The sequence below is a fragment of the Salvelinus alpinus genome, chromosome 30 (genome assembly GCF_045679555.1).
Source record: "Salvelinus alpinus chromosome 30, SLU_Salpinus.1, whole genome shotgun sequence".
NCBI classification, from domain to species: domain Eukaryota; kingdom Metazoa; phylum Chordata; class Actinopteri; order Salmoniformes; family Salmonidae; genus Salvelinus; species Salvelinus alpinus.
Genome location: NC_092115.1, coordinates 38,129,417 through 38,201,505, shown reverse-complemented (window position 1 = coordinate 38,201,505; position 72,089 = coordinate 38,129,417). Strand labels below are relative to the sequence as shown.

The 72,089-nt window shown below is 41.6% G+C and overlaps 1 protein-coding gene across 1 annotated transcript; it reads right to left on the bottom strand.

Moving 5' to 3' along the window:
• Positions 1 to 29,932: 29,932 nt before the first annotated feature.
• Positions 29,933 to 56,950, bottom strand: LOC139560103 (uncharacterized). The gene is made up of 12 exons (XM_071376609.1): positions 56,643 to 56,950; positions 55,651 to 55,847; positions 55,335 to 55,439; positions 54,989 to 55,084; positions 42,956 to 43,066; positions 42,390 to 42,513; positions 41,276 to 42,236; positions 40,445 to 40,515; positions 37,369 to 40,043; positions 36,289 to 36,431; positions 35,476 to 35,546; positions 29,933 to 32,009 (listed from the first exon to the last, which is right to left on the bottom strand). The coding sequence occupies exons 1-12, from the start codon at positions 56,665 to 56,667 to the stop codon at positions 30,079 to 30,081; spliced, it is 6,510 nt and encodes a 2,169-aa protein (XP_071232710.1). The 5' UTR covers positions 56,668 to 56,950; the 3' UTR covers positions 29,933 to 30,078.
• Between the last annotated feature and the right edge of the window lie 15,139 nt (positions 56,951 to 72,089).

Below are 72,089 nucleotides of genomic sequence, written 5' to 3'. Positions count from 1 at the left end.
TGCTGCTGATGGTCATTAGTAGCCTACTAAACTTTCTAACTGCCTGGTAGTCCCTCTAATCACTCTGACATCAATGCAAATATTATCAAAAATATAATCAAACACTTCATGACCCCATGTTGCGCAACATTTCAATAGGCTATGCAATTGCGTGATGGCCTCTATTAAAAAGAGGAGGATCCCATCAGCTTTCTATAGGCTTACTATATATATATTTCTCAACTTTCGTAATATTAAGCACATTGCTTCTCTTTACCACAGGAGTATACCCTACCTGAATGGCATGAAAATGAACCACGAAAAAGCATCCTCCATTCGCTATTTAAGTGCATAGAATACTTTTCTTTTTTACCCTGCACCTGTTTCAAGACAGGTGCATGATAATGATCCATTCTAAATCAAAACAAATTTCACACAAATATTATTTAGTATATGTAAAGACAGGATTAAATCAAGAATAGTCTGATGGGTGACTATATTAGCCTATCACTTGTGAATGATGCCCAGCTTGTTTGCAGTAAGGCAAGAAACAGTGCAAGTCTTTTTTTTGGTGACTTTTTCAAATTATAGTCGCACACCTAATGTAGCATATCCCATAGGCCTATATGTTTTGGCAAGGTTTGTATCACTAAAGTGGCCAACTAACTTCTTAAAATTAAGCACATTAATCCACATCCCAATCACAGGGCAAACAATTCACACAATGACGTTATGAAACAATGAATGCGAACAAAATTGCGGTAAAGAGCGCATTCTGGAGAGAGAAGTGCCTTGTGCATCTTAGCCACACCCTCCTTCTTGCAACATGGCATCCCGAGGCCTCCTCAATGGATTAGTCCACTGAGAGAGGTGCAAATCAGACAGGTGTCTCATGTGCCATGAAAAAGAAATATCTACTTGCGACTGCTCAAAAAAAAAAAAAAAATACTGGTCGATCAACAGCTTATCGACCAAACAAAAAACCAGTCGACTAAATGGGGTCTGCCCTAATTTGTCTTCATTCAACCATAGACGACTCGTTTTCATGGAAACTGTGTGTTTGATGTATTTGATACCATTCCACTAATTTCGCTCCAGCCATTACCATGAGCCCATTCTCCCCAATTAAGGTGCCACCAATCTCCTGTGGTATATTCTATACTAGCTACTGCGTCTCAAGATGGACAAACAGTACTATTTTCAAATTTTTCAAGCAAAGGTCTTTTAAGGGAGTATGCAAGCACACCTGTACATTGGATTGGTCTCCCATCGCTGAATTCGACATCCCGTATCTCCGAAAACCTATTTACCAGTCCGCCTACTTACCAGTAGCCACAGCAGCCATTATGGAATAGCATGTCGCATTGAACAACAAAGTAGCTCATTGGCTGACATTGCCATTGCAAAATGGCTGCGGTGGCAACCGCTAGCTAGCATGAGGATGAAAAGGGCAGTTTTCCAAAAAACAAGCAGTATTTAAATCTTCTTGATGGAGAAGTGTGGCTAGTTTGGAATACAGTGGCACATTTTATCCTTGCACTGAGGTACGTTTTCTGACCCATATCTCACGCTGGCTCCACGGTGTCTTAAAGATATACTATACAGAAATTGCTTCACCATTTCCTGGCTGCTAAAATTCTAATAGTTCGCCTAATTTTTGTTTATGTGACAAAACACGCAAGTATAGTGTAAAGAATCATTGTACCATCTAAACCGCTGTGAAATATATTTTCCATAACCAAAAATATTGTATTTTCAGCTGTTTGAAGCTAATGTACAAAACCGAAAGAAAAATATGCAAAAACGAAAAGTAAGAACAGGAAGCATAGAAATAGCGCACATAAAACAGATAATACGCTTAGTAGACTTGCTTTCAATGAGAATGACAGATCTAGGACACATGTTTCTATGTGAATTTGGTCGGGTTGCCCAAAAAGTTGCAGCTTTAATGTAACCATGATTGCTTTTCAACTGCAGTGCAGCTCAGTGTAAACAAGCGTAATGGTAGGGTCGGTGTCATCAGGCAACAAGCCAGCCAGTCAGTTCTGCAATAACGTTAGTTTACTGGCCAGCTAGCTAACGTCAACATTTACTTAGCTAACTAGCGAGCTACCCGTTAGCTAGCTAGCTAAATCACAGCATTTAGACCGATGTCGGTTCAATTTAGTTCGTTTTTTTGTGGTCTCAACGCGCCGTTTCTCTAGAGAGAAATCAAATCATTCACCAGAGAAATACATTTTTTGAACTGTTTGGGACGCTGAGCTGAAGGGAGTTGTAGTTTTCATTAAACAAATATTAAACTTAGTTCAGCGCATAAACGTGGTAACTAACTACAATGGGCGCCATTTTTTCTCGGCTCAGACAGGGTCAGAGAGGAAGAGGCAAGCCTGCCTTCCAGCCTTTGGGTTAGGGTTAACCCTAACCCTCCCATTGTTAGAGTGGCGACATGAGCATCTCGTCATTATATACAGATCTCTGGATGGATACACTTTTACGCCTGCTAAATTAGGTTAGATCAGCGGGTTCCTAAACTAGGGGCTAGTGAGTTCCTCTGTCCAGTGTCTGAGTTCTTTTGCCCATCTTCATCTTTTCTTTTTATTGGCCAGTCTGAGATATGGCTTTTTCTTTGCAACTCTGCTTAGAAGGCCAGCATCCCGGAGTCGCCTCTTCACTGTTGACATTGAGACTTGTGTTTTGCGTGTACTATTTAATGAAGCTGCCAGTTGAGGACTCGTGAGGCGTCTGTTTCTCAAACTAGACACTCTAATGTACTTGTCTTCTTGCTCAGTTGTGCACCGGGGCCTCCCACTCCTCTTTCTATTCTGGTTAGATCCAGTTTGCGCTGTTCTGTGAAGGGATTAGTACACAGTGTTGTACAAGATCTTCAGTTTCTTGGCAGCTTGGGGCGGCAGCATAGCCTAGTGGTTAGAGCGTTGGACTCGTAACCCAAAGGTTGCAAGATCGAATCCCCGAGCTGACAAGGTACAAAATCTGTTGTTCTGAACAAGACAGTCATTGAAACTAAGAATTTGTTCTTAACTGACTTGCCTAGTTAAATAAAGGTAAAATAAATAAATAAATAAATTCTCACATGGAATAGCCTTCATTTCTCAGAACAAGAATAGACTGACGAGTTTCAGAAGAAAGTGCTTTGTTTCTGCCCATTTTGCGCCTGTAATCGAACCCACAAAATCTAATGATACTCAACTAGTCTAAAGAAGGCTAATTATATTTCTTCTTTAATTAGCACAACAGTTTTCAGCTGTGTTAACATAACTGCAAAAGGGTTTTCTAATGATCAATTAGCCTTTTAAAATGCTAAACTTGGATTAGCTAACACAACGTGCCATTGGAACACATGATGGTTGCTGATAATGGGTCTCTGTACGCCTATGTAGATATTCCATAAAAAATCAGCCGTTTCCAGCTACAATAGTCATTTACAACATTAACAACGTTGTATTCCTGATCAATTTGATGTTATTTTAATGGACAAAAAATGAGCTTTTCTTTCAAAAACAAGGACATTTCTAAGTGACACCAAACTTTTGAACGGTAGTGTATATATATTTTAATATTGTCTTTGTATCTCAAAATCATTGTAATATGGTTAACCTTAAAAAGAGAGCACCCTTAGATCATTGGAAAAGGCTGCACTTGACCATTGCACAATTCCCAAGGTGAATGACTAGGCCCGCTACGCTATGAAACCACACACTATTGCAGAGACTTTGATATTACTGGCCGCAATTGATATGGTGAAAACAAGGTGTGGGGAGGCAGAACTCACATCAATACCTCTGTCAGATAACACTGTTAAACAAATAATGTATGCTATTGCTAGCAATCAAGAGCAAACACTCACTGAAAGACTCAAAAACTCCCCATCTTATGCTCTCTAAATAGACGTTAGTTGTGAGAGCCGAGATGCCCATGCATTGACTTTTGTTCACTATACATGTTGATGGATGCTATTCACAAGGACATATTGTTCTGTCTCACGATTCCTGAGCATGAAATGGCACAGGGGATGTTCAGTGTGTGCATGGATATATTGACGAAAAACAGAATCCATGGGATTGAATGGTGGGCTTTTGCACAGATGGGGCTCCATCTATCACGGGACAGAGGTCAGGCCTCTGCACTCTAGTTATGAATGTGTCTCCCTCTGCCATATGGACGCATTGTATGATACAACGAGAGCAACTGGCGGCAAAAGAGCTGAGCACAGAACTCAGAGATATACCGCACCATTGATGTGGGTTTGAGTGATGTTTTACGACACTCTTTTCCTATACCTGTTGTGTACGTGTGGCAACTGTCGGAACAACATAGAAAACGTGTTAACTATGATTGACGGTCGTCTTTGCTCGCTGTAACCAACAAAGTAATACACGGTACCAGGAGTGAAAATCGTGTTGTTTCTGTGAATCTTGGAGTTTATGGAAACGCAATGGATGTAATCAAGCCACCAGAGACATTGATCCTGGATGGGAATGTGGACGCGAATTGGAAAACATTTTGGCACCGGTTTTTGCTCTATGTGTCTGCCATTGGAGTTACAAAAGGAGCCAGATTAACATAAAGTTGCTCTCTTGCTCACCAAAGCGAGACCGCAGGCATTCGATATATTCGATACCTTCACGCTTGCAAATGAGGAGGATAAAGACAGTTCGCATTGGTACTGAATTATTTTGACGCATATCGTTCACCTAAGAAGAACGAGACACGTGAACGTTTTGGGTTTCGTTGTCGTGTTCAACGGCAAGGTGAGAAGTTCGATGTCTTTCTTACGGACTTGAAATTAAAAGCACAGACATGCAATTTTGTAGACCTAACCTCATCAATGCTTAGAGATCAGATGGTGTTTGGTGTAAATGACTCCAAAATTAGAGAAAGATTGCTGCGGGAAAGTTAGTTTTTGGACACTGCAGTAAAAATGTGTCAGGCAAATGAGCTGGCACAGTTGCATATTAAAATATTTAGCTCCATACCAACAAACACTGCTATGGAGGTGGAAAGTGCAGCAGTGGATTTTGTTGACAAGGACACAAGGGGGCACTATGAACAAAGGCACCACAAGCATTCTTATCGGCAGACTAAACAGCCTTGGTTTCTAAAATGACTGCCTCGCCTGGTTCACCAACTACTTCTCTGATAGAGTTCAGTGTGTCAACTCGGAGGGCCTGTTGTCTGGACCTCTGGCAGTCTCTATGGGGGTGCCACAGGGTTCAATTCTCGGGCCGACTCTATTCTCTGTATACATCAATCATGTCGCTCTTGCTGCTGGTGTTTCTCAGATCCACCTATACGCAGACGACACCATTCTGTATACTTCTGGCCCTTCTTTGGACACTGTGTTAACTAACCTCCAGACGAGCTTCAAAGCCATACAACTCTCCTTCCGTTGCCTCCAACTGCTCTTAAATGCAAGTAAAACTAAATGCATGCTCTTCAACCGATCGCTGCCAGCACCTGCCCGCCCGTCCAGCATCACTACTCTGGACGGTTCTGACTTAAAATATGTGGACAACTACAAATACCTAGGTGTCTGGTTAGACTGTAAACTCTCCTTCCAGACTCACATTAAGCATCTCCAATCCAAAATTAAATCTAAAATTGGCTTCCTATTTCGCAACAAAGCATCCTTCACTCATACTGCCTAACATACCCTCGTAAAACTGACCATCCTACCGATCCTCGACTTCAGCGAAGTCATTTACAAAATAGCCTCCAACACTCTACTCAACAAATTGGATGCAGTCTATCACAGTGCCATCCGTTTTGTCACCAAAGCCCCATATACTATCCACCATTGCGACCTGTACGCTCTCGTTGGCTGGCCCTCGCTTCATACTCGTCGCCAAACCCACTGGCTCCAAGTCATCTACAAGTTTCTGCTAGGTAAAGCCCCGCCTTATCTCAGCTCACTGGTCACCATAGCAGCACCCACCCGTAGCACGCACACCAGCAGGTATATCTCAATAGTCACCCCCAAAGCCAATTCCTCCTTTGGCCGCCTTTCCTTACAGTTCTCTGCTGCCAATGACTGGAACGAACTGCAAAAATCACTGAAGCTGGAGACTCATATCTCCCTCACTAGCTTTAAGCACCAGTTGTCAGAGCAGCTCAGACACTGCACCTATACATAGCCCATCTGTAAATAGCCCATCCAACTACCTCATCCCCATACTGTATATATTTATTTATCTTGCTCCTTTGCACCCCAGTATCTCTACTTGCACATTCATCTTCTGCACATCAATCACTTCAGTGTTTAATTGGTATATTGTAATTACTTCGCCATCATGGCCTATTTATTGCCTTACCTCCCTTATCTTACCTCATTTTGCACACACATACAGCATGTGAGTCGTCGGGTCTAGTTAAGCGAGTGTACACCATTAATGACTTTGACTGGCTACACAGTGTTCAGCAGGTGACAAGTTATCAAAACGGTGAGGATATTGCTCAAAGATATGCTGATGTGTTCACAGAATTTGGAGAATTGCCTCCCATTCACTATATTACTCTCACAGAAAATGCCAAGCCAGTGATTCATGCACCGCGAAGAGTTCCTTTGCCACTATGAAAGGATCTAAAGAAAATGAGTTGGGTAGAATGGTAAAACTTGACGTGCTCGTGAAAACAGAGAATCCAACAGACTGAGTCAATTCCATGGTGTACAGTTGAAGTGGGAAGTTTACATACACCTTAGCCAAATACATTTAAACTCAGTTTTTCACAATTCCTAACATTTAATCCAGAATAATAGTAGAGATAATGATTTATTTCAGCTTTTATTTCTTTCATCACATTCCCAGTGGGTCAGAAGTTTACATATACTCAATGAGTATTTGGTAGCATTTCCTTTCAATTGTTTAACTTGGGCCAAACGTTTCGGGTAGCCTTCCACAAGCTTCCCACAATAAGTTGGGTGAATTTTGCACATTCCTCCTGACAGAGCTGGTGTAACTGAGTCAGGTTTGTAAGCCTCCTTGCTCACACACACTTTTTCAGTTCTGCCCACACATTTTCTATGGGATTGAGGTCAGTGCTTTGTGATGGCCAGTCTAATACCGTGACTTTGTTGTCCTTAAGCCATTTTGCAACGACTTTGGAAGTATGCTTGTGATCATTGTCCATTTGGAAGACCCATTTGCGACCAGGCTTTAACTTCCTGACTGATGTCTTGAGATGTTGCTTCAATGTATCCACATCATTTTTCTTTCTCATGATGCCATCTATTTGGTGAAGTGCACCAGTCCCTCCTGCAGCAAAGCACCCCCATAACATGATGCTGCCACCCCTGTGCTTCACGGTTGGGAAGGTGTTTTTCGGCTTGAAAGCCTCCCCCTTTTTCCTCCAGACATAATGATGGTCATTATGGCCAAAAGGTTCTATTTTAGTTTCATCAGACCAGAGGACATTTCTCCAAAACGTATGATCTTTGTCCCCATGTCCAGTTGCAAACCGTAGTCTGGCTTTTTTATGGCGGTTTTGGAGCAGTGGCTTCTTCCTTGCTGAGCGGCCTTTCAGGTTATGTCAATATTGGACTCGTTTTACTGTGGATACAGATACTTTTGTACCTGTTTCCTCCAGCATCTTCACGAGGTCCTTTGCTGTTGTTCTGGGATTGATTTGCTCTTTTCGCACCAAAGTACGTTCATCTCTAGGAGACCGAACGCGTCTCCTTCCTGAGCGGTATGACAGCTGTGTGGTCCCATGGTGTTTATACTTGCGTACTATTGTTTGTACAGATGAATGTGGTACCTTCAGGCGTTTGGAAATTGCTCTCAAGGGTGAACCAGACTTGTGGAGGTCTACAATTTTTTTTCTGAGGTCTTGGCTGATTTCTTTTGATTTTCCCATGATATCAAGCAAAGATCAAGCACTGAGTTTGAAGGTAGGCCTTGAAATACATCCACAGGTACACCTCCAATTCACTCAAATTATGTCAATTAGCCTATCAGAAGCTTCTAAAGCCATGACATCATTTTCTGTAATTTTCCAAGCTGTTTAAAGGCACAGGCACAGGCACCTTAGTGTATGTAAACTTCTGACCCACTGGAATTGTGATACAGTGAATTATAAGTTAAATCATCTGTCTGTAAACAATTGTTGGAAAAATTACTTGTGTCATGCACAAAGTAGATGTCCTAACCGACTTGCCAAAACTATAAGAAATGTGTGGAGTGGTTGAAAAACAAGTTTTAATGACTCCAACCTAAGTGTATGTAAACTTCTGCCTTCAACTGTATGTTCGTAAAAGGAATGGAGATCTGAGAGTCTGTATGGAATTCAAGGACCTTAACAAATGTATCAAAAGGGAGCATTTTCAGATTCCTAAGAGGGAGGAATCTATATGGTATGTGAAATGGCTGGTGCATACTAATTCTCCAAGTTGGATGCTTCAAATGGATTCTGGAAGGTGAGGATGTAGCCAGCACCAAACATTGTACAGTCAATACCCCCTTTGGAAGATATTCCTTTAAGTGGTTACCTTTTGGCATAAACTCTGCCCCTGAGCTCTTTCACAAGGCCAAGGAAAGTGTCATTGGGGGATTAGAGGGAGTCCGAGTGTATGTGGATGATTTTGTGGTCTGGGGTCCTCCATTCAGGAACACATTGAGCGGCTGGAAAATACTCTGCTCAGGGTTCAGGAGCATGGTTTGAAGCTAAACCAGGCTAAATGCCAGTTCTGTGTGAAGGAGATTACATTTCACGGGGATAAGCTGTCCTCTGAGGGTGTGCAGCCTGATAATGCCAATGTCAAAGCTGTGAGGGAGATGGCAAACCCCACTGATAGGAAAGGCAGTCAGTGTGTTTTGGGCATGGTCAATTATTTGGAGAAGTTTGTACCTAACCTGTCAGCTAAAACAGTGAACTTAAGGACACTCCTTCAGGACAAGAAAGAGTTCTCATGGAACAGAGAACATGAAAGATAGTAAAGAACATTTTAGCTGAAGAGACAGTGCTAACTTTTGTAGAACCTGACAGGCCTACGAAAGTGTTCACGGATGCCTCCAAAGATGGCATTGGAGCAGTGCTGATTCAGGAGCATCAAGATATGTGGAAGCCCGTTCCCGATGCTGAACAGCATTAAGCTCAAATACAAAAGGAGTGCCTAGGATTGGTTGTTGGCTGTGAGAAGTTTTACTGTTACATTCATGGCTTACCAAAGCTGATTCTACAAACAGACCATAAACCACTTATTCCAATCCCTTTAAAGAATCTGAATGACCCGCCTCCTCATATTCAAAGGATGATGATGAGGTTGCAACGCTATGATTTTGTTCTAACCTATGTGCCTGGGGTCAATTTTAGTGGTAGCAGATGCCCTCTCAAGGGCTCCACCAGTGGTGACCCAAATCAGCATCAGTCAGGAGTCTATGGAGGAGGTTGCCTTGCAGGTGGATATGGTCATGGTGGATATGGTCATGGTCATTTCCTGTTTCTGAGCAGCAACTAAGGAAAATAGCTGAAGAGACCACAAAAGATCCCAATCTTTGCAAGGTGATCCAGAATCTGGAAAATGGCTGGCAGTACTTCCCACTAAGTGCAGAGCTGTCAGTGGTCGACGGTGTGCTGTTGAAGACAAACAGAATGGTGATACCCACTTCAATGCATCAGGAGATGCTACAGAGAGTGCATGAAGGACATTTGGGAGCTAAGAAATGTAAGATAAGGGCCAGATTTCCTTTATTGGCCAAATATAAATTTGGACATTGAGCAAATGGTGGGAAATTGTGACACGTCTCAAATGTAATTATAGACAGCCCAAGGAGCCCATGGTTATGGGAAAGGTACCCACTACAGCCTGGGAGAAGGATGGAGTTGACCTGTTTCACTGCAATGATAAGGACTATTTGTTAACTATCGACTCCTTCTCAAATTACCCGGAAATTGCACTCCTGTCCAGCACTACAGCAACGACTGTCATTTTGCATTTGAAATAATGTTTTGCTGGGCATGGGCTCTCCCTAGTGGTGGTTTCTGATAATGCACCCCAATTTGCTTGCAGTGAGTTTAAGATTTTTGCAGAGCATTATGAGATCAGACATATAACCTCTAGTCCACTATATCCTAAAAGTAATGATAAGGCTGAAAAAGGTGTGCAAATCGTGAAAAGACTCTTTAAAAAGGCAGCACACAGTGGGACTGATCTAAGTATGGCTGGTCACCTACAGAAATCCTAATGGGATGCAAGTTGCGTTCCAGGTTGCCTGTTCTCTGCAGGAATGACTGCCCATCAGCTGTGCAGGACAGGGCCCTGCAGTTGAAGGAAAGACAAAAACTCTACTTTGACAAAATTGGTAGAGTGTTGCCACCATTGGCAGCTCAGGATGTGGTTCGAATTCGGGGTCCGGATTCATGGGATAGAAAGGCTACTGTCTTGGAGGAGGTTGTGCCTCGGTCATATACAATCAGGACAGAAGATGGGGATGTGTATCGGCGCAATAGACAAAACCTTTTGAGGACACAGGAGACATTTGAAGACGCTCCGGACACAGGCATACTGCCACTGGACACACAGGAACAAGAAACAAGTGGGGATGTTTCTGTGACACCAGGTACTGGGGGTGTGACAGTAGTGGGGATGTTTCTGTGACACCAGGTACTGGGAGTGTGACAGTAGTGGGGATGTTTCTGTGACACCAGGTACTGGGAGTGTGACAGTAGTGGGGATGTTTCTGTGACACCAGGTACTGGGGGTGTGACAGTAGTGGGGATGTTTCTGTGACACCAGGTACTGGGGGTGTGACAGTAGTGGGGATGTTTCTGTGACACCAGGTACTGGGAGTGTGACAGTAGTGGGGATGTTTCTGTGACACCAGGTACTGGGGGTGTGACAGTAGTGGGGATGTTTATTTGACACCAGGTACTGGGGGTGTGACAGTGGGGATGTTTCTGTGACACCAGGTACTGGGGGTGTGACAGTGGGGATGTTTCTGTGACACCAGGTACTGGGGGTGTGACAGTAGTGGGGATGTTTCTGTGACACCAGGTACTGGGGGTGTGACAGTGGGGATGTTTCTGTGACACCAGGTACTGGGGGTGTGACAGTAGTGGGGATGTTTCTGTGACACCAGGTACTGGGGGTGTGACAGTGGGGATGTTTCTGTGACACCAGGTACTGGGGGTGTGACAGTGGGGATGTTTCTGTGACACCAGGTACTGGGGGTGTGACAGTAGTGGGGATGTTTATTTGACACCAGGTACTGGGAGTGTGACAGTAGTGGGGATGTTTCTGTGACACCAGGTACTGGGGGTGTGACAGTGGGGATGTTTCTGTGACACCAGGTACTGGGGGTGTGACAGTAGTGGGGATGTTTATTTGACACCAGGTACTGGGAGTGTGACAGTAGTGGGGATGTTTCTGTGACACCAGGTACTGGGGGTGTGACAGTAGTGGCGATGTTTCTGTGACACCAGGTACTGGGGGTGTGACAGTAGTGGGGATGTTTATTTGATACCAGGTACTGGGAGTGTGACAGTAGTGGGGATGTTTCTGTGACACCAGGTACTGGGGGTGTGACAGTAGTGGGGATGTTTCTGTGATACCAGGTACTGGGGGTGTGACAGTGGGGATGTTTATTTGACACCAGGTACTGGGAGTGTGACAGTACTGGGGATGTTTCTGTGACACCAAGTACTGGGAGTGTGACAGTAGTGGGGATGTTTATTTGACACCAGGTACTGGGAGTGTGACAGTAATGGGGATGTTTCTGTGACACCAGGTACTGGGAGTGTGACAGTAGTGGGGATGTTTATTTGATACCAGGTACTGGGAGTGTGACAGTAGTGGGGATGTTTATGTGACACCAGGTACTGGGAGTGTGACAGTAGTGGGGATGTTTATTTGATACCAGGTACTGGGAGTGTGACAGTAGTGGGGATGTTTATTTGATACCAGGTACTGGGAGTGTGACAGTAGTGGGGATGTTTATGTGACACCAAGTACTGGGAGTGTGACAGTAGTGGGGATGTTTATTTGATACCAGGTACTGGGAGTGTGACAGTAGCTAATGACACAGTGCAGGCCTCCAGAAAGACGGACTATTCAGAGGTGATGTTCAATGGACCAAAGACAGAGGCGGACTCACTGAGTTCTTGGTGTTGTTTTGATATTTCACTAATGACCATATTGGAACAGGGATGAATTTGTGAATTGGCATTGCTTGTTGATCAAATGTGTATATGTTTGTGGGAAAAAGGAAGATGCACTGATGTGGGTTTGAGTAATGTTTTACGACACTCTTTTGTGATATACAGTTGAAGTTACACTTAGGTTGGAGTCAGTAAAACTTGTTTTTCAACCACTCCACAAATTTCTTGTTAACAAACTATAGTTTTGGCAAGTCGTTTAGTACATCTACTTTGTGCATGAAACAAGTAATTTTTCCAACAAATGTTTACAGACAGATTATTTAACTTATAATTCACAGTATCACAATTCCAGTGCGTCAGAAGTGTACATACACTAAGTTGACTGTGCCTTTAAACAGCTTGGAAAATTCCAGAAAATGTTGTCATGGCTTTAGTATAATTCTGATAGGCTAATTGACATCATTTGATTCAATTGGAGGTGTACCTGTGGATGTATTTCAAGGCCTACCTTCAAACTCAGTGCCTCTTTGTTTGACATGGGAAAATCAAAATAAATCAGCCTCAGAAAAAAAAAAAGACCCCAGAAAACAAATTGTAGACCTCCACAAGTCTGGTTCATCCTTGGGAGCAATTTCCAAATTCCTGACGGTACCATGTTCATCTGTACAAACAATAGTACGCAAGTATAAACACCATGGGACCACGCAGCCGTCATACCGCTCAGGAAGGAGACGCGTTCTGTCTCCTAGAGATGAACGTACTTTGGTGCGAAAAGTGCAAATCAATCCCAGAACAACAGCAAAGGACCTTGTGAAGATGCTGGAGGAAACAGGTACAAAAGTATCTATATCCACGGTAAAATGAGTCCTATATCGACATAACCTGAAAGGCCGCTCAGCAAGGAAGAAGACACTGCTCCAAAACCACCATAAAAAAAGCCAGACTACGGTTTGCAACTGCACATGGGACAAAGATTGTACTTTTTGGAGAAATGTCCTCTGGTCTGATGAAACAAAAATAGAACTTTTTGGCCATAATGACCATCGTTATGTTTGGAGGAAAAAGGGGGACGCTTGCAAGCCGAAGAACACCTTCCCAACCGTGAAGCACAGGGGTGGCAGCATCATGTTATGGGGGTGCTTTGCTGCAGGAGGGACTGGTGCACTTCACAAAATAGATGGCATCATGAGGAAGGACAATTATGTGGATATATTGAAGCGACATCTCAAGACATCGGTCAGGAAGTTAAAGCTTGGTCGCAAATGGGTCTTCCAAATGGACAATGATCACAAGCATACTTCCAAAGTTATGGCAAAATGGCTTAAGGACAACAAATATTTCAATGCTTTGGCAATTGAATGTTCACTATTTTTAGCTTTGGAATTCCCATTAAAAAACAAAAATCTTTGTAATGTCACTATTTCATAATGCAGTTAATGTTTAAAAAAAATTTAAAAACCAAAATCGAAAGCGTGATATTTTTTTACATAATCGAACCTAAACCAAACCGAACTCAAAAAGCACTAATCGCTCAGCACAACAATACTGAGACTTGAAACTTTATGAAACAGAGGTCATAATTTCAGAAATGACCATTAGCTAGCTAGCTAGTTTGTTTGCGGACAGCTGACAAGTTGAGGCTAAGTTAGCTGGCTGGCTAACAGCTAGCTAGCTAATTTCCCTGAACTGCCTGGCAAATGTTCCGGACAGAGTTGACCGTTGTACCTATCAACAACGTGGTGTAAAAATAGCAGTCCAGGATTTGACCTAGCTACCTTTGGTTAATTGAATTTACCAAAACACACACATTACATGTCTCAGCACACAAAAATCGTTACCATTGCTCTATTAAGTCCTATTGATGTTACGTTTGATACCGGAGTTCCAAGGCATAAAAATCTTGAAGCAGCTAACTATGAAGGAGTGTGCCGAGCGTGTATTACTTTATTAGAATATGTCATCAATGATGACCGAAGCTTTGTTTGCTCATCTGCTTTTTCAAACTGTGTGTTGCAAAAATGCGAGATCACACTGATTTCTAAGGGATGATAATGATGACAGAACTACTGTATGAGAGTTTGGATTTTGAATTTCGTGCTCGCACATTGAGATTTGTGGTTGCAAGTATGATTCGCAAATGTGTAAATTACACTGAACATACAGTACCAGTCAAAAGTTTTGACACACCTACACATTCAAGTTTTTTTTTTTCTCCCTACATTGTAGAATAATAGTGAAGACATCAACACTATGAAATAACACATGGAATCATGTAGTAACCAAAAAAGTGTTGAACAAATCAAAATATATTTTATATTTCAGATTCTTCAATTTGGTAAAAGAAGAAGAGACATGCTTGGGCCAAGAAACACGAGCAATGGACATTAGACCGGTTGAAATTTGTCCTTTGGTCTGGAGTCCAAATTGGAGATTTGTCTCTGAGACGCGGTGTGGGTGAACGGATGATCTAAAGCATGGAGGAGGAGGTGTTAAGGTGTGCTTTGCTGGTGACACTGTCTGTGATTTATTTAGAATTCAAGGCACACTTAACCAGCATGGCTACCACAGCATTCTGCAGCGATACGCCATCCCATCTGGTTTGGGCTTAGTGGGACTATCATTTGTTTTTCAACAGGACAATGACGCAACACGCCTCCAGGCTGTGTAAGGGCTATATTACCAAGAAGGAGAGTGATGGAATACTGCATCAGATGACCTGGCCTCCACAATCCCCTGAGAAATTGATGATAAAATGATTGTGGGGGCTGTCTTGTTAGACTTCAGTGCAGCTTTTGACATTATTGATCATAGTCTACTGCTGGAAAAACGTATGTGTTCTGGCTTTACACCCTCTGCTATAATGTGGATAAAGAGTTTCTTGTCTAACAGAACACAGAGGGTGTTCTTTAATGGAAACCTATCAAATATAATGCAGTTAGAATCAGGAATTCCCCAGGGTAGCTGTTTAGGCCCCTTGCTATTTAAAATGTTTACTAACGACATGCCACTGAGTTTCTTTGTATGCGGATGACTCAACGCTATACACGTCAGCTACTACAGCAACTGAAATGACTGCAACACTTAACAAAGAGCTGCAGTTAGTTTCAGAGTGGGTGGCAAGGAATAAGTTAGCCCTAAATATTTCTAAAACTAAAAGCATTGTATTTGGAAGAAAACACTCACTAAACCCTAAACCTCAACTAAATCTTCTAATAAATAATGTGGAAATTGAGCAAGTTGAGATGACTAAACTGCTTGGAGTAACAATGGACTGTAAATTGTCATGGCCAAAACATATTGATGCAGTAGTAGCTAAGATGGGGAGAAGTCTGTCTATAATAAAGCAATGCTCTGCCTTCTTAACAACATTATCAACAAGGCAGGTCCTATAGGCCCTAGTTTTGTCGCACCTTGACTACTGTTCAGTCTTGTGGTCAGGTGCCACAAAAAAGGACTTAGGCAAATTGCAATTGGCTCAGAACAGGGCAGCACGGCTGGCCATTGGATGTATGCAGAGAGCTAATATGAATAATATGCATGTCAATCTCACCTGGCTGAAAGTGGAGGAGAGATTGACTTCATCACTACTTTTATTTATTAGAGGTATTCACATGTTGAATGCACCGAGCTGTCTGTCTAAACTACTGGCACACAGCTCGGACACCCATGCATACCCCACAAGACATGCCACAAGAGGTCTCTTCACAGTCCCCAAGTCCAGAAGAGACTATGGGAGGCACACAATACTACATAGAGCCATGACTACATGGAACTCTATTCCACATCAAGTAACTGACGCAAGCAGTAAAATTTGATTTAAAAACAGATTAAAAAAACACCTTATGGAACAGCCGGGACTATGAAGCAACACAAACATTGGCACAGACACATGCATATACACACACACACACACATACGATAACATACGCACTATACATACACATGGATTTAGTAATGTAGATATGTGATAGTGGTGGAGTAGGGGCCTGAGGGCACACAGTGTGTTGTGAAATCTGTGAATGTATTGTAATTTTTTAAAATTGTATGAACTGCCTTAATTTTGCTGGACCCCAGCAAATAAATACAAAATACAAATACCTCAACCAATTTGAGATGGTTTGGGATAAGTTCTCAGCATACGTGGGAACTCCTTCAAGACTGTCGGAAAAGCACAACAATACTGAGACTTGAAACTTTATGAAACAGAGGTCATAATTTCAGAAATGACCATTAGCTAGCTAGCTAGTTTGTTTGCGGACATCTGACAAGTTGAAACTAAGTTAGCTGGCTGGCTAACAGCTAGCTAGCTAATTTCCCTGAACTGCCTGGCAAGTGTTCCACATCGGACAGAGTTGACCGTTGTACCTATCAACAACGTGGTGTAAAAATAGCAGTCCAGGATTTGACCTAGCTACCTTTGGTTAATTGAATTTACCAAAACACACACATTACATGTCTCAGCACACCAAAAATCGTTACCATTGCTCTATTAAGTCCTATTGATGTTACGTTTGAAACCGGAGCTCCAAGGCATGCATCAACATCTTGAAGCAGCTAACTTTGAAGGAGTGTGCCGAGCGTGTATTACTTTATTAGAATATGTCATCAATGATGACCGAAAAAGGGTGGCTATTTGAAGAATCTCAAATATAAAAAACCCTGTCTTACAAAGATAATTCGTAAAAATCCAAATAACTTCATAGATCTTCATTGTAAATGGTTTAAACATTGTTTCCCATGCTTGTTCAATGAACCATAAACAATTAAATAACATGCACCTGTGGAGCGGTCATTAAGACACTAACAGCTTACAGACGGTAGGCAATTAAGGTCACAGTTATGAAAGCCTTTCTACTGACTCTGAAAAACACCAAAAGAAAGATGCCCAGGGTCCCTGCTCATCTGCGTGAATGTGCCTTAGGCATGCTGCAAGGAGGCATGAGGACTGCAGATGTGTCCAGGGCAATAAATTGCAATGTCCGTACTGTGAGACGCCTAAGACAGAGCTACAGGGAGACAGGACGGACAGCCGATCGTCATCGCAGTGGCAGACCACGTGTAACAACACCTGCACAGGATCGGTACATCCGAACATCACACCTGCGGGACAGGTACAGGATGGCAACAACAACTGCCCAAGTTACACCAGGAATGCACAATCCCTCCATCAGTGCTCAGACTGTCCGCAATAGGCTGAGAGAGGCTGGACTGAGGGCTTGTAGGCCTGTTGTAAGGCAGGTCCTCACCAGACATCACCGGCAACAACATCGCCTATGGGCACAAACCCACCATCGCTGGACCAGACAGGACTGGCAAAAAGTGCTCTTCACTGACGAGTCGCGGTTTTGTCTCACCAGGGGTGATGGTTGGATTCACATTTATCGTCGAAGGAATGAGCGTTACATCGAGGCCTGTACTCTGGAGTGGGATCGATTTGGAGGTGGAGGGTCCGTCATGGTCTGGGGGGGTGTGTCACAGCATCATCGGACTGAGCTTGTTGTCATTGCAGGCAATCTCAACGCTGTGTGTTACAGGGAAGAAATTCTCCTCCCTCATGTAGTACCCCTCCTGCAGGCTCATCCTGACATGACCCTTCAGCATGACAATGCCACCAGCCATACTGCTCGTTCTGTGCATGTTTTCCTGCAAGACAGGAATGTCAGTGTTCTGCCATGGCCAGCAAAGAGCCCGGATCTCAATCCCATTGAGCACGTCTGGGACCTGTTGGATCGGCGGGTGAGGGCTAGGGCCATTCCCCCCAGAAATGTCCGGGAACTTGCAGGTTTCTTCGTGGAAGAGTGGGGTAACATCTCACAGCAAGAACTAGCTAATCTGGTGCAGTCCATGAGGAGATGGACTGCAATACTTAATGCAGCTGGTGGCCACACCAGATACTGACTGTTACTTTTGATTTTGACCCCCTTCCCTTTGTTCAGGGACACATTATTCCATTTCTGTTAGTCACATGTCTGTGGAACGTGTTCAGTTTCTGTCTCAGTTGTTGAATCTTGTTATGTTCATACAAATATTTACACATGTTAAGTTTGCTGAAAATAAACGCAGTTGACAGTGAGAGAACGTTTCTTTTTTTGCTGAGTTTATGTTTTGATTTGTTTAACACTGTTTTGGTTACTACATTATGTGTTATCTCATAGTTTTGATGTCTTCACTATTATTCTACAATGTAGAAAATAGTACAAATAAAGAAAAACCCTTGAATGAGTAGTTGTTCTAAAACTTTTGACTGGTAGTGTGTATATATATATATATATAATACTAATACAATTACAATTGGAGACTAAGATGGCCATTGCAAAATGTTGATTTTGTGGTCAATTAACTATTTATTTGTGGATTTGATGTATGCTTGGATTTATTTAGTATTTGATTAGGATCCCCTAGTCTTCCTGGGTTCCAAAGCCGGAAACAAAACAGAACAAATTCATAAAATATATAACCCTATTGTCACGTATACTCCCTCTCCGGCGCTCGAGGTCACCAGGCTGCTCATTATTACGCACACCTGTCACCATCGTTATGCGCACCAGCGCCTCATCAGACTCACCTGGAGTCCATCACCTCCCTGATTACCTTCCCTATATACGTCACTCCCTTTGGTTTTTTCCCTAGGCGTTATTGTTTCTGTTCCAGTGTTTCATGTCTGTACGCTACCCGTGTTTCTTGATTTGGTCCATGTTTGTTTATTTATTAAATACACTCCCTGTACTTGCTTCCCGACTCTCAGCGTACACGTTGCACCTATATAATACAATACATAATACAGTGCCAAATATAACACAAAATGTCTGTCTCTACACAGTCCAGGTATGCCGAAAGGTGTTCTTTAATCCGTTTTTTTAATCTGGTATTGCTGTCTTGAGTTACCTGGGGTGGTAGAGAGTTCCATGTAGTCATGGCTCTATTTAATACCGTTTCCCAGTCTCTGTTCTAGACCTGGGGACTGTAAAGAAACCTCTGGCTGCATGTCTTGTGTGGTACCGATGAGTGTCCGAACTGTGTACCAACTGCTTGAACAGACAGTTCAGTACCTTTAACACATCAATACCTCACACAACCACCAATAGTGATGCAGTCAATCTCTCCTAAACTTTGAGCAAGGAGAGATTGACATTCATACCACTGACATTCGCCCTCTGTGTACATCTAAGTGCAATAAGTGCTGCTCTGTTCTGGACCAACTGCAACTTGCCTATGTACTTCTTTGCATCACATGACCACACAGCTGGGCATACTTTTTATATTTATTTAACCATTATTTAACTAGACAAGTCAATTAACAACAAATTCCTATTTGCAATGACGGCCTAGGAACAGTGGGTTAACAGTGGATGAATTAGTCCAGGTGCGACAAAACTAGGGCCTATAGGACCTGCCTGGTTGATTTAGAAAGTAGTGCAACGACTTATCATGGACAGACCTCTTCCCATTTTATTAACGATTGAGTCTATATGTTTGACCATGACAGCTTGCTATCTAGGGTAACACCCAGCAGTTTAGTCTCCTCAACTTGCTCAATTTGCAACATGATTCTGTAATAGATCCAGATGAGGTTTAGGGTTGAGTGAGTGATTTGTCCCAAAAACAATGCTTTTAGTTTTTAAGATATTTAGCACCAGCCTATTGCTAGTTACCATTCTAAAACTGACTGGAGCTCTATGTTACGTGTGTCAGTTATTTATTTTACTGACGTAGCTGATATGTACATGGTTGAGTCATCAGTGTACATAGACACACAGGCTTTATTCAAGGTCAGTGGAAGGTCATTGGTAAAAACAGAAAAAAATAACGGCCCAAGCTGGCTGCCCTGCGATACACCACAGTCAAACAAATTTGCATTAGAGAGGCTTCCATTAAAGAAAACCCTCTGTGTTCTATTAGATAGGTGACTTTCCACCCATTAAAAAAATGTATTTAGTTCTGTCTTTGAGCTGTTCTTGTCTATTAATGTTCTGTATTATGTAATGTTTTGTGTGGACCCCAGGAAGAGTAGCTGCCGCTTTTGCAACAGCTAATGTGGATGCTAATAAAATACCTATTTTCAGCAATAGGTTATAATCAATGATATCAAAAACTGAAATCTAACGAAACATCTCCCAAAATCTTCTTATTAATTTCTTTCAGCCAATCATCAGTCATTTATGTCAGTGCCGAGCATGTTGAGTGCCCTTCCCTATAAGCATGCTGAAAGTTTGTTAATTTTGTTTTTCATAAAATAATTGGTCAAAATAATTGGTCAAACCGAAAGTATTTGGTCAAACACCATTTTTTTCCAAAAGTTTGCTAAGCATCGGTAAGGAGCTGATTGTTTGGCTGTTTGAACCATTAAAGGGTGCTATTCTGGGGCAGCGGAATGACCGTTGCACCCTCCAGTCCTGAGGGCACACATCATCTTCTAGGCTTAAATTGAAGATGTGGCAAACAAGAGTCGCAACTTCAGCAATTTACCTACCACCCAGGTTGTCGGTACCAGGTGGCTTGTCCTTATTGATAGATGGCAACAATATTTTCACCTCTTTCACACCAACTTTGCAGAACTCAAAACTACAGTGCTTGTAATAATGATTTGGTCTGTTATGCATGAATATGAATGCTCAGCGTTTGTTCTTTGCATGTCATGCCTAAGTATGCTAATCGTGTCAACAAAAAAGTTATTCAAGTGGTTGGCATGCCATCTGCCTCAATGAAGGATGGAGCAGAGTTAACTTTTTTGCCTAGAATTTCATTTAAGGTACTCCAGAGCATTTTACTGTCATTCTTTATATAATTTATATTTGTTCCATAGTATAGTTTTTCTTTTTGTTAAGCTTAGTTAAGTGATTTCTCAATTTACTGTATTACATTTACATTTAAGTCATTTAGCAGACGCTCTTATCCAGAGCGACTTACAAATTGGAAAGTTCATACATATTCATCCTGGTCCCCCCGTGGGTCCCCAACCCTGGCGTTGCAAGCGCCATGCTCTACCAACTGAGCCACACGGGACTGTATGTTTGAGAATCTGCTGTTTTATCAGACTTATTTGCTATTCCCTTTCCCCTCTCAGCCATACAGTTTCAATTCATCATCTATCCATGGGGATTTGGCGGTTCTAACGGTCCGTTTCTTGATGGGCGCATGCCTATCAGTAACAGGAAGGAGCAATTTCATAAATGCTTCAAGTTTGTTGAAGTTTCAAGTCATAGACTGTTCTCTCTGTTACCGCACGGCAAGCAGTACCGGAGCTCCAAGTCTAGGTCCAAAATGCTCCTTTAGAGCTTCTACCCCCAAGCCATAAGACTGCTGAACAATCAATGAAATGGCCACCCAGACTATTTGCCTATACTTTGCTGTTTATTTTCTATGCATAGTCACTTTACCCCTATCTACATGTACAAATTACCTCAATTAACCTGTACCACCGCACATTGACTCACTACCAGTACGCCCTGTATATAGCCTCGTTATTTTATTGTATTACTTTTTTAACTTTATTTATTTAGTAAATATTTTCTGAACTCTATTTTCTTAAAACGGCATTGCTGGCATTTCACTGTTGTATTCGGAGCATGTGACAAATAACATTTTATTTGGATACTGCTTTAGAAAAGATTTACACATGCATGATTTATTTCCTGTTCTGTTTGTAAAAACCCTGGTTGGTTGACTGATAACCTGAACCAGATTGCAGGCATCAGTTACTGTAATGAATACTCAGGGAGAAAAAGGTGTAGATTCACACGCAATGCGCGGCAGATGTTTATTAAGCCTTCACAGAAGGCAGGAATTGTGGTCACAGGCAGGCAATGGTCAAACACAGGTAGGCAGTCAAAAACAAACAATACCTCACAAGCATACAAACAGAAAGAACTGAACTAAATAGGAAGCTGATGAGACCAGGTGAGAAACGAATGCAGGTGAAATCAATGAACAAAAATGAAAGACGGGGCTACATTCCAGAACACAAAGAAACAGGGCTACGTTCAAGAACACAAAGAAAAAGAACACAAGGTTGACTAAGAAAATAAAAAATGAACCTTACAGTTACAGCTTAAAGCTTTTTTTGAGTGGACAGCTTGATGACAACCAGTCCATTTTTATGTCACCCAGAATATATACCTCTGTTGATATCACATACATTTCACACATATAGTCCAAATACTGACTTTTAGCAACTTCCTACAAGAATAGGCTTCACGTAAGGCAGATGAACCTGTAGCCATCATGTGATGAGATTGTCTCTCAGCCTAACAGGAATATGACTCTGGACATACACTGAAAAAAAAGAGCATGTAAAGTGTTGGTCCCATGTATCGTGAACTGAAATAAAAGATCCCAAAAATGTTCCATACGCACAAAAAGCTTATTTCTCTCAAATTTTCTGCACAAATTTGTTTACATCCTTGTTAGTGAGCATTTCACCTTTGCCAAGATAATCCATCTTGCCACAGGCGTGGCATATCAAGAAGCTGATTAAACAGCATGATCATTACACACTTGCACCTTGTGCCAGGGACAATAAAAGGCCACTCTAAAATGTGCAGTTCTGTCAAACAACACAATGCCACAGATGTCTCAAGTTTTGAGGGAGCGTGTAATTGCAATGCTGACTGCAGGAATGTCCACCAGAGCTGTTGCCAGAGAATTGAATGTTAATTTCTCTACCATAAGCCACCTCCATCGTCATTTTAGAGAATTTGGCAGTACGTCGAACCTGCCTCACAACCGCAGACCATGTGTAACCATGCCAGCCCAGGACCTCCACATCTGGTTTCTTAACCTGCAGGATCGTCTGAGACCAGCCAGTCAGACAGCTAATGAAACTGTAGGTTTGCACAACTGAAGAATTTCTGCACAAACTGTCAGAAACTGTCTCAGGGAAGCTCATCTGCATGCTTGTCATCCTCACCAGGGTCTTGACCTGACCGCAGTTCGGCGTCGTAACCGACTTCAGTGTGCAAATGCTCACCTTCGATGGCCACTGGCACAGTGGAGAAGTATGCTCTTCACAGATGAATCCTGGTTTCAACTGTACCGGGCAGATGGCAGACGTGTGGGCAAGGGGTTTGCTGTCAACGTTGTGAACAGAGTGCCCTATGGTGTCGGTGGGTTTATGGTATTGGCAGGCATAAGCTATAGACAACAAACACAATTGCATTTTATCGACGGCAATTTGAATGCACAGAGATACCGAGATGAGATCCTGAGGCCCATTGTCGTGCCATTTATCCGCCGCCATCACCTCGTTTCAGCATGATAATGCACAGTCCCATGTCACAAGGATCTGTACACAATTCCTGGAAGCTGAAATAGTCTGCACACCCAGTTCTTCCATTTCCTGCATACTCACCAGACATTGAGCATGTTAGGGATCCTCTGGGTCGACATGTACGACAGCATGTTCCAGTTCCCTCCAATATCCAGCAACTTCGCACAGCCATTGAATAGGAGTGGGACAACATTCCACAGGCCATAATCAACAGCCTGATCAACTCTATGCGAAGGAGATGTGTCGTGCTGCATGAGGGAAATGGTCACACCAGATACTGACTGGTTTTCTGATCTAGACCACTACTTTTTTAAATTTTTAAAGCTCTCTATTCCCAGTCATATGAAATCCATAGATTAGGGCCTAATGTATGTATTTCAGTTGACTGATTTCCTTATATGAACTGTAACTCAGTAAAATCTTTCTAATTGTTGCATGTTGCGTTTATATTTTTGTTCAGTGTATATAGCAACACCTCCATTTGCATTTCTATATTTCCTGTATAACCATGTACAGTATAGCTACTACTGCATCAAAGGAATTATGTGTGTTTCAGAGATGGCTAGAATATATGTTAGTAAATTGTCAATTTCATTAACCTTGTTTTGCAGGCTACATATGTTAATATGGGTTATTTTTTTCAATTTATTTGGTTTTTAGTACTATTCTGAAAGGCTGATCTGAGGTAGACATGGGTTGTCTTGCTGGAAGATCCACTTGCGGCCAACTTTCAGCCTCCTGGCAGAGGCATCTAGGTTTTTGGCTAAATGTCCTGGTACTTGATAAAGTTCATGATGCTGTTGACCTTAGCAAGGGCCCCAGGACCAGTTGTAGCAAAATAGCCCCATAACATCAAAGCTCCACCACCATATTTTACAGTAGGGTTGAGGTATTTTCTGCCTATAAATTGTTCTTTTGAATGACAAACTCACTGCTGGTGTGTGTGGCCAAAAGCCTCTATTTTCATGTAATTTGATCATAGCACTGGTTCCAATCCAAGTGCCAAAGCCATTTAGCAAACTTCAGGCGGTGCTATGGTCAGATGAGATGAAAATAGAGTTTGTAAAGGGTTTACTAACGTGTTAGTTCTATTAGCTATGTTGACTATGACATTACTTTAGCTAATATGGTGACAATGATGTAGGCTGTGTGTTGCGGTTATGATATGGTTTTACTTGGAAAGGATTTTTCGCCTGGTCATATAGAGCTGATGTGTTGTGCATAGAAGTCCACAAGCGAAGGGAAAATGGGAGAGGAGGAGAGCATGTAGATGCGAGACGTAATACGTGGCTGCTATGAAAGTGAACTGTTTTTACCTGTGATCAGGGATGTATTCATTCTGCCGATTGTTGAAAAACGTTTATTAAATAGAAGCAAACGGAAGGGGATAAACATACCTGAATTTGTCCAATAGAAACTCTCGTTTGCAACTGTTGGACTAATGATTACACCCTAGATCAGCTAGATGTAGGCACGAGTGTGCATGGCGGTATTGAATGCGTCACAGTCTGTCCATGTGTCACTGTCCATCGCCTCAAATTTTTCTCTCGACTTGTGTGCACCTACGTTGTAAACTTTCATTCATAGGCTAGGTTGTAGCAACATCATGATGGGTATAGGGAAAATTACAATGAACTGGGTGAATGGAATATGAATGGTCCCCCGTCATCTTAAACGGCACCGACCGCCACTGCACTGTATATATTAGTCATAAAAATGCACTCTCCAAATCCACGCTTTTTCATTTTTCTTCTTTAATACATTAAATGTATCACACCAATGTGAATTTGAAAACAAGATGTATAAACATGTAGATAATTCCAAGAGTCGTAGATGCTTTTATCCAAAGTAACTTACAGTGTACAGTGACTTTACATAATATTTAAGTATTATAAACATGCTATAAAGGTGGATAATAATGATATAGAGAGGGACAGAAAGGAGAAAAAAGAGATATATAGTTGTCACATTTTGGCGTAAAGTAAAAACAAACAAAAAAAGGAATTAGCTCAGTCGAGAGCCAACCAAGAGTTTGCGTCCCGGGTGGCACAGAACTCATAGTTCAAAAACAACAAACAAAAACGATGGTCGCTTCAGCCCGGTCCAGTGGAAACCCATAGCTTTTATCCAAAGTGTATAGTGACAATACATGATAAGTATTATAATCATGTTATAAAAGTGGATAATGATAAAGAGAGGCAGAGAAAGGGGAAAGATGGGATATAGTTGTCACATTTTGACAAAGTAAAAACAAAAACAAACAAAAGTCACCATTTGTCCTCCCTATCTAATTTATTATGATCTGAAAGACAAAACTGATCATAGATCAACACTCCTACTCTGAGAATAGAGGCCCAGGTTTAGGAGAGCTACAGCCATATTCCTATTCCTACACATTGTTACGAACGATTAACTAGCCTACTGATTTTGCTACACTCATGATGTCCAGAGGTCCTCGGCCTACTTACTTAACTACCAAACATATTCCAGAACACCTGCCCCAACAAGAAAAGAAAACCTCAGTCACCACTATCTATTTTCCTGAATTTTTTCAAACTTTTAATCTTTATTTTTTATTTTAATAAAACTTCCTTAACTAAGTACCAATATGTACACTAGTGCTGAGGGATTAGCCGAAATGTTGGTTTATTTTCAGTTTAAAAAAACGAATTGATTGATTCAATTATTTGAATTCCATTTTTTGTGAGCTCAAAGTGCAGTTTTTAGAGAGAAATCAAATCAAGCAGCACAAACAGTGGGACTTAGTAGGAAGTTGTGGTTTTCAACAGGCAAATATTCAACAGTTTACCACAGAAAACCTTTGTAATTAACTAGTAATTAACTCAACAGAAAATGTTTCTGCCCACGAGCAAAACACTCACCAGCCCTACAGTAGATAACGAATACCAGCTGGAAACAATTGGACTAACCTCTTGGCCGACAGCCCAAAATGTTTTGTTGACCAATAATATCAGCTATCTTACTAACTAACAAACTGAAAACCACACTTGCGCTGCTGGAAACCTCTCCTAGCATGCGAGCTCAACCGGTTCAAATCCACCCAGACTTAACACCTGCCCCACATGAGCACCCAAATGCCAACATTTATGCCTGGACGAGCTCCAATTATGTTATGAAACCGATTAACTACCCTACTGATTTTGCTACACTCGTTATGTCTAGGGGTCCTAGGCCTAGCTAAATAGTCTGCAACCTGATGTAATGTGTGCATTTATGTAATAAGTAAGAGTATGCAAACTGTGTTGTTTGCATGTGCCCCTTAGAGACAGCAACCTTACCTTGGTCCAGCTCAGTAATGATTCCTTGGGTCAGCATCCCAAGCTGATTCTTGACTTGTCCAGTTCATGGTGACAAAATAAATATAAACAAAAACGATAGTACAAGGCAGGCCCAAAACTAAAAAGGTAACTCAAACAAAAAATGGCAGGCTACTTAGCCACCGCACTCTCACGGTTTGAAAATCCTCCTGATTACCTGCACCTGTGGGCTTATCAAAGCCTCGCTCAGCACCTGGACCCAGTTGCTGCTGCCCCCTGGGGATGGAGTGTGGAAATGCCAGTGTAGTGTCAAAGTGTGTTCATGCTTGCTTAAATAACAAACACCTTCCCCATAACACATCCTCCAAAAAGAAATATATTTTTTTTAAACTCACATAGTCACGACTATGTAGTTTCCGGAATTTTCCAAACTTTTTATATTTCTTTCCCCCTTTTTATTTTGTGTTCGTACAACTTAACTACCTAACCTATACTATAACAACATCTAGAAAAAAAACAAAGACATATAGGGAAGTTGTTTCTTAAAAAAAAAAAATGTCAACCTGTAAATGATTGTGCCTTTAGTATAGTTAGTTGTATCTACTGTAGTTACTGGTATCACCAGCCTGGTCTCATAGACTAGACATAACATACTAAATGTAAATCTGTGACCCTGAAATTAAGGTTTTGGCATGGTTACGTATGACAGAAAATGACTTGAAGAAAAAAATGGAAGGAGGGTGGTTGGTCAGGGTGGATGGATGGGCGTATAACGCAAACGTCTAGCAACCCAAAGATTGCATGTTTGAATATCATCATGGATAAGTTCAGCATTTTGGCAACTTTTCATCTACTTACTACTTTTTAGCTACTTTGCATGTTAGCTAACCCTAAACTTAACCCTTTAACCTAACTCCTAAACCCTAGCCTAGCTAACGTCTTCCAGCTAGGAAACATTAGCATTAGCCACCTAGCTAATTACAGCCACAACAAATTGGAATTCGTAACATATCATCCGTTTTGCAAATTCGTAACATATTGTACATTTTGCAAATTTGTTACATATATTTTAAGTTTTGCAAATCCATAACATATACAAATTGTTATTCGTAACATATCATATGAAATGGATGATGGACATTCACGAATACAGTTGAAGTCGGAAGTTTACATACACCTTAGCCAAATACATTTAAACTCAGTTTTTCACAATTTCTGAAATTTAATCCTAGTAAAAATTCCCTGTCTTAGGTCAGTTAGGATCACCGCTTTATTTTAAGAATGTGAAATGTCAGAATAATAGTAGAGAGAATAATTTTTTTCAGCTTTTATTTCTTTCATCACAATCCCAGTGGGTCAGAAGTTTACATACACTCAATTAGTATTTGGTACCATTGCCTTTAAATTGTTTAACTTGGCTCAAAAGTTTTGGGTAGCCTTCCACAAGCTTCCCACAATAAGTTGGCTGAATTTTGGCCCATTCCTCCTGACAGAGCTGGTGTAACTGAGTCAGGTTTGTAGGCCTCCTTGCTTGCACACGCTTTTTCAGTTCTGCACACATTTTCTATAGGATTGAGGTCAGGGCTTCGTGATGGCCACTCCAATACCTTTACTTTGTTGTCCTAAAGCCATTTTGCCACAACTTTGGAAGTATGCTTGGGGTCATTGTCCATTTGGAAGACCCATTTGTGACCAAGCTTTAACTTCCTGACCAATGTCTTGAGATGTTGCTTCAATATATCCATATAATTTTCCTGCCTCATGATGCCATCTATTTTGTGAAGTGCACCAGTCCCTCCTGCAGCAAAGCACCCCCACAACATGATGCTGTCACCTACGTGCTTCACGGTTGGGATGGTGTTCTTCGGCTTGCAAGCCTCCCCCTTTTTCCTCCAAACATAACGATGGTCATTATGGCCAAACAGTTCTATTTTTGTTTCATCAGACCAGAGGACATTTCTCCAAAAAGTACAATCTTTGTCCCATGTGCAGTTGCAAACCGTAGTCTGGCTTTTTTATGGCAATTTTGGAGCAGTGGCTTCTTCCTTGCTGAGCAGCCTTTCAGTTAATGTCGATATAGGACTCGTTTTACTGTAGATATAGATACTTTTGTACCTGTTTCCTCCAGCATCATCACAAGGTCCTTTTGCTGTTGTTCTGGGATTGATTTGCACTTTTCGCACCAAAGTACATTCATCTCTAGGAGACAGAACGCGTCTCCTTCCTGAGCGGTATGACGGCTGCGTGGTCCCATGGTGTTTATAATTGCGTACTATTGTTTGTGCAGATGAACGTGGTACCTTCAGGCATTTGGAAATTGCTCCCAAAGATGAACCCGACTTCACTTTTAGCTGATTTCCCCATGATGTCAAGCAAAGAGGCACTGAGTTTGAAGGTAGGCCTTGAAATACATCCACAGGTACACCTCCAATTGACACAAATTATGTCAATTAGCCTATCAGAAGCTTCTAAAGCCATGACATCATTTTCTGGAATTTTCCAAGCTGTTTAAAGGCACAGTCAACTTAGTGTATGTACACTTCTGACGCACTGGAATTGTGATACTGTGAATTATAAGTTAAATAATCTGTCTGTAAACATTTGTTGGAAAAATTACTTGTGTCATGCACGAAGTAGATGTCCTAACAAACTTGCCAAAACTATAGTTTGTTAACAAGAAATTGTGGAGTGGTTGAAAAACGAGTTTGAATGACTCCAACCTAAGTGTATGTAAACTTCCGACTTCAACTGTACATACCATTCGAAATGTAACATATCATACTAAATGGGGTGTCTCGAATTTACGTAAAGAATAATACGAAATACTGAGACCAGGTTGGTATCACCTGTATCTCATTCTTCTCTCAGATTAAATCCTGGAGAGGGCTTGGGTCAGTGTTTCCCTGTTAAGCTGTTGGTCGAGTTTGGTCTTTGTCATTGTGTCACAGGTGTGACGAATGCCCTATACTGTGCATGCTTTGGCCCAGGTGCTCCTAATTTAGTATTTGTTAACTCCGTGATTAAATGAAAGATGTGATTGTCTCCCTGTGTTTCCCTGCCCCTTTATAACCCTTTCTGTTTGGGGTGCGGCCGCCTTGGGGAAGGTGCAGGTGAGAGGGAAGCTGTGTTTGTGTTGAAGCTGTGGCCGAGCTCCTTCGGAAGCCTTGGTTTTACTAAGAGAAGTATTACCTTCCACCTGAACTGAAACCTGTTGTTGTTATTTGATGGTGTTACTTGTTTTATGGTGTATCCTCCATCTTGTGCTGAACAAAAGCTTACGCTACTGTGGTTCATGGAAACTGAGATTGACCATTCTTCCATGTTCTTCTACTCAAACCCAAACTAAAAGAACCGGTGTTGTCTATGGTAGAACTGTTATTCAGAGCTCCCTATTCTTAGTGTAAACATAGGGTGGTGTAGTCTGATCTATGATAATGACTGAGCTTAGTCACAGCCCCTTTCGTCCAGGGTCTGACAATTGGGCATCTCATTCCCCCCTGAATCATCCAAAGACTTATTGTCCTCATCTGCGTCAATGTCCTTAATGGGTTGGTATTGACTAATATCATCACTGTAGTCTTCGTGGAGGCTATTCAGGTCAACATCCTTCATGGGTTGGTATTGACTGATCTCCCGACTGTAGTCTTCATGGAGGCTATAGAGGTTCACATCACTACTCATGCTCTTATCTGAGTCACGAGGGAGCTCTTCAAAGAACTCTTCATAGCTCTTCAAACTGTTTGATTGTTGGCACCTTGTCATGACTCCGGTTTCACTGACGTTTTTCCTACATCTACCATCTACTGTAGACAGTAATTCCTTTACAATTACATCAGAACATTTCTCCCGACAAAGTCTTTTCGTTTTCAGGTGCTTCTTCAAATCAGTATGGAATATAAAAGTCTTCGGACACACCGGGCACTTCATGGGGCCATCGTAGTGTTTTAACATGTGCCTTCGCATGTCACATGTCTTCGAAGTTGTTTTCCCACAAACATGGCACTTTCTGGAACAGTCTTTTGTGTGTTCTTTCAGATCATGTGGGAACTGGAAAGTGTCCCCACAGTGAGGACACTTGTATTCACCAGGGTTGGATTGATCAATGTCCTTCATGGGTTGATATTGACTGACCTCCTGACTGTAGTCTTCATGGAGGCTATTCAGGTTAACATCACTACTCATGCTGATATCGGAGTCATGAGAGAGATCTTCAAAGAACTCTTCAAAGCTCTTCAAACCCAACACAGGCCCGATCTTTGAAGGCCCACCTGTGTTGCTGGAGCTTGGTTGTTGGCACCTTGTCATGACACCTGTTTCATGAAAAAAATCCCTTGATCTACCATCTACGGGAGACAGTAATTCCTTCGCCGTCACATCAGAACATTTCTCCCTACAAAGTATTTTCATTTTCAGGTGCGTCTTCAAATCAGTATGGAATATAAAAGTCTTCGGACACACCGGGCACTTGATGGGGCCGTTGTTGTTGTGCTTTAACATGTGCCTTCGCATGTCACATACCTTCAAGATGGTTTTCCCACACACATGGCACTTTCTGGAACAGTCTTTTGTGTGTCCTTTCTGATCATGTGGGAGCTGGAAAGTGTCCCCACAGTAAGGACACTTGTACTCACCAGGGACAGATTTGAGGTGGAGCCCGGTAGTAATTACTTCATCAGAACATTTCTCCCTACAAGATCTTTTTGATCTCAGGTGCGATCTCAAATCAGCATTTGATATAAAAGTCTTTGGACACGCAGAGCACTTGTATGCTCCATTGTTGAAGTGAAGTAGAAGGTGCCTTCGCAAACCCAGCATACGAGTAGTTATTTTCCCGCAAACATGGCACTTTATGGAGCAGTCTTGTGTGTCTCCTTTTACATGTTGTTTTAGGTCTCCTTGCAGATCACGATTTTTTTTCAATTCAGTTTTTTGCTGGACACTTTCTCCACAGTAGTCATCCCCATTGTCCTCGCCGTTCTCGTTATTGTTCCCTCCATCCTCATTCTTCTTCTCCTCACAGCCATGCTTCTGGTGTTCCTCGAAGTCCTCACTGAATTCAAAGTCTTGCCCACACTGGGTGCATTGATGTGATCTCTGCTCAATGTGAGATCGCATGTGTCTTGTCAAGCCCAGTGTGTCAGTGAAAGTCTTGCCACAGAAAGAGCATGCTTTGACGCGTTGGCTTCTTTTGTGAGAGGTGTTGGATGGCTCAGGAGTTAGAGAGTCCTGAGGTACACTCTCTGAGTGTTCTTCTCTGTTCTGCCCTTTGGCCATATGACCCCTGTGCTCCTCTGAGTGAAAGTGTTGTATGGGCTGTTGCAATTCCTCCTCCTTTTTATGAGATGATGGACAATGAGGAGAAGCACGGACTCCACCTAGTGTTGAAAAGAGAGAAGTGAGCAAGACATCTCCATATTGACATGAACTCAATCAAAGTCAAAGAGCACAGCTTAGTGCTTGAAGCTTAATACAGTAAAGGGATACTGAACTTTCCTCAAATAAACATCAAGAAGTAAGAAAAACATCTAAAAATGGACATGAACTCAGTCAGAAAACAAGACCGATCCAGTGCTTCATAACAATAGAATAGAACACATCTCAATGCAGGTACGAATAGAATAAAGTGAAATTCCTCCAAAAAAACATCAGTGAGCTCCAAAACTATTGGGACAGTGACATGTTGTTTTGGCTCTGTACTCCAGCACTTTGGATGTGAAATGATACAATGACTATGAGATTAAAGTGCAGACTGTCCGCTTTAATTTGGGGGTATTTTCCTCCATATCGGTTGAACCGTTTAGAAATTACAGCACTTTTTGTACATAGTCCTATTTTAAGGGACCAAAAGTATTGGGACAAATTCACTTATATGTGTATTAAAGTAGTAAAAAGTTAAGTATTTGGTCCCATGTTCATAACACGCAATGACTTCATACATTTGTTCGATGCATTTGCTGTTTGTTTTGGAAGTGTTTCAGATTATTTTGTGCCCAATTGAAATGAATGGTAAATAATGTATTGTGTCATTTTGGAGTCTATTTTATTGTAAATAACAATGGAATATGTTTCTGAACACTTCTACATTAATGTGGATGCTACTAGGGTTGGGCAGTATCCAGATGTCCACATCGTCATACCCAGTGGCAGTTCTAGCTTGTATGGCTCCCTGGGCGAGCCCCCCCTTCAGCCCCCCAACAAAACAAAAAGCACCATTCTGCACTAACTGTCATTTTTATTACCACATTTGGACCAACACAAATAAAAAATCATAACATTTAAAACTATATAAATATAAAAATATATAAAAAAATAACTCATAAATATCAAAAAGAGGTAACAAATTGTAGTATATAAATACAAATAAAAAAAGAGAATTTAATTATTACCCCATTACCCTATTGCTAACAAAAAAAACACAAATAAAACTAAATTGCAGTAGCCTGCCTAGCTCAAACTAGAATCAGGGCACCCACTCCGACAAGGTTAATTGACCCACAGTCCCACACGGTGACATGATATCATTGACGCAACGTGCAAATGAGCGATAGAAAACCGATTGCGCAAATGTCACCATTCTAAATGTATTTATATATATTTTTTTGTTTTGTTGGTGCGGGCGCCCCATACCGCCCCCGGCAAGATGCTGCCCTGGGCGGCTGCCCATGTCGCCTATGCCTAAATCCGCCACTGGTCATACCATCCTTCTCTCATCCTGGGATTTATATTATTACCAGTTTAGTACACAAGGGGGCGCCAAAGCATGCTAAAAAGACCATTGGGCGTCTGTTACCAGAATGCTAACAAGATTAGCACAAGTAATAACGAATGTCCATGGAGGCTGCTAGCTAAAGATGATGAGTGCAAACGAGAGACATTGCGCAAATTAACATGCTTGTCTGAAGGAAGAACTGTCTCTGAAGCAGCATGTGTACACACTGTGTCTGTATGGAGTCTGGAGTCTCTAGGGCAACAGGCCTGCCTGTTCTGCTTGTGAAGATGGGGGAGGAGCAGACTGGCCAAGAATGGAGAGGAGAAAAAATGCAAGGAAATCAAAAGATCGCAGTGGCAACTGTACAAAGAGCTTTGACTTCTCAAACACGGCAGAAATCTTACACAATATGATTCTCCCTTAATTCAGTAACTTACTTCGATAACTAGCAAGTTAAACTTAGGTGTCACGTTAATGCAGAATTATTAATATTTCACGCAGGAAAAAAAGAACGCATAAGAAATCTCTTGCTGTGTTTTGTAAATCAGATCTAAAATGCTTCTTATTATAATTTCAGTTAAAAAAAATTGATTCCGTTGCAATTCACTCAGATGAGAATTCACGAATGGGCATTCTATCAGCAGACAGCACTCTGACTGATGTGTAGCTATTTTTCTCTGGTACTTTTCTCTGGTAAAATGCAAGATTAACTTTAGGAAATGTAGCTGGCTACAGTCTTTCTGTGATAAACATTATAAATATGATGGCCATGCATCGTTTTTGCAAAAAATACTTAGCTTTTTCATTGTAAGCTCATTTACTTGTGTGGCTGCAAACCAAATAGCGTTGCACTTCTGTTGTCATCTGATGAAAATGAAGCTATTTTCTGCCAAATGTGTTGCACTAATATATTTTCTGTGAAGGAAAACTATAGTTGAATGTGCCTGATCACTCTGTTGACTTTCAAGATAAAAAGCGACCCCTGTCAATACACAGCTGGACTCACCTGCTACCGCTTTCTCCCATTGTGCTATTTACAAACAAACACGTAACTGGCTCAACTGTTCTGGGGAACTATGATAAGCTTGATAATGTAAAATAATGTGACCTGGGAAACGAAGAACGCAATCTGCTAACGTATTGCACAAGTTGACCTGCAGGTATTGACTTAAAAAGTGGCTGCAAATATGAAAATGTATTAAAAAAAAGTTTCAACGGTATTGAAACACCATCCCGTGGCTATTTCCAAATACCACGGTAAACGCTATATATGGTATACCGCCCAAGCCTAGCTGCCATGATTACGGATAATCTTGAATGAATCTTGAATAATGATGAGTGAGAAAGTTACAGACGCACAAATTTTATACCCCCCAAAAATGCTAACCTCCCCTGTTATTGTAATGGTGAGAGGTTAGCATGTCTTTGGGGTATTATATTTGTGCGTCTGTCACTTTCTCACTTCATTCAGGATTATCCGTAATCATTGGAACATCCACATTAATGTAGAAGTTTTTAGAAACATATATTCTTATTTACAATAAAAGTGACTTCAAAATGACACTATTTACCATTAATTTCTATTGGGCACAAAATCATCTGAAACACAACTGAAACAAACAGCAAATGTACCCAACAGATTTGTAGTCATTGCGTGCTATGAATATGGGACCAAATACTTTTTACTACTTTAATACACATAAGTGAATCTGTCCCAATAACTTTGGTCCCCTAAAATGGGGCACTAAAAAAAGTTGTAATTTCTAAATTGTTCACTCGATATAGATTAAAAAAAACTCAAATTAAATCTGACACTCTACACTTTAACCTCATAGTGGTACCACTGCACCATTTCAAATCCAAAGTGCTGGAGTACAGAGACAAACAAAAAAGAAGACAAAAACTGTGTCACTGTCTCAATACTTTGGGAGCTCCCTGTAGACGCAAGGAAAGTATTTACTGAACTCGCAAGGGTATGATAAGCACTAGGCATGAATAGCATGGACGTTTAGGTATAGTAACCATTTTTCCCGCATCTTTAACACTGTCATTTCTTGTTTGTTCATTATTTCAGAAGTTTTGCATGAGGAGCTGGACGTTCAGTGTTCTAAACACTAAGGAACACTCCTTACCAGAATCATTGACAGAGGTCCTTTCATTGACAGAGGTCCAAAGTTCTTTATCTGATGGTTCAGCATCTTCCCTGAGGACAGACCAAAATGAAAGTCAGGTATGATTTTCAATGGGTAAGTTCACTGCCAAGATCCCACAGTGCAAAAAGTGAAATCTGAGCAAGCCATAATATCTTATATTGAGTGATAAGTTAAATTATATAACGTCATTGGCAAATAATTTGGCTTATGTTAACCAAAAAAAAGGCATAATACAAGTAATTTATCTTAATTCAATATATTTTCCCTTAATAACATTTACATTTTAGCAGACGCTCTTATCCAGAGCAACTTACAATTGTGAGTGCATACATTTTCAGATTTGTTTCCCCTTTTCATACTCGTCCCCTGTGGGTATTGAAGCCACAACCCTGGTGTTTCAAGCGCTATGCTCTACCCAACTGAGCCACACAGGACCATATATTGTATTAAGCCTTTTTTAAAGTTAAAATAAGCAAAATTATCTGCCAATGACATGAAATAATTTAGCTTGGTAGAAAAAAATGTAAGTGAATTATCCTTCAATATATTATAGCTTGTTTTCGATTTCACTAGCCACCACTGTAGCGACATTCAAATCTGTTTTTCATCCTTCCCCTAATACCCCTCGAATCAGGGACCGATTCAGTCCTCTCTGTACACTAGGTGACTGTATTCTCTGGTCAATTAATTATATCAATAAATCAATTTACTACCTGGGAGAAAAGAAAACCAGCAGCACTGCAGACCTTGAGGCCTGGATTTGAATACGTCTGTTCCACAGCTGACACTCACTCAGTTTCAGGTGAGTGCTCTCTTTTCACACTCTTTGCCTCGGTCTTCTCATTTCTGACACCACGTCCTCTTTTCTGTTTTCTCTTTCTGCCTCTTCTTTTCTGTCCTTGGGATCCCGTGGCCTCAGCCTGCAGTTTCCCTCTCTGTATACAATATATATGATAGTCATAAAAATGCACAGTCTGACTCAAAGCCATGCCTTTTCATATGTTTTCTTTAATGAATTTAAATGTATCACACCTATGTAAAACTTCAAAACAAGGTGGATAAACATGTAGATAATACTAGATAGATAATACTAGACGGCGTAGACACTTATCCAAAGTAACTTACAGTATACAGTGACATCACATGATATTAACGTGTTATAAAAGTGTTATAAAAGTGGATAATTAATGATAGCGAGGGAGAGAAAGGGGAATGATATAGTTGTCACATTTTTACATTAAGTAAAAACAAAAACAAACAAAAAAAGTAATGTCATTTCAGCCCAGTCCAAAGGCAACGCTGAGTTTGCCCCCCAGGTGGGGACAGAACTCACTCTGGTACAATGGTGCCGTGACTCGAGATTACAAATCGGCTGTAGCAGACTACTAGGGAGTGAGTGTAGTGGATGTGGAACTAGCAGGCTGGAATTGGTAGCCGTCATGGGGTGATGTCACCCGCGCCGAGATCTCACGGCAACTATTTCTCATTGAGTAACAAGCTCCGTCTGTCAGCACGGTTGACTTCAGTGCCAAGGGTTGTGTAACAGAGAGAGGGTGAGATGGAACTCACTCGCTTACAGCAACATGTTGGTGCTCCATTTGCCTTCCAATCTGGGCCCATATTCCTAACGCTTCTCAGAGTAGGAATGCTGATCCTCTTAGTTATTCTGATCTGAAAGGAAAAACTTATTCTAGATCCCTTCTACTCTGAGACACTTTGTGAATACAGCCCCAGGTTTAGGAGAGCTATGGCCATATAATACAATGAAATATAGGGAAAGTGGTAGGAAGTTGTTGCAGTCCATCATTTTCTTAAAACCTCAAATTGGAGTGCCTTTAGTATTGTCGTATCTATTGTTGATACCGGTATCACCTGTATCTCGTTCTTCACTTCTCCGCTTGTCTCTGATTGAGAATCCTGGAGAGGGCATGCCTCAGTGTGTGACACCTGCTCCTCTGTTAAGCATTCGGTTGAGTTTGGTTCTTTGTCATTGGCCATCTCATTTCCCCCTGAATCATCCACAGACCTTCTGTCCTCCTCTGGGTCAACGTCCTTAACGGGTTGGTATTGACTGATCTCTGCCTGACTGTAGTCTTCATGGAGGGTATTCAAGTCAACATCCTTAACGGGTTGGTATTGACTGATCTCTGCCTGACTGTAGTCTTCATGGAGGGTATTCAAGTCAACATCCTTAACGGGTTGGTATTGACTGATCTCTGCCTGACTGTAGTCTTCATGGAGGCTATTCAAGTCAACATCCTTAACGGGTTGGTATTGACTGATCTCTGCCTGACTGTAGTCTTCATGGAGGCTATTCAAGTCAACATCCTTAATGGGTTGGTATTGACTGATCTCGTCACTGTAGTCTTCAGTGGTCATTATGGAGTCTTCATGGAGGCTATTCAGGTCAACATCCTTCATGGGTTGGTATTGACTGATCTCGTCACTGTAGTCTTCATCGAGGCTATTCAGGCTATTCAGGTTCACTTCACTACTTATGCTGTTATCGGATTGCTGCAAGTCATGAGAGAATTCTTCAAAGAACTCTTCAATGCTCTTCAAAGGCCTGGCTATGTTGTTAGAGCTTGGTTGTTGGCACCTTGTCATGACTCCTGTTTCATTGACATTTTCCCTACATTTACCATCTCCTGAAGAAAGTAATTCATTCATCATTACATCAGAACATTTCTCCCTACAAAGTTTTTTTGTTTTTAGGTGCATCTTCAAATCAGTATGGGATATAAAAGTCCTTGGACACACCGGGCACTTGTATGGGCCATTGTTGTTGTGTTTTAACATGTGCCTTCGCATATCCAGCATTCGAGCAGTAGTTTTCCCACACACATGGCACTTTCTGGAACAGTCTTTTGTGTGTCCTCTCAGATCATCTGGGAGCTGGAAAGTGTCCCCACAGTAAGGACACTTGTACTCACCAGGGACAGATTTGAGGTGGAGCCCGGTAGTAATTACTTCATCAGAACATTTCTCCCTACAAGATCTTTTTGATCTCAGGTGCGATCTCAAATCAGCATTTGATATAAAAGTCTTTGGACACGCAGAGCACTTGTATGCTCCATTGTTGAAGTGAAGTAGAAGGTGTCTTCGCAAACCCAGCATACGAGTAGTTATTTTCCCACACACATGGCACTTTATGGAGCAGTCTTGTGTGTCTCCTTTTACATGTTGTTTTAGGTCTCCTTTCAGATCAGGTTGTTTGTCTCCTTTCAGATCAGGTTGTTTGTCTCCTTCCAGATCAGGTTGTTTGTCTCCTCCCAGATCAGGTTGTTTGTCTCCTTTCAGATCAGGTTGTTTGTCTCCTTTCAGATCAGGTTGTTTGTCTCCTCCCAGATCAGGTTGTTTGTCTCCTTTCAGATCAGGTTGTTTGTCTCCTTCCAGATCAGGTTTCTTGTCTCCTTCCAGATCAGGTTTCTTGTCTCCTTCCAGATCAGGTTTCTTGTCTCCTTTCAGATCAGGTTTCTTGTCTCCTTTCAGATCAGGTTTCTTGTCTCCTTTCAGATCAGGTTTCTTGTCTCCTTTCAGATCAGGTTTCTTGTCTCCTTTCAGATCAGGTTTCTTGTCTCCTTTCAGATCAGGTTTCTTGTCTCCTTTCAGATCAGGTCTCTTGTCTCCTTTCAGATCAGGTTTTTTGTCTCCTTTCAGATCAGGTTTTTTGTCTCCTTTCAGATCAGGTTTTTTGTCTCTTTTTAGATCAGGTTTTTTGTCTCTTTTTAGATCAGTTTTTTTTTTCAGATCAGGTTTTTGCTGTACAGTTCTCCCACAGTAGTCATCACCATTTTCCTCACTATTATCCTTTTTGTTCATTTCCTCACAGCCATGCTTCTGGTGTTCCTCTAAGTCCTCACTGAATTCAAACTCTTGCCCACACTGGGTGCATTGATGTGACATCTGCTCAATGTGAGATCGCATGTGTCTTGTCAAGCCCAGTGTGTCAGTGAAAGTCTTGCCACAGAAAGAGCATGCTTTGACGCGTTGGCTTCTTTTGTGAGAGCTGTTGGATGGCTCAGGAGTTAGAGAGTCCTGAGGTACACTAACTGAGCGTTCTTTTCTGTTCTGCTCTTCTGCCATATGACCTCTGTGCTCCTCTGAACGAAAGCTTCTTTTGTGAGAGCTGTTGGATGGCTCAGGAGTTAGAGAGTCCTGAGGTACACTAACTGAGCATTCTTCTCTGTTCTGCCCTTCTGCCATATGACCTCTGTGCTCCTCTGAGCGAAAGCTTCTTTTGTGAGAGCTGTTGGATGGCTCAGGAGTTAGAGAGTCCTGAGGTACACTAACTGAGCATTCTTCTCTGTTCTGCCCTTCTGCCATATGACCTCTGTGCTCCTCTGAGCGAAAGCTTCTTTTGTGAGAGCTGTTGGATGGCTCAAGAGTTTGAGAGTCCTGAGGTACACTCTCTGAGTGTTCTTCTCTGTTCTGCCCTTTGGCCATATGACCCCCGTGCTCCTCTGAGTGAAAGTGCTGTATGGGCTGTTGCAATTCCTCCTCCCTCTTATGAGATGATGGACAATGAGGAGAAGCACGGACCCCACCTAGTGTTGAAAAGACAGAAGTGAGCAAGACATCTCCATATTGACATGAACTCAATCAAAGTCAAAGAGCACAAGTAAGACAGATCTGGTGCTTGATAAAAATAGAATAGACCACATTTGAACAAAGCTCAATAAAGTGAAGGGATACAGAACTTTCCTAAAATAAAGAACAAGGTACTGCAGCCTTATAGATGCAGAGAAAGTGTTTACTGAACTCGCAATGGAATGATAAGCACTTAGCTATTCTCACAGCAGAATATCATGGACATTTAGGTCTAGTAACCACTTTCTTTGCATCTTTAAGCGTGTCATTTCTAGTTTCTTCTTCTTTATTCAGGAGTTGTGTATATCTAAGGAGCTGGACGTTCACTGCTCTACACTCACTAAGGAACTTTTCTTACCAGACTCATCGACAGTGGCCCCTTTATTGACAGTGGTCCAAAGTTCATTATCTGATGGTTCGGCATCTTCCCTGAGAAGAGTCCAAAATTAAAGTCAGTTATGATTTTCAATATTCGAGTTCATTGCCAAGGTCCTACCCAGCAAACTGAGAACATTCCCAGAACATAAGCTAGGGTTTTTTATATAACATTAGGTTAACATTCCAAAAACATTCAAATACTGTTTTTCATAACAGTTTTTGTTTGTTTGTTCAGAAAACGTTTTAAATGAAATATCCTTGGAATGTCCTAACATTCACTAAAATGTTGTGCACAAAATCTGTAACAACCACCACAGAACATTCCCCAAACGTTCTCCAGGTTATGTAATAACAAAATGTACCAGTAATGTTTTTCAGAACATAGTGCGGCAGCAAAATATATGAGCAACGTTCTGGGAACGTTCTTGCAACAGCAGGCAAATATTTTATACAAACATTGTATAATCATCAGTATAACTGGACAGTTTTTGTGTTATGAGAACATTTGTGGCAACCTAACAAATATTCTGGGAACTTTCATAGAACCACTTTTGGTTTGCTGGGTAGCCAATACTGTAGGGGCCTTCAAATCTGGGTTTTGAAGTCTGCACCACTGTTGGTTTTCATCCATCCCCTAATACCCCTCGAATCAGGGACCGATTCAGTCCTCTCTGTACACTAGGTGACTGTATTCTCTGGTCAATCAATTATATTAATAAATCAATTTACTACCTGGGAGAAAAGAAAACCAGCAGCACTGCAGACCTTGAGGCCTGGATTTGAATACGTCTGTTCCACAGCTGACACTCACTCAGTTTCAGGTGACCGCTCTCTTTTCACACCCTTTGCTTCAGTCTTCTCATTTCTGACATCACGTCCTCTTCTCCATTTTTTCTTTCTGCCTCTTCTTTTCTGTCCTTCTTTTCTGTCCGTTGCCTCAGCCTGCAGTTTCCTTCTCCGTATGATCAGCTTTAGCGAGGTCTTGGGTAATGACATATCGCTAATGTCAAGCGTATGTACTCCAACATTTTCAATCTTTAATCTTGTGATACCAGGTCCTATTTTCTGTCCTTTCTTTCTGCCTCTTTTCTTCGGTACTTGGGAACTCGTCGCCTCAGCCTGCACTATCCCTCTCTTTAGAGTCAGCGTTAGTGATGACTTGGGTAGCGGCATATCGCTCACGTCAAGTGTGTCTGTTTCAATCTTCTCGTTTGCAACACCCCGTCCTCGTCTCCGTTTCTTCTTTCTGCCTCTTCTTTTCGGTCCTGGGCGTCTTGTCACCTCAGCCTGCAGTCTCCCTCTCCTTAGAATCAGTGTTAGCAAGGACTTGGGTAATGGCATATTGCTAATGTCAAGCCTGTTCAAACGCAGTACAGGCTGACGGCGCAGACAGGCAGCTGTCAAGCGGCTGGTTTTCAGTCCGCTGCGTGTCTGAGGGCAGAAAACAGCTTCTTCTCTCCTCGTCTCTTTTATCGACTCTTTGTCGATTGTCTTGCGTTTAACCATTATATCAGTGGCGTCCTCTATAGTCTCGACCTCTACCTCCACAGAAGCAGAACCGGCTGGTGGCTTTACAGTCCAGACCCTACAATCTGCCATTCGGCAGTCCCAACTCATCTCTGGTTCATCACATGGGAAAGGGCTTTGATATCCCTGCATGGTGGGATAGGACTGTCTCTCTGGGCCAGCTTGGTAAGAGGCACTTTCTTCCTTCACAGAGGAAGGGGAAGACAGTGAAGAGAGGATGTAGTCACCACCAGTCGACCTTAGAGCTAGAAACAAGGAGAGCATCACGAGTAAACATCAGGAATAACTATTGAGATCAATGATAACTTTTTCCTTCATTTCCTGCATTTCCTAATTTCTACCCATAAATATAGAAATTCAGGCAAGTCAATTATTTACAAATCCTGTACCCCACCTACCATTGGTGTCTAACTGTTTTCCATTTTTATGGTGATGGAGGAGTGCCTGTAATGGCTCAGGGTGAGCCACAGACTGCACACACTCCTCTAAGAGAGCAGGGGCAAGGTTGAGCCACGATGCAGTCTAAGAGGTGGAGAAAGTAAAAATGGCGTTTCAAGGTCTTGACTGGAATCAAAGGCACTTTGGGCCAAATAATTACTTGAGATCCGCATGCATACTAGGTATGGTGCGCAAGCACTCGATTCAAGGTTTGTATTTGATTGCTAATCATACATGTACAAATTCTATTAAGTAGCAGGTTACATTAAAACCACTGACAACATTTCAAACTCTAAGACGTGTTCATTATTTGTGGGATATATGTCAAGTGCAGTGAAAATGTTACATTTCGTTTTCAGTTGTATCAGAACAACCAGAAATTGTAGCAACCGATAGCATACCATAAACGTTTTGCATTCATCCCCCTTTCACGCTGACATTTAAGTACTTGAGTACTCAAACACAGAAATTCTTTCAAATGCCCATCCGTAATGCATACCTCAAATGATGTACAGTAAAATAATACCTGTTTAATGTTTGGAGCAGGAAGCAGTTTCTCCAGTCTGGACAGGAACTCCCACACAAGAATCTGCAGTGTTGAGTCATACTTGGGGCCAAACTCCTCTGGAAAAACATTCTAAAATACAGGGCAAGCAGATGACAGTCAAAAGTACATACATCAATTATGTCTCTATAACACAAGCCTAGAAATATGGTTATTGGTTTGCTATTCATGGGAAAAAAACGAGTTCCATTGAAATGAATGGCTCACTGGCACCAGATTGGAACAGGAAGCAATGAAATGCAATCATTTCACTTTTCCCCAGCATATTTTGACACTGGCCGTGTCCAAAATCTGTCTCGCCTACTACTTACTAAAACGATATACTGTGTACTAATCATACTACATGCTAATTAGAATGTACTCCTACGTAAAAACGAATGCAGTAAGCAACAAATATCAACATACCAGGCTTATTCATACTGATAATACCTCATCTAATGTTCGATTGAGTTGATTCCTGCCGTTGGTTAATTTTGGTACAGCGCATCACCTTATCTTGATTATCTTCCTCAATCGTGTGCGGCAAATTCTACTAGACGAAAAGCCGCAATGAGTATGACATCCTGGTGTTTTAAAATATACTACATTTTTGAACACCTGACCCTAGGCAACAATGACTAGGTTCTGGTTTCAATTGTGGCCACGTCACGGCCTACATCACTACCTTATCCGCTTGAATAAAATAAAAAAGATGAACTAGCGAGATGGAGATCACAGAGGTTATTTTTAATGAGTGCATTTCGCAAGTGTAAATGCAATGTACTAAAAACACTTAGCAATGAGGCCTAGTGCACTCGCGATGGCCGATGCTTCATTTTGCACGCTTTGGATTTCAAAGCTATATCAGATATCTTGATGGTAAAACAGTGTGCTTTGAGCTCAATAATGATCGTTGAGAAATACAAAGTTATAACTACAGAAAGCTGACCATCCTCTCTTGAATATGGACAACTAGTTGTTTCCAAAGTAGTTTTTTACCCCCGTAATTGCATTTTGAAATGTTATACACTCACGAGGGGCAGGGAGAGTGTGAGAACATTTCAGAACTCACTCATTACAGCAGCCGGCTGCAGCGAAACAGGAAGGCACAGCGGCAGGGAATCATGTGGATAATGTCATTTACTGTTGATCAAATTCATGGATTTATCCGCCCCAAAAATGGGACGTTTTGATTGAGGTGACCAGGTAGAATGTGAAGCTCGCACCAGTTTCATTCCAAGTGCCAATGCCATTTAGCAAACTCCAGGGGATTCATTTATCAATATTACGTCGTAACTATTCTAAAATAATACATACGGAAGGAATTTAGAATGTTCGTATGCATAGTGATTTATCAAACAATCCTACGAGCGTCATACACACACACAGGTGGTCGATCACCATTGTTTTCAGCCCCAGTGCTTGTGCACAGCCTTGCTATTTGCATTTTGAAACGCCCATAGTTAACCATATATGATGAAAATCATCCCTTTCTAGCCCGTCGCGAAGATACAACCCCGTACCATGAAATACAATGGCTCAACCACAAAAGGAAAATATTTTTGTTGTTGTTGATCCGAGACTGTAATAAAAGGTGCTAGTGTCAGAGGTTGAGTGCAACCAAAACATTTTACTTGGCTCGCTCAGTTGTGGCTTGACCAGTAAAAATACAAACATAGTGTGGGAGAAAGTAGGAATTGCAGTGAATGCTGCCTCTTCAGAATGCCGGTCAGTGGTGGAGATAAAGTAAAGTGGTTTGATCTTAAGTTAAATGCCAAAAAGGCACTAATAGTTCACAGACAGGACATTGGTGCAACTGGAGGGTGGCAGAGAACGTAAAAAGGTTCTACAGCTGCACCATCGAGAGCATCCTGACGGGTTGCATCAGTGCCTGGTATGGAAACTGCTCAGCCACCGACCACAAGGCCCTACAGCAGGTAGTGCGTATGGCCCAGATCATCACTGGGGCCAAGCTTCCTGCCATCCAGGACCTCTATACCAGGCGGTGTCAGAGGAAGGCCCTAAAATTTTCAAAGACTCCAGCCACCCTAGTCATAGACTGTTCTCTGCTACCGCACAGCAAGCTGTACCGGAGCGCCAAGTCTAGGTCCAAGAGGCTTCTAAACAGCTTCTACCCCCAAGCCATAAGACTCCTGAACATCTAATCAAAATGGCTGCCCAGACGATTTCCACTGCCCGCCCCCTCCTCTACACTGCTGCTACTCTCTGTTATTATCTATGCATAGTCACTTTAATAACTCTACCGACATGTACATATTACTCCATTACCTAGACTAACCGGTACCCCCGCACATTGACTCTGTACCGGTACTCCCTGTATATAGCCTCGCTATTGTTATTTTACTGCTGCTCTTTCATTATTTGTTACTTTTATTTCAAAAATTTTTTAGGTATTTTTCTTAAAACTGCATTGTTGGTTAAGGGCTTGTAAGTAAGTATTTCACTGTAAGGGCTACACCTGTTGTATTCAGCGCGTGTGACAAATAAAATGTTATTTGAGTGAGATGAGCCTCTCTCCTCTAGAACTAAGAATTGCCGGCATCATACGGCAGTGGTTCCCAACCTTTTTTGGTTACTGTACCACCAACTGAATTTTGCTCTGCCCGGAGTACCCCTGAAGTACCCCCTCATGTGCATTTTACCAGTAGGCCTATGGTCTCATGAGTCTTCTCAAGTACCCCTGTGGATTGACCAAGTACCCCCAGGGCTCCTAGTACCACTGGTTAGAACCACTACTGTAAGGGATACTACTGGGGGGTGACAGTGACCCCCAGCCCGGTGTCTGACTCAAGGCCATCGCAAGTTCAGGTTGAAGGTAAGGATACAGCATATCAATTTCATTCAATTCATATTTATTTATCACGATATTGAAAACAAGTCGTTTTTTCGTTGTCCTGTGTTTAAAACAAATAATTGTAGGCTAATGATTCGGAACAAAACGAATCAAACAATAACACGACAAGTCATTAATACACACAAAAGAACATCTATTGCGGATAGTGACTGGCAGAGATCCAGTCACCGTGCCACCCAGGGGAACTGGTGACAGTGCCAACCAGGGGAAGTCAACTCGTGCCACATCAAGTCGGGAGCCAACGGTACTGACTGACGCGGTCCTGAAAAAACAAGACGACATCAATAACTCCATCCTTGAAATAAACAATCAATTGAGGAAGGCATTAAATAACATAAATGATTCACTAAAGCAACAGGTCACATGTGCAAATCAAATGATCTAAACTACATTCACGTATGCGCCTTTTAAATAATTCCTTCGGCTATAAAATTCTATTTGTGCATCAGGCATAGGGTCGTCAGGTCGGTCCACCTGCTGTAGAGGGAGGCCAGGCTTGATGGACATATTTTGGAGCACCCTGCAAGCCATTACAATATGGCAAAGCCTTTTCAGGTCAATATCGAGGCGGCAAGTAGCCTAGTGGATAGAGCGTTGGACTAGTAACCGAAAGGTTGCAAGATTGAATCCCTGAGCTGACAAGGTAAAAATCTGTTGTTCTGCCCCTGAACAAGGCAGTTAACCCACTGTTCCTAGGCCATCATTGAAAATAAGAATTTGTTCTTAACTGACTTGCCAAGTTACCACAGTAGCAGCCTGTTCCTTAAGGGGTAAGCTGAACATTTTGGTCTCATCTAATGATTGTGCTTGATTGAGAATGGATCACTACCAAAACAAAAATATTCATTAACATTTAGTCATTGTTCTCCTAGATTTATTTGTGTGCTTCTACATTTCTACTTAGGATCACATCATGTACTCCTTGTGAAAAATGTCAGCGTAGAGCCCTGAACTATAATAATAAATTAGTCGTATCACTCAGCATTTTGTGGCAGGGCACTTTGTTGGTTCTTGATGTTCAGTTGTAGACGTTCTTGATGTTCTTGTTTTTATTATTGGATATAAATGATTTCTTTTAACATACATTGGTTAAAAGACGCAAGTCATAAAATGAAATGAAGCAATATACCCCATTACTTCTTCCTTTTAGTACATGTATTGTCTTTGAAACATTAGAAAGTGTGCTCATCCATGTTTTTGTGATTTTGTTGGTGTAATTACAGAAAAACAAATTTCGGCTGATAAAAAAGAAATCTGAGTAGCTGGTAGATTTTTTTCATATACCTGCCACAGTGGCTGGTGGACCAAAAAGTTAATTTCCCACCCTTGTCATCAGCCAGGGTTTTAACAGATAACTTCTGTGTCCTACAAAGAGAGAGAACCATTAGGACAAATCAAGTTGCTTTAGCAATGTCAAATATACTTCAAACGAGTAGGCACTCACCAATAAGCCATCCATCCTCAACAGCTCCCTCCTGTAAGCGAAGGCCAACATTGCTGTTCTGCAGAACGAGCGAGTCGTGTGTTCCACCTGGCCACCACATTCAGTAGCGTCTTTTGAGCATCACATATGACATCCATTGAGCGGAAAACTTTTCTGTTCATAGTTGAACCCGTTTTGGGATGGTGCTTTTATCGAGACGTGGGTATCATCTATTGCTGTGATGGTATTTCAGAAACCGTTGATGGCAAACAAACCCCTCTTGACTTCAACCTTTTGTGCGACGGTGGTAACTGGATGCAACTGTAGCCCTTGCTGATGATTCAATCCAAAACAGCTGGCATGAATCGACTCATCTAGGGTTGTGAGATGCCAAACCAATGGCAAGCTCCAGCTGAAAAATGCTGTTTCCAAAAACTAGAGAATAGCACTTGGATGTGCACCGGAATGGCATGCGTTTTCTTTGTTTGCCTTTCTAAAGTAGGTATTAAATCTTGGCATAAATCCAATAATATTGGCTTTGGGAAATGATATTTTGGGAAATGATACCCTCCTAAAAACACACTCTCTGCTAAATGCAGCATGTGCCACATTTTCCAACAGAGCAAGATCAGCCATCTCCCATTCGATTTCCCATTATCTCAGTCTTTTATAGTATTTCAACAACGGTTTCACACATCCCTCTAATTTGACAATTTACTGTACTTTATATGGATTATTATCGTAACAAATGTGGTCAAATTATATTAAACAGAAATATATATATAGAGCACGCAGATTAGTTTCCCTGAGTTCGTATCTGACAGTTTGGCAGAAATTCTTTGGATGTGCAAACCCACAGTTTAATAAGCTTTCTGGGTGGCTGGTCTCAGATGATCCCGCAGGTGAAGAAGCCGGATGTGGAGTTCCTGGGATGGCGTGGTTATATGTGGTCTGCGGTTGTAAGGCCGGTTGAACGTACTGCCAAATTCTCTAAAATGACATTGGTAGATGACATAAAATGACATTGGTAGGCTTATGGTAGAGAAATTAACATTAAATTATCTGGCAACAGCTCTGGTGGACATTCATGCAGTCAGTATGTCAATTGCATGCTCCCTCAACTTGAGACATCTGTAGCATTGTGTTGTGACAAAACTGCACATTTTAGAGTTGCCTTTTGTCGCCAGCAGAAGGTTCACCTGTGTAATGATCATGCTATTTACCCTGTAAGCAGACTATGGACAAGGTAAGGAAACCAATGTCACTATCCCTTTAATTGTTGCCCTAATAGTGGTAAATGAACCCATTGCCTGATTTATGAAGGTCAACACCCTCTTTTTGTTTGTGAGTTCTATGCCTTTCCCCATGGTGATGGATGACAAAGAGATTTTACCTGTTACCTAATTTTTTATACCACAGTAAAACAGGGAGCCATGGAAGGCCACAACACAGTTCCTTAAGGTGAGATTAACTTTAAAAAGTAGAATGTTAATGCAGATTTTATTTAGTTTGATTTTATTTAAAAGAATCTTTAGGGGTGCCAAAAATGTTGACACCTAACTTTTTGAAAAAACGAAATGAGCAATTGTATTAGAATAAAACAATATAATTTTCACCTGTTTCTGCATACAATATAGGTCTGTTTTTATATTATACAGTTTTTCTGGCTCATCTTTCCTAATACAGGTGACTGTATTAGGAAAAGTCTGAGTTTGTAAGTCATAAGTCAAAACATGGATTGCCATTTCGAAGGAAAGGCTTGGCTGAACATAAAAAGCGATAATTTTGAAAAGATTGTGATTTCCATTAACTAAGAATTGCCGGCATCATACGATGTTACACCCTCCATTATAGACGTTAAGAGTCTAAAATAGACATTCAAATCTTATAGATTTCTTGATCAAAATCTATCATAACATTTGTTGTCATTTGGAATGTTTTTAAAATGTCAGCAGAAGGCACAGTACTTTAGAATCGCATAATTATAGGTTGCCTGAATAGTATCCGCCTCATTTTCTAACGTTGCTATGGGCACAGCCAAACAAAAGAAGTGATGGATACGATGCGCGGTGGCAAACTTGCTGTAGTAAATTATTCGAAGGAGTCAATTTATAGAGCATAAAAGTAAACAAGTGTAAGTGTAACGATAAACTATACGCTACATAGCCTAACTATAAAATGTTTGTGAGCATCCACACTAGAGGAAAGTTTACAGTTTATTGTTCTATAGTCCCTACACCTGTCGATCAACTGATCAACGCATCCTACTATTAATACAAGTGGTAACAAGACCATTCTGTGCTTTCTGTGTGTGTTTGTCATAGTGACAAATGCAAATAATAGGCTACTTGAGACTAGAAGCACAAGCATTATGCTACACTCGCATTAACATCTGCTAACCATGTGTATGTGACAAATAACATTTGATTTGATTTTGATTACTTTCAATGTACAGTGCATTCAGAAAGAATTCAGACCCCTTGACTTGTTACACATTTTGATACGTTCCAGCCTTATTTTAAAATGGATTAAATACATTTTCCCTCAGCAATCTCCACACAATAATAACAAAGCAGAAAACAGGTTTTTAGAAATTCCATATTTACATAAGTAGTCAGACATTTTGCTATGAGACTCGAAATTGAGCTCAGGTGCATCCTGTTTCCATTGGTCATCCTTGAGATGTTTCTACAACATGATTGGAGTCCACCTGTGGTAAATTCAATTGATTGGACATGATTTGGAAAGGCACAGACCTGTCTATATAAGGTCCCACAGTTGACAGTGTATGTCAGAGCAAAAACCAAGCCATGAGGTCGAAGGAATTGTCCGTAGAGCTCCGAGACAGGATTGTGTGCCAGAATACTCGTAAAAAATCAGTTTTTTTATTAAATACATTTTGCTTTGTCATTATGGGGTATTGTGTGTAGATTGATGAAGATTATTTTTATTTAATCTATTTTAGAATAAGGCTGTAATGTAACAAAATGTGGAAAAAGTCAAGGGGTCTGAATACTTTCCGAATGCACTGCACTGTATGTGTGCCTATACTGCCAATCCACTTTTCTGGAGACTGGATGAAGTCAGTATATTTTGGGGTCTTTCAATTGAAAAAGACACTCCAGGACTATTCACAGATTGTTGATAAACACTCTTCTCATCTTTTTATCTAAAAAAAAAAAAAAACTGTATGAGAAATGCATTTCAGCATATATTTTCCAAGAGAATCTTAGCTAACACACACAATTTTAAGATAAGCAATTTAGTCGGTAAAAGTATGAAGAATACATCCCAGAACAAGCACACAAAATGTGGTGAATGCACAAGCTTCTGAAGCCAAGATATGATACAACAATATCCATTACTTCCACATGTTACGGATATCATAAAGTCTTGTAGTCGAGTCACTAAACCTTGACTCCGAGTCCAAGTGCTCAAGTCTGAGTCAGTAGGTCTGAGTTTTGAAGCTTCTCTTCTATTTTTCTGTTACATATTTGACATTCTGCCACCCACTTTGCAACATCTGCTGAAAAACGTTTGAAAGCAAAACAAATGATTCAGAGTTGCTAGGCTCGGATTTGGTCGAATAAATCCGCCTAGCAACAACGACTGGCGGGAAGATTTTCATGTGAGAATTAGAGTAATGCAAAGATTTTTCTCCCTGCCCAATGGTCATAATTGCCTGCAATATGCAATAGCCTATGAAACGAATAAGTGTTGGCTATTGCTCCTGTCAGATTGATGAGATTATTATTTGCAATAATTGTAACAGCTTCTCAGCTACGTTTTTGTAATCGCCCACTGATATTTGTGGATGTTTTTTTTTTATTGCAGAGTGAAAACTAAAGGGAGACTTATCAGAAGAAACCTGGCTATGGGATGCAGGGGGGAAATTGAGAGGGTAGAGAGACATGACAAATTTAAATACTTTTTTATACTCTAGGAGAGAGACAAATAGCTAGACTGTTGTTTAACAATTTAACTCAATACTATTGTTTTCAATTTCGTAAAGCAGTTTGTGTTTCTTAATCAGGTGTGGCTACCCAATGAGCACTGGGTTCATTCCATCAGCCCCATTGTGACGAATGACGTTGTTTTGATAGCTACACTATATATACATAAGTATTAGTGGATTTGGCTATTTCAGCCACACCTATTGCTGACAGACGTATAAAATCGAGCACACAACCATGCAATCTCCATAGACAAACATTGGCTGTAGAATGGCTTTACTGAAGCACTCAGTGACTTTCAATGTGGCACAGTCATAGGATGCCACCTTTCCAACAAATCAGTTTGTAACATGTTTTGCCCTGCTAGAGCTGCCCCGGTCAACTGTAAGTGCTGTTATTTTGAAGTGGAAATGTCTAGGAGCAACAACAGCTCAGCCGCGAAGTGGTAGGCCACACAAGCTCACAGAACGGGACCGCCGATTGCTGAAGCGTGTTGAGCGTAAAAATCGTCTGTCCTCAGTTGCAACACTCACTACCGAGTTCCAAATTGCCTATGGAAGCAACATCAGCACTTAACTATTCATCAAGAACATCACAAAATGGGTTTCCATGGCCGAGAAGCCGCACACAAGCCAAAGATCACCATGCCCAATGCCAAGCGTCGGTTGGAGAAGTGTAAGGCTTTCTGCCATTGGACTCCGGAGCAGTAGAAACGCGTTCTCTGGAGTGATGAATCACACCTCACCATCTGGCAGTCAGATGGATGAATCTGGGTTTGGTGGATGCCAGGAGAACGCTACCTGCCCCAATGCATAGTGCCAACTGTAACGTTTGGTGGAAATTGAATAATGGTCTGGGGCTCTTTTCATGGTTCAGGCAAGGTCTCTTAGTTCCTGTGAAGGGAAATCTTAATGTTACAGCATACAATGACATTCTAGACGATTCTGTGCTTCCAACTTTGTGGCAACAGTTTGGCGAAGGCCCTTTCCTGTTTCAGCATGACAATGCCCCTCGTTAAAACGAGGTCCAAACAGATATGGTTTGTCGAGATCGGTGTGGAAGAACTTGACTGTTCTGCACATAGCCCTGACCTCAACCCCAAAAAACACCTTTGGGATGAATTGGAATACCGACTGCGAGCAAGGCCTAAACGCCCAACATCAGTGTCCGACCTTTTGTGGCTGAGTGGAAGCAAATCCCTGCAGCAATGTTCCAACATCAAGTGGAAAGCCTTCCCGGAAGAGTGGAAGCTGTTATAGCAGCAAAAGGGGGGACCTACTTCATATTAATGCCCATGATTTTGCAATGAGATGTTCGACGAGCAGTTGTCCACATAGCTTTGGTCATGTCAGGCTCTACGTGGCTTGGCAAGTGTCAACTATGAGTAGCTACCACAAGAGATTGGACTTCTGTTAACGTTACGTCCTTGTTAACAATGGACCCTGTGTGAATTGGGTATCCCATGATCATACTACCAAATTCACACGAGGTCCATGGTGACAAACGACTAAAAGAAGCTATTTAGCTGTTATGGAAAACTGTTTGTCAACAACTGGAAAATAACGAGCTACTTCATGGGCAAAGTACACTGTGTACCGGTTTCATAGATAGCTAGTTACTTCCCTCATTGTAACGTTAAAGGGTAGGTAGCATGAGTTTTTACTAGGGGTGTGCCGAACTTGTCATACTCGTGATCATAATCTTATCCGTTCTTACAGTGCCTTCGGAAAGAATTCAGACCCCTCGACTTCCCCCCCAAAAATTACATTATTCTAAAATGGATTACATTTTTTAAATGACCTCAATCTACACACAATACCCAATAATGACAAACCAAAAACAGGTTTAGAAAAATAAAATTAAAAATACCTTATTTAAATAATTATCCAGACCCTTTGCTATGAGACTCGAAATTGAGCTCAGGTGCATCCTGTTTCGCTATTGGATTAGCTAACTCTCCCTCGACTGGTGAAACGGCCTCTCCTTGGCTCTTCTTTAACTTGGTAGCTAACTCAGTCGTCAATTGAGAAGTCTCCTCTCTCTACTTTTTACCTGCTGGCTTTTTTGTTGTTGTTGTGTTCTGTGGGTCCCTGCCTGTGCTAGACTAGTTGTTCTCTGGCTTACTACTTAGCTATGTCGACCGTGGTGGTTGGTTAGCTAGGCTAGTTAGCTGGTTAGGCTAGCTAGCAGGCTAAAATAAACTTCAGCTGGCTGGCTTGCTGGCTAAGAAAACTGCATATACCGGTAACATTATTTGATAACTGGTTAGATTTTATTTTTTATTTATTTAACTAGGCAAGTCAGTTAAGAACAAATCCTTATTTTACAATGACGCCTACCCCGGCCAGACCCTCCCCTAACCCGGACGACGCTGGGCCAATTTTGCGCCGCCCTATGGGACCCCCGATCGCGGCAGGTTGTGATACAGCCCGGGATCGAACCAGGGTCTGTAGTGACGCCTCTGGCACTGAGATGCAGTGCCTTAGAGCGCTGCATTTCGCAAACTTTGGTTTACTTTAATGAAGGTGTAAGTTAGGTGTTGATTGCAACTTGGCTGACTCACGCAGTGCTAACGTTAGCAGGTTCGTAGGGCTAACGCTATCAGGCTAGTAGGGCGAATGATAGCAGGCTACTTGGCTAGCAACCTTAAGCTGATTTGTATCAAACTGCATTGGGACTTTTGATGCGTATACTAATGCAAATCCAAATGTTACATTTATGCTACCTACCCTTTAACAGAAATCAACACTCTCATGGTAGCTACCCTAAGTTGATGCTAATGTAGCCACGTAGAGCAACGTAGCTATCAAAACAAGTCCTTCGTCACTATGGGGCAACAATAGACCCCATGCATATTGGGTAGCCATACAGGCAAAATCAAATAGTAGGCTGGTGACTGGTGATAGGGAAGCAAGAGTCGCTTGTGTGATGTGAAGCATATGATCGGAGGCGGAGCGGAGCCTGCCTGCCCACAGTCATCGCTTGCTTCGCTGCAGCTCACCAGCTGAAGTAGGCTGTGTGTTCCGCACCCTTCCCACTGCCAGAGAACAGAACCCTCGCTGCTCTGCGCACCCAGTTTTGCTAATATTCTGCTTATCATAGTAGCCTATTCAGTTCAAGTGCAAATATAAGTCACGAGAAGGCGAGTCCACGTCACTAACGGTCGAGTCACAAGTCATGAAAATCTGGACTCAAGTACATTTATAGACCATATAAAACCTTGATGAACGTTAGCTATACTGATTAAGTTTCAAGATCCGATGAAAGGTGCATGTTTTACAAAAACTTTTAACCTAAAAAAAAGTCATGAATGTAACTTTGCCTGTCCCATTCACCCCCCTATCTTTACAAGACTGTAGAACATGCAAACAAAATTCAAGACACTTCAACTTGGTTTGGATTGTTTTTCATTAACATCTCATCTTTTGATACTAATACTGGGAGACAGCTGTGAGTGGAAAAACAAGCTCAGTGAGCCCTGTCTAAAAACCATGAAATATGATTGTCTGAAAAGCCTTTGACTACTGTGTAACGGTCAGAATTCATGCAATTTCCTACTTAAAAACGTATCAAATAGAGCCTGAACTCCAACATATTGACTTCAAGGATAATTATGACATGGTTTCATTTGGAAATTAACTTTATTTGTGCATGCTCAAGATGAACTTTTACACGGAATCAACCTATAAATCGTACTATTTTCGCATACCCAAAATGCCTACTATTTAGAATGCAAGTATGGGTATTGGGACACAGCCACTGACCTGGAAGAAGAGGTCCCTCTCCTTTGGCTCCTCCATTAGGGTTTCAATCAGCTTCGTGAAGTTCGCCTCTGATGCTTCCACATTTGGATCTGAAACCTGCAGCAAGAATGCACAGTGGATAAATATAACTAACCATTGGTTAGCAACATAGGTTAATCCTTTACAATGTTCATCCATAATGCCATTTAGCAAATATACTTACAGCCTTACATACTGTATACTTAGTATTTTGAGGCGAATGTGGGAATAAAACCCACATTATAAGCACTGTGTTCCATGTTACAAGGACAACACTCCAACCAACTGAGCCATTAGAATCACGGTTCCTCCTCTGAGTAGTCCTCACCTCTCCCTTATGATTGGAGATACAGCTCCTCATCCTGTTCAGGTGTGGCTGAACGGTGTCAGGGCGACACAACTCATCATCACAGCGACATAACTCTAGGACCAGCTGTCAATAAAATGAGAATTGAGTATTCATGGCAACAGGTGTGTATGTGATCGTTGAGTTTAATGTTGAAGTAGGTTGAGGTTTCCCCGAGATACTTATCTAAGGTAAATCTTGCGTTTCCTTCAAAAAAGGTTCAGATTTGACGGTACACTGATCCTAGATCTGTGCCTAGCGGCAACTTCTACGTCTTTCCCTCGTCACCCCCACTCACCCGTGCTCTTAGTCCCATGAGAAGTTGGACCCTCTCTCTGTAACTCATCAGCTCAGGGACTATTTCCAACACGGTGGTGGCAAACTCCTCCAGCAGCCCATAGTCCATGATGTCTCTCCGCTCGATCACCTGCCACAGAGCAGCACACACCAGCCGCAGGGGCGGAACAAAAAGACGCAGAGACGACAGAGGAAGACCTAGAAGAGAAGATTATGTGCATTCAAAGATAACATGAATGAAAAAGCAAGCTAGCTACTATAACTTGGGCAGTAGTTTATATAATGCCCCAACCCTTTCTGCACTTGTTCACGCCCCTTTCCAGCTCTTCTAGATACAGGCAGGTGTAAACAACAGTGCCATCCATGTCAGATATATAATGAGTAATAGTGGGAGGGAACACCTTTTGGAAATAAAACTGAGCCTTGATCAACGAGGAAGCCATAGAAATCCTATTAAATTATTAGAATTCCTAATTCTATGGAGGAAGTTACAGTATTTACTACACACATTACTCTAGGCTACACACATTACACTAAAAAAACATTACTGTCTGAGTTGCACAACATTTCTAATGACTCATATTCTTGAGTTCTTATACTAATGCATGATGTTCTATCTGGATATGGGTATTTTACTAAATTGGTTATGGTTTAAACACGTTCCAAGGCTCAAGCCAGGGCCCAGCTTCAGCTTCAGGCTGAAGAAGTGGGGAAGGGCTATAGTTCTGACGTGCAAAACGACTTGCCAAAATCTATAACTGACCCTTACCTTAACCTTGACCCAACCAAATGTTTTACCAATTATCAAATTAAATATTTAAAGTCCGTATTGCCACTAAATAAACCATCTTTGTTATAGCCCTTTCCGCGAGACTACTGGCAAAGATGGTGGTTGGCTAGCTAGCTAGTAAGGTAGCTAGCTTGAAATTGTGGCAGCAATGCAGACTGCAACATGTCACCTATACAGTTAATTGCAATATATTAATAAATTACCCTGTTCCTCCCGGAGCGTTTGCATTGTGTGCTTTCGTAAACATTAGCTACACCAACAACAGTAGATCTCTTCACAGATCTGTCCGTGAAAATCTTGTTTACAGCATCACACGGTGCATAGTACGACATTAAAAACGCCTGTTTTTCTCTACCATGTTATCATGTTCAACGTTACAAATGTTTAAGCTACACAGTTGTTATTTGTAATATGTCCTATATAATGATACATTAAATTCTGCAACTGTGTTTATGCAGATAATCGTTTAAACAAATGGTTCAAACTGCAGGCAAAATTGTAGAAAGACAAATGGGGACCTTCCAAACACGTGATTTTTAAGTGCGGAAAATGTGATTTAAAAAGACGAGGGAAAACGTGAGTGAAGATTATTTTATTTTTTACGGGTGGAAAATAACCAATTGTAGACGACGAGGAAAATCCGTAAAACAATTTTGCTGGTAAATTGTAAAATTGAGAATACTTCATTCCAGGCAGTCAGTTTACAACATAGCTGGGGTGGTCTCATTATACATATTCTGTTGCAAAACCGTTCGTCTCTTGCAAAACGTTTTGCAACAGAAACCGTTTACACCAAATGCTGTTGCGTTCCGTTTTGTTCTTAAACGAAAGTTGTAGTTCAGTCTTGTCTCTCTTCCCCCCACTCAATTTAAGGTTAAATTCAGTGGTGGAAAAAGTACCCAATTGTAATACCGGAGTGAAAGTAAAGATGCCTTATTAGAAAATGACTCAAGTGAAAGTCACCCAGTAAAATACTACTTGAGTAAAAGTCTAAAGTATTTGGTTTTAAACATATTGAAGTATCAAAAGTAATTACTAACACTTACTTTTAATTTTGTTACCTAAGTATAAATCATTTGAAATCCCTTATATTAAGAAAACCAGATGGCACTACTCTTTAAAAAAAAAAATGTATTTACTGAAAGCCAGGGGCACACTCCATCACTGACATCATTTACAAAGGAAGCATATGTAAAAATGCTGTTCATTGAATACAGCTCAGCATTTAACACCATAGTACACTCCACACAATGACAACAAGCTCAGTCCAATGATGTTGTGACACACCGCGCCAGACCATGACGGACCCTGCACCTCCAAATCGATCCCACTCCAGAGTACAGGCCTCGGTGTAATGCTCATTTCTTCGACGATAAGCGCGAATCTGACCATCACCCCTGATGAGACAAAACCGCGACTCGTCAGTGGAGAGCACTTTTTGCCAGTCCTGTCTGGTCCAGCGACGGTGGGTTTGTGCCCATAGGCGACGTTGTTGCCAATGATGTCTGGTGAGGACCAGACAGTCTGAGCACTGATGGAGGGATTGTGCATTCCTGGTGTAACTCGGGCAGTTGTTGCCATCCTGTACCTGTCCCGCAGGTGTGATGTTCAGATGTACCGATCCTGTGCAGGTGTTGTTACACGTGGTCTGCCACTACGAGGACGATCAGCTGTCCATTTTGTCTCCCTGTAGCGCTGTCTTAGGCGTCTCACAGTACTGACATTGCAATTTATTGCCCTGGCCACATCTGCAGTCCTCATGCCTCCTTGCAGCATGCCTTCACGCAGATGAGCAGGGACCCTGGGCATCTTTCTTTTTGTGTTTTTCAGAGTCAGTCGAAAGGCTTCTTTAGTGTCCTAAGTTTTCATAACTGTGACCTTAATTGCCTACCGTCTGTAAGCTGTTAGTGTCTTAACGACCGTTCCACAGGTGCATGTTCATTAACTATTTATGGTTCATTGATCAAGCATGGGAAATAGTGTTTAAACCCTTTACAATGAAGATCTGTTAAGTTATTTGGATTTTACAAATTATCTTTGAAAGACAGGGTCCTGAAAAAGGGACTTTTCTATTTTTGCTGAGTTTAGAAGCACGAGCATTTTTCTACACTCGCATTAACATCTGCTAACCATGTGTATGTGACCAATAAAATTTGATTTGTGTTTAGTAAATCTGCCAGATCACAGGCAGTAGGGATGACCATCAATCAATCAAATGTATTTATAAAGCCCTTCTTACATCAGCTGATGTCACAAAGTGCTGTACAGAAACCCAGCCTAAAACACCAAGCAATTCAGGTGTAGAAGCACGGTGGCTAGGAAAAACTCCCTAGAAAGGCCAGAACCTAGGAGGAAATCTAGAAAGGAACCAGGCTATGAGGGGTGGCCAGTCCTCTTCTGGCTGTGCCGGGTGGAGATTATAACAGAACACGTCTAAGATTTTCATAGATGACCAGCAGGGTCAAATAATAATAATCACAGTGGTTGTAGAGGGTGCAACAGGTCAGCACCTCAGGAGTAAATGTCAGTTGGCTTTTCATAGCCGATCATTCAGAGTATCTCTACTGCTCCTGCTATCTCTAGAGAGTTGAAAACAGCAGGTCTGTGACAGGTAGCACGTCCGGTGAACAGGTCAGGGTTCCATAGCCGCAGGCAGAACAGTTGAAACTGGTGCAGCAGCACGGCCAGGTGGACTGGGGACAGCAAGGAGTCATCAGGCCAGGTAGTCCTGAGGCATGGTCCTAGGGCTCAGGTCCTCCGAGAGAGAGAGAGCATACCTAAATTCACATAAGACAGGAGAAACACTCCAGATATAACAGACTGACCCCCCCCGACACATAAACCACTGCAGCATAAATACTGGAGGCTGACACGGAACCCAAACCGGCTGCGCCATCCTGCATAAATTTATTTTGTCCCACTACACCAAACACAATCACGACACGCAGGTTAAAACATCAAAACAAACTCTGAACCAATTACATTAATTTGGGAACAGTCGAAAAGCATTAAACATTTATGGCAATTTAGCTAGTTATCTTGCACTTGCTAGCTAATTTGTCCTATTTAGCTAGCATGCTGTTGCTAGCTAATTTGTCCTGGGATATAAACATTGAGTTGTTATTTTACCTGAAATGCACAAGGTCCTCTACTCCGACAATTAATCCACACATAAAACGGTCAACCGAATCGTTTCTAGTCATCAACGAAACTTATATGGTGATTGGCATCTAAACTTTCATAGTATTACTACAACGACCGGCAACACAGTTCGTCTTTCAATCACCCACTTGGGTATAACCAATGAGGAGATGGCACGTGGGTACCTGCTTCTATAAACCAATGAGGAGATGGGAGAGGCAGGACTTGCAGCGCGATCTGCGTCAGAAATAGAAAGGAGTTCTATTTTAGCCCTTGGCAATGCAGACGCTCGTGAGCAATGTGGGTTCAATAATTGAATAACATAGATTTCTAAATTTATTTTGCAGCGCACGCGACGCGAGCGGTGTGGTCAGCCTATGAGACAGGAGGGGTCGGGAGACACTGTGGCCCCATCCGACGATACCCCCGGACAGGGCCAAACAGGCAGGATATAACCCCACCCACTTTGCCAAAGCACAGCCTCTACACCACTAGAGGGATATCTTCAACCACCAACTTACAAACCTGAGACAAGGCCGAGAATAGCCCACAAAGATCTCCGCCACGGCACAACCCAAGGGGGGGCTCCAACCCGGACAGGAAGATCATGTCAGTGACTCAACCCACTCAAGTGACTCACCCCTCCTAGGGACGGCATGGAAGAGCACCAGTAAGCCAGTGACTCAGCCCCTGTATTAGGGTTAGAGGCAGAGAATCCCAGTGGAGAGAGGAGAACCGGCCAAGCAGAGACAGCAAGGGTGGTTCGTTGCTCCTGTGCCTTTCCGTTCACCTTCACACTCCTGGGCCAGACTACACTCAATCATAGGACCTACTGAAGAGATGAGTCTTCAATAAAGACTTAAAGGTTGAGACCGAGTCTGCGTCTCTCACATGGGTAGGCAGACCATTCCATAACAATTGAGCTCTATAGGAGAAAGCCCTGCATGCAGCTGTTTGCTTAGAAATTCTAGGGACAGTAAGGAGGCCTGCGTCTTGTGACCGTAGCGTACGTGTAGGTATGTACGGCAGGACCAAATCAGAAAGATAGGTAGAAGCAAGCCCATGTAATGCTTTGTAGGTTAGCAGTAAAACCTTGAAATCAGCCCGTGCCTTAACAGGAAGCCAGTGTAGAGAGGCTAGCACTGGAGTAATATGATTTAAAAAATTGGTTCTAGTCAAGATTCTAGCAGCCGTGTTTAGCACTAAATTAAGTTTATTTAGTGCTTTATCCGGGTAGCCGGAAAGTAGAGCATTGCAGTAGTCTAACCTAGAAGTAACAAAAGCATGGATTCATTTTTCTGCATCATTTTTGGACAGAAAGTTTCAGATTTTTGCAATGTTGCGTAGGTGATGTTCTCTTGATAAATGCGTTAATTGGACAATTTTCTTGTACTGCTAAGCATTCAAAATGTAATGAGTAATTTTGGGTGTCAGGGAAAATGTATGGATAATTTTCTTATTTTCTTTAGGAATGAAGTGAAGTAAAAGTTGTCAAAGATAAATAGTAAAGTACAGATACCCCAAAAAATGACAGACCATGGCCCAGATTAACAAAACACTTCTTAGGAAGTTCAAAAGATATTGTTGAGGAATTGCACTTAAACTATCTTAACATTTAATGTTTTTCTTACGAACTTCTAAAATATCTTCTCACAAATTTCTTAACTATCTTAAGATTCACTAGGCAACCTACAGTTGAAGTCAGAAGTTTACATACACTTAGGTTGGAGTCAAATTAAAACTTGTTTTTCAACCACTCCACACATTTCTTGTTAACAAACTATAGTTTTGGCAAGTCAGTTAGGACATCTAATTTGTGCAGGACACAAGTAATTTTTCCAACAATTGTTTACAGACAGATTATTTCACTTATAATTCACGGTATCACAATGCCAGTGGGTCAGAAGTTTACATACACTAAGTTGACTGTGCCTTTAAACAGCTTAGAAAATTCCAGAAAATTAAGTCATGGCTGTAGAAGCTTCTGATAGGCTAATTGACATAATTTGAGTCAATTGGAGGTGTACCTGTGGATGTATATCAAGGCCTACCTTCAAACTCAGTGCCTCTTTGCTTGACATCATGGGAAAATCAAAAGAAATCAGCCAAAACCTCAGAAAATAAATTGTAGACCTCCACAAGTCTGGTTCATCCTTGGGAGCAATTTCCAAAAGCCTGAAGGTACCACGTTCATCTGCACAAACAATAGTACGCAAGTATAAACACCATGGGCCCACGCAGCCATCATACCGCTCAGGAAGGAGATGCGTTCTGTGTCCTAGAGATGAACGTAATTTGGTGCGAAAAGTGCAAATCAATCCCAGAACAACAGCAAAGAACCTTGTGAAGATGCTGGAGGAAACGGGTACAAAAGTTTCTATATCCACAGTAAAACGAGTCCTATCTCAACATAACCTGAAAGGACGCTCAGCAAGGAAGAAGCCACTGCTTCAAAACCGCCATAAAAAAGTCAGACTACGGTTTGCAACTGCACATAGGGACAAAGATCGTACTTTTTGGAGAAATGTCCTCTGGTCTGATGAAACAAAAATAGAACTGTTTGGTCATAATGACCATCGTTATGTTGGAGGAAAAAGGGGGAGGCTTGCAAGCCGAAGAACACCATCCCAACTGTGTAGCACGGGTGTGGCGGCATCATGTTGTGGGGGTGCTTTGCTGCAGGAGGGACTGGTGCACTTCACAAAATAGATGGCATCATGAGGCAGGAAAATTACGTGGATATATTGAAGCAACATCTCAAGACATCAGTCAGGAAGTTAAAGCTTGGTCGCAAATGTGTCTTCCAAATGGACAATGACCCCAAGCATACTTCAAAAGTTGTGGCAAAATGGCTTAAGGACAACAAAGTCAAGGTATTGGAGTGGCCATCACGAAGCCCTGACCTCAATCCTATAGAAAAGTTGTGGGCAGAACTGAAAAGCATGTGTGAGCAAGGAAGCCAACAAACCTGTCACAGTTACACCAGCTCTGTCAGGAGGAATGGGCCAAAATTCACCCAACTTACTGTGGGAAGCTTGTGGAAAGCTACCTGAAACATTTTTCCCAAGTTAAACAATTTAAAGGCAATGCTACCAAATGCTAATTGAGTGTATGTAAACTTCTGACCCGCTGGTAATGTGATGAAAGAAATAAAAGCTGAACTAGATCATTCTCTCCTATTATTCTGATATTTCACATTCTTAAAATTAAGTGATGATCCTAACTGACATAAAAGGGAATTTTTTACTGGGATTAAATGTCAGGAATTGTGAAAAACTGAGTTTAAATGTATTTGGCTAAGGTGTATGTAAACTTCCGACTTCAACTGTATCCAGCTAGCAATGGCAATCATGTTGGCATATTTCATACTGAGACACGTTGGGTTTCAAATAATCAATACTTCATCTTTCAGATGAAGTTTGAGTGAATTAAACATTGCTTTCATTAACTTATTCTCCCACTGCCCAGAGTTATAAGACAGGGGTTTAGCTATCTTGGAATTAAGAACAAATTCAATCATTTTATCTTCAAGAATTACATTTTTTAAGGAGAAACATGAATAACGCAAGAACATTTTCAATAACCTTTTTGAGGAATAGCACATTTGCTTTACTTTGTTCATAAGTCTATACTTAAGAAGACATTTATTCTTAAGGTTTTGTTAATCTGGGCCCAGAGACTTAGATATACAGTTTTGCTAACTATTATTAGTCCTGTAAGCATTAAATAGCAAGGCTGGAATTTTTATAGCGCACAGGGCTGCAGGCCAGAAGGCCACCGTGGACAAGAGTAGGGGTGGAAAGATCTCCTTTTATAGGAAAAGAATTGCATGAATCTAGCATTGTATTTGTAAGTCTGAAAAAAATCATGCAATTCTATGTAATTTTACATGTTAGCAGAATCTTTTTTTTTAATACCACACAAATTACTGAAATGACAGGCTAAGAATGGACAGAAATAGGCCTGTGTTTATCTTATCATATTTCTCCAATGCCAAATCCATGTGTCTTGTTTGCAACGAAACTGCCCGTTTGCAATTAATTACATCTGAGACATCATTGGGAATCTTGAGCATGGTACTTCCAAAAGTTAGGCTTACCTTTCCACCCCGGACAGAGTAGGCTTACCTTTCCACCCCGGACAGAGTAGGCTTACCTTTCCACCCCGGACAGAGTAGGCTTACCTTTCCACCCCGGACAGAGTAGGCTTACCTTTCCACCCCGGACAGAGTAGGCTTACCTTTCCACCCCGGACAGAGTAGGCTTACCTTTCCACCCCGGACAGAGTAGGCTTACCTTTCCACCCCGGACAGAGTAGGCTTACCTTTCCACCCCGGACAGAGTAGGCTTACCTTTCCACCCCGGACAGAGTAGGCTTACCTTTCCACCCCGGACAGAGTAGGCTTACCTTTCCACCCCGGACAGAGTAGGCTTACCGAGGCAGAACATGTAAGCTTTAACTGCTTTAACTCACAAGTGTTTCCCTAAAAGCTATCTGGGTTTAAACATGTTCTATTGTACAGAAAGTGAATAGCTAAATCAAGTGATAGTGACATAATTGGATTACTTCCCAAGCAAAGTCGTTCCCTGAATGTCAAATAAGCGAAACAATGACATCCCCATATGCATCAGTCACAGTCACGTTTTAACCGGGTATTTTACAGCTTGTTTCTAGCATAAAGCATCGCGGACCAAAGCTCTGTTACAGATCACTTTATATAATCGGATCAGTTTTATTTATCTAATACAATTGTATTGGTCGCATAGACATTTAGCAGATGTTATTGCGGGTGGAGCGAAATGCTTGTGTGCCTAGCTCCAACAGTGCAGTAATATCTAACAATACACACATATAATTATAATTAACACACGTGTAATTAAGAAATGTAGAAATATTTGGACGAGCAATGTCGGAGTCCGGAATACACACAGAACCAGTCAAAAGTCTGGACACACCTACTCGTTCAAGGGTTTTTCTTTATTTTTACTATTTTCTACATTGCAGAATAATAGTGAAGACATCAAAACTATGAAATAACACATGGAGTCATGTAGTAGCCACCCTTTGCCTTGATGACAGCTTTGTACACTCTTGGCATTCACTCAACCAGCTTCAAGAGGCATGCCAATTGCACTCTCCCTCAATCTGTGACATTGACAAAACTGCAAATAGAGTGGTCATTTATTGTCTCCAGCACAAGGTGCAACTGTGTAATGATCACGCTGTTTAATCAGCTTCTTGATAATCCATCCACAGATGTGGCCTATCTTGACAAATGAGAAAATGCTTACTAACAGGATGTAAACACATTTGTGCACAACATTGTAAGAAATAAGCTTTTTGTGCGAATGGAAAAGTTCTGGGATCTTTTATTTCAGCTCATAAAACCAGCACTTTACATGTTGCATTATATATTTTTGTTCAGTGTATTTATTCATAGTAGTACACAGGGACTGGTCTCTAAATTACCTTCTCTGCTGCTTAAAATTCCTCAAACCAACCCCTTACAATGCAGTAGTGGTGCGTGGGTAAAATCACGGGGAAGCCAAACCAGAAAAAAGCCATAGGTCTATTACAACCTATACTACCGGTCAAAGGTTTTAGTACACCTACTCATTCAAGGGTTTTTCTTTATTTTTTACTATTTTCTACATTGTAGAATAATAGTGAAGACATCAAAACTATTAAATAACACATATGGAATCATATAGTAACCAAAGAAGTGTTAAACAAATCAAAATATTTTATATTTGAGTTTCTTCAAATAGCAACCCTTTGCCTTGATGACAGCTTTGCACACTCTTGGCATTCTCTCAACCAGCTTCATGAGGTAGTCACCTGGCATGCATTGCAATTAACAGGTGTGCCTTGTTAAAAGTTAATTTGTGGAATTTCTTTCCTTAATGTGTTTCAGTTGTGTTGTGACAAGGTAGGGTTGGTATACAGAAGATCGCCATATCTGGTCTTCAAGACCAAGTCCATATTATGGCAAGAACAGCTTAAAAAAGCAAAGAGAAACGACAGTCCATCATTACTTTAAGACATGAAAGTCAGTCAATCCGGAACATTTCAAGAACTTTGAAAGTTTCTTCAAGTGCAGTCACAAAAACCATCAAGCGCTATGATGAAACTGGCTCTCATGAGGACCTCCACAGGAAAGGAAGACCCAGAGTTACCTCTGCTGCAGAGGATAAATTCATTAGAGTTACCAGCCTCAGATTACAGACCAAATAAATGCTTCACAGAGTTCAAGTAACAGACACATCTCAACATCAACTGTTCAGAGGAGACTGCGTGAATCAGGCCTTCATGGTCGTATTTCTGCAGAGAAACCACTACTAAAAGACACCAATAAGAAGAGCCTTGCTTTGGCAAAGAAACACAAGCAATGAACGTTAGACCGGTGGAAATCCATCTAAATTTAAGATTTTTGGTTCCAACCGCCGTGTCTTTGTGAAACGCAGTGTAGGTGAACGGATGATCGCAGAGTGAAGGAAAAGCAGCCAACTCCTTCAAGACTGTTGGAAAAGCATTCCAGGTGAAACTGGTTGAGAGAATTCCAAGAGTAGTTTTGATGTCTTCACTATTATTCTACAATGTAGAAAATTGTTAAAAAATAAATAAAAAACATTGAATGCGTAGGTGTGTCCAAACTTTTGACTGGTACTAGACGTGTGTGCATAAGTACGATCATTTTATGTGGATACAGCAAATAGTGTCTTATAAGCGCAATCGTATAATCAATATGGTAAAATTCCACTTAGACTATCAAGGCAATATGAAGTTACTACAATATGCTTACTGTCCAGTCCGTTCATATCAGCTATGGATTTGTCATACCTGTCATTTCATCCAAGTCCCAGAGCAGACAGTTACACATTCCTCCACAGTGTGGCACTGTGCACCATGTGTCTGCATGCGCTCTCTTGCACACATGCGTTATTTTACTCTCCGCCAGGACCCTAAATCTAGCACACTTTTTTTTTTTAAACGACACAATCTCTCTAAAAACACACACACAGCATCTCTCAGACAATGACTCATGAATAATTCAAAAGCTCTTGGATGTAATTGTTATTTTATTTCGGTGGATAAATTCCCAGTTTTCCTCTTCAGAGTGTTTGTGAGAAGATGATGGGAACTCAGGGGACCGCTGGGGAAAGATTGCCGTGAACCTCGACTTTGTGTGTGTGTGTGTGTGTGTGTGTGTGTGTGTGTGTGTGTGTGTGTGTGTGTGTGTGTGTGTGTGTGTGTGTGTGTGAATGCCTGTGCCTAGTTCTTTTATTTACGAAAAGACACCATGGGACTTATTAGACATGTATGGATGCCTGTTATTCTAACGCTGCTGAATCTGAGCCATTATGGTTGTATTTTTACTCTTATCATTGGTATGCAAAGCTTCACTACTTGAACAAGTTTGAGAATGCTGGTGTGTTCAGTCATTTCACAGAGGAGAAGGCTCAGTTAGAAACCCAAATAAAGCCAATATTGACCAATAACAGTCCACAGAATGTGTAAATCCAAGCTCACCAACGAAACACACGCACACGCAGAGAGCCAATGGCCATAGAGTGGGGGGTTCCAATCGCTGTGGTGCATGGTGGGTAGTATTCTTCCCCATTCTGCACCTGGGGTAAAGGGGTTGGCTCATTGTGTTGTAGCGATCAGGGTCTGGGCTCCATTCAAAAGTGTCCTTGATGATTTGCTCCCTCTAATTTGATTTGACTGAAAGACAGATGGACAGACATGGTAGAAGCTCTATTCAGTATTTTCGGACCATCACTTGCTCTTACCTACTGTACCTACTCTACCTACTCTTACCTACAGATCTACCTGGGGTTTCACCAAGGGCAGAGGGAAGGCAATAACTGTTTGGTTTGGAATGTAGCCATGTGGGAGGAGAACAGGAGCAGATGTGAGGAGCTCTCGCCAAAAATGGAACCAGGCCCTAGGGACCTCCTGAGCTGAGCGCAGGTCTCAGTCCAAACTGCTGCTTCTGTTTTGTGATTCTCTCTTGAGACACGTATGCCCTCCCCTGTACCTCTCAATATACTGTACCTTACTATGCCATGTGCTCACTGACTGATAGGGATATACTTGCATTTTGTGAATCATCATTCAATGAGCGCATTAGCTCAAAGGAGACACATTAACAACAGTATATTATTCAAACAAAAATACTATTTTCTAAAAGACAACATTTTGCCTAACTTTATTCAGGAATGCTTTATCAGATAACATTTACATTTGAGTGATTTAGCAGACGCTTATCCAGAGTGACATACAGAAGCAATTAGGGTTAAAGGGCCATTCAGTTACGTACTTGCCCAATGCTTTAAGTGCTAGGCTACCTGTCGCCGTATGTAGCTTAGAATCAGTGGTGGAAACAGTACCCAATTGTCATACTTGAGTAAAAGTAAAGATACTTAATAGAAAATGACTCAAGTAAAAGTGAAAGTCACCCAGTAAAATACTTCTTGAGTAAGTCTCTAAAAGTATTTGGTTCTAAATACGCTTGAGTATCAAAAGTAAATGTAATTGCTAAAATGCACTTAAAGTATCAAAAGTAAAAGTATAAATTATGCCAAATTCCTTATATTAAGTAAACCAAACAGATAGCCAGGGGCACACTCCAACTATCTCAGACATAATTTACAAACAAAGCATTTTTGTTTAGTGAATCCGCCAGATCAGGTATTAGGGATGACCAGGGATGTTCTCTTTATAAGTGTGTGACCATTTATAAGTGTGTGACCATAAGTGTGTGACCATTTTCCTGTCCTGCTAAGCATTCAAAATGTAACTAGTACATTTGGGTGTCAGGGAAAATGTATGGAGTAAAAAGTACATGATTTTCTTTAGGAATGTAGTGAAGTAAAAGTAAAAGTTGTCAAAGAATATAAATAGTAAAGTACAGATACCCCCCCAAAACTACTTAAGTAGTACTTTAAAGTATTTTTATTTAAGTACTTTACATCACTGCTTAGAATCAAACCAGTAAATTAGCATATTTACAGATCCTGGGATTTAGGGATTCATTCCTCAACGTTATTTTTGTTGTTGTTGATCGGATCAATTAAATCAAATCATAGCAACCCCTGAGAGAAAGAGCTGATATACAGTACACAGAAAAACACACATAATGCTTTTATGAAGATAAGAAGATAATTTAGAGGGAGATTCTCATAAGTTTGACAGTTACATCCGTTTGTGGGCCAACAGCCTGCTGGATAATTTATCTTGACGGTTTACGCCAGAGAGGATCTAAAACGTACACTCCGCCACGAGCCAAACAAACACAAAACCCACCCAAATGAACAAATGACCTACATTTGATCATTTGAGTAGAGCATGAGGCACAGGGGAGGGAGGATCCTGTGGATAAGCTTGTAAAACGCTAACACATACATCACTGGTTCCAAGTCACTTGTTTCACATTCTGTGGGCTAACATGGTCTGAAAGAGCATGGTCGACCCGGGTTCAATACCGGGTGGGTCGCATTGATGCCGTGACTCAGATCACGCAATTGGTTGTCTATGGTCTGCTAGATCAGTGGTTCGCGAACTGTGGGGCGTGCCCTCTGGCGGGGGCGTGAGCTGTCGGCAAGGGGGGCTCCCCCCAAAAATCATATACTCTGACCAAAAATATAAACGCAACATGTAAAGTGTTGGTCCCATGTTTAATGATCTGAAATGAAATATCCCAACATTTTTCCATGTGCACAAAAAGCTTATTTCTCAATTTTGTGCACATATTTCTTTACATCCTTGTTAGTGAGCATTTCTTCTTTGCCTAGATAATCCATCCACATGACAGGTGTGGCATATCAAGAAGCTGATTAAACAGCATGATCATTACACAGTTGCACCTTGTGCTATGGACAATAAAAGGCCACTCTAAAATGTGCAGTTTGACATGCTTACTGCAGGAATGTTCACCAGAGCTGTTGCAAGAGAATTTTAATATTAATTTATCTACCATAAGCCGCCTCCAATGTCGCTTTAGAGTATTTGGCAATAGGTCCAACCGGCCTCAACCGCAGACCACGTGTATAGCGGTTTGCTGACGTCAACGTTGTGAACAGAGTGCCCCATGGTGGCAGTGGGGTTATGATATGGGCAGGCATAAGCTACGGACAAACACAATTGCATGTTATCGATGGCAATTTGAATGCATAGAGATACCGTGACGAGATCCTGAGGTCAATTGTCAAAAGCCCATCTAAAAAACACGAGCAATTAGACCGGTGGAAATCTGTCCTTTGGTCTGATGAGTCCAAATTTGAGATTTTTGGTTCCAAACGCTGTGTCCTTGAGATGCAGAGTAGGTGAACGGATTATCTCTGCATGTGTAGTTCCCACGTGAAGCATGGAGGAGGAGGTGTGATGGTATGGGGGTGCTTTTTTGGGGACATTGTCAGTGATGTATTTAGAATGCAAGTCACACTTAACCAGCATGGCTACCACATCATTCTGCAGCGATACGCCATCCCATCTGGCTTGCGCTTAGTAGGACTATAATTTGTTTTTCAACAGGACAATGACCAAACAAACTTCCAGGCTGTGGAAGAGCTATTTGACCAAGAAGGAGAGTGATATAGTGCTGTATCAGATGAACTGGACTCCACAACCACCCGACCTCACCCCAATGGGGTTGGGTGGCTACTTTGAAGAATCTCAAATATAAAATATATTTTGATTCGTTTAACACTTTTTTTGGTTACTACATGATTCCATATGTGTTATTTCATCATTTTGACGTCTTCACTAGTATTCTACAATGTAGAAAATAGTAAAACAGAAAAACTGTTGAATGAGTAGGTCAAATCAAATTGTATTAGTCACATGCGCCAAATACAACAGGTACGAGTCCCTTACTTACGAGTCCCCCTAACCAACAGCGCAGTTTAAAAAAAAAATGGATAATAATAAGAGATAAAAGTGACAAGTAATTAAAGAAATTAAGTGGGTTCAAACGTTTGACTGGTATATATGTTCTCTCCGACAACCAGACGGGTGGGAACAGTTTCTGTCATGAACAGGGCTTGTGCACATAGAAATAGACGTGGTGGGGGCGCGGGATGTTCCCCAATGCTGGAAGGGGGGGAACCCCTGTGTTTGATTGAGGAGGTCAGTGTAGTTACCTAGAATGAACAGTATCTGGAGCTCTGGCCTTGGTACTGTATGACCTATTAGTGGGGTGGTCCTCACTGAATAAGTCCCTGAAACCTCTCTTTCTCTCTCGCTCTCTAAACCTCTGTCACGGCTTCCACTCTGTATTGCTGCTCCAGATAAGGAATAAATCGGTTTTTAAATATAGCGATATCAGTTTCCCCCTCGGACGCCTGATTTAAAATGTCCTGCCTTGGGACAGAACACACACACAGATGAGGGAGGGGGGGGGGAGACGGAGAGAGAAAATAAGGTCATTTCAGCAGTGCTCTCCGACATGGTTGTGACTGTGTTGTCAGAGGAGATGAGTGGACTGGTGATGGGGACAGACAGAGACAGTGGTCTGAAAGCCTCTGTTTAGACTGTGAATCGCAAGGACAACTGGGCTGACCTTGAGCAGGGCTGAGCATGCAGACATGCACAGACAGACATGCGTGCCACACAAAAGCGCGTTCTGTAGGTCAGTGAGCTAATGTAGTCTGGATTCACTGTTCTACTCACTACTCACTCAGTATGTACTGTATTACATTTACTCAATTCAAAACATCCCTCAAACTCCACTTTGGACCACAAAGCCAGTTCCACTGTGTTTTCCCCCCAGTGCTGCCCTCTAATCAGGGACTGGTTTAGACCTTGGACACCTGGTGGGTGCAATTAATTATCAGGTAGAACAGAAAACCAGCAGTCTTCGGACCTCGTAGGGTTGAAAACCTCTGCAGTACATTTTCACTTTCCTTATTTTCTCTTAAGTGGACAATTGGTCTCCATGCAGTGAAAATAAAGACACACACAGAGGACCTGGGTTAGCTGACTCACTGTCTCCCACAACGCTAAACTGAGCCATCGCAAATGGAAAGTGGAACAAACAAATGTAGAAAAAGGACGAGTGTAAGTAATCCACAAGATGAGTGTCACATGCGTAAAGGCATGAGACTCCGTATCACTTCATCGTCTTCTCTCCAGCTACACAATGCTGTTACTGTTAGTTGCATAACCCCTGTTCCCGGAGAGCTACCCTCCTGTAGGCTTTCACCCCAACCCCATTTACCTCGTCAACTAGCTAATTATTAGAATCAGGTGTGCTAGATTATGGTTGGAGTGAAAACTTACAGGACAGTAACTCTCCAGGAACAGGTTTGAAGGATCTCTCTCTCTTTTGACCCAGTTACACAGGTTTGGTTCCCCCTCTCCCCAGACTCCCACACACGCATCTACACGTACGCGCATACACTCACAGCGTGGGTTTGTATGCGTGTGTGTTTCCCTTTGTACAAATGGCCCACGTAAGGGAACAAAACTATTGGCCTGCAGTTAATTTACTGGGTGGGCGGGGGGGG

What these genes read in the sequence shown, in the direction of transcription:
- LOC139560103 (XM_071376609.1), bottom strand. Translation starts at nt 56,667, where the DNA reads ATGCAAACGCTCCGGGAGGAACAGG. An exon ending in TCATGGGACTAAGAGCACGG is followed by an intron (nt 55,440 to 55,650) that starts GTGAGTGGGGGT and finishes TTTTATTGACAG; the next exon opens with CTGGTCCTAGAGTTATGTCG. An exon ending in AAGTGAAGAACGAGATACAG is followed by an intron (nt 36,432 to 37,368) that starts GTGATACCGGTA and finishes TATTGTATACAG; the next exon opens with AGAGGGAAACTGCAGGCTGA.